This window comes from Odocoileus virginianus, chromosome 6 (assembly GCF_023699985.2).
Source record: "Odocoileus virginianus isolate 20LAN1187 ecotype Illinois chromosome 6, Ovbor_1.2, whole genome shotgun sequence".
NCBI lineage: Eukaryota > Metazoa > Chordata > Mammalia > Artiodactyla > Cervidae > Odocoileus > Odocoileus virginianus.
In genome coordinates, this window is record NC_069679.1 from 9,225,700 (window position 1) to 9,297,041 (window position 71,342).

General features: G+C 46.9%; 1 protein-coding gene and 1 pseudogene across 1 annotated transcript; one reads left to right on the forward strand and one right to left on the reverse strand.

Annotated features, from left to right (window-relative positions):
- The first annotated feature begins 807 nt into the window (after nt 1-807).
- On the forward strand, nt 808-38,035 carry NOX5 (NADPH oxidase 5). The gene is made up of 17 exons (XM_070468710.1): nt 808-1,010; nt 5,216-5,339; nt 6,991-7,141; nt 11,433-11,643; nt 12,623-12,857; nt 14,295-14,448; nt 14,635-14,813; nt 17,416-17,598; nt 19,226-19,358; nt 22,592-22,734; nt 24,940-25,137; nt 27,014-27,061; nt 27,473-27,597; nt 27,882-27,966; nt 28,565-28,664; nt 36,521-36,687; nt 37,668-38,035. The coding sequence occupies exons 1-17, from the start codon at nt 823-825 to the stop codon at nt 37,797-37,799; spliced, it is 2,556 nt and encodes an 851-aa protein (XP_070324811.1). The 5' UTR covers nt 808-822; the 3' UTR covers nt 37,800-38,035.
- A 19,455-nt stretch (nt 38,036-57,490) lies between these two features.
- On the reverse strand, nt 57,491-58,540 carry LOC110129242 (E3 ubiquitin-protein ligase RNF113A-like; annotated as a pseudogene).
- Between the last annotated feature and the right edge of the window lie 12,802 nt (nt 58,541-71,342).

Here is a 71,342-nt window from a genome sequence, read left to right on the forward strand (position 1 = left end):
GAACATTTCAGGTTCAGGGGCTACCATGAATGTCACTCAAGGAGCCCTTTAAATATCCCACCAGGGGCCAAACAATTGGAGAAACTTCTTTAAAACAAAGCAATAAATGTTTCCCTCATTTTGGAAATGAACCAGGAACATCTAAAACAACCAATAGGAAGTCCTGATGCGCAAGAGTCTAGGAGTATCAGCCTGAGTTGACATCTTACCAGACAGGAGAAAAAGTGAAAAGCACTTGGAATTTTAATTGCAGGGTGGCTTTATCTAAATGACTGCACAAGTTCTTTTTGTGTTTTAACAAACAGAGCTTGCAGACCACCAATTTCCCCCAGACCCCTTGGACAGAAATCCCTTACAGATGACTGTTCCAGCTTATTTTTACACAGGACACTGGGTCCGGGTTGCACTCCCCACATGGTTAAATGCAATCTCCAGATTGAATTCTTGCTGAGCCACCTGGACATGTTACTTCACTTCTCTGAGCTTCACTTTCCACATTTGCAGAGTGATGATGATAACACCCCCAAGCAGGGCTGGGTTACATATTCAATCGGGCACCATGTGTGAAGTCCTCAGCATTTTTGTTGGTAACTGATGGGACTGTGGACCATGAAGTCTCATGAAGCACTTTTTTTCATGGTGCATTTCTAGACCTGCCCAGTCTCCTTGAGGGAGGAAAAGTGGAAGGTACTGGACTAGATGGAACATAGCCAACATCATTCCTAGGAAAAGGCTTGCCCCACCCTGCACCAGGCCTCCTTAAAATTTCTCTGTAACAAGCTGGCCACCAGCCAGCGCATGGCTCAGTGAGCAGCTGTGGGTATGAGCAGCTGCGGGTGTGAGCAGCTTTTTAGGAAAGACAGGAAGAGTAGCTGGGGAGAGATAAACTGTGGGCTTCAGGACGCAGGCTGCTGTACGGACAGCAGCCTTTCCGGGACCTGTGGTCTAAAAGCGAAGAAGATGAGTGCACCGGGAGACACAGCCTGGACAGACTCTGAAGGCTTCAGAGGGTGAGTGGCTCATTTGTCTCACTTTCCATGCCAGGGACAAGGGAAAGGCAGGAGTGCTTATTCTTTTGGGGGTCCGCAAAGGGTAGACTACCTGTAGCAGAAGTAAGGAGACCCGAGCCCGCTCTTGTCTGGTTACGGGCAAGCTGTTCAATCTTGAGCAAGTCATCTCCCCTCTCTGGGCCTGTTTTCTCATCTATAAAATAAGGAATTGGCCAAGTCTAATAACCAGACTAATAATCATACCTAACATTTGTGCAGTGTTTACGAGTTTCACTTTTGAAATAGAATCTCATTGGGTCCCCGTGGCAACCCTTTGTTGAAGGATTGACTGTCACATTTACAGATGAAGAGGGCTTCCCAGGTGGCACTAGTGATAAAAAAAAAAAACCCACCTGCTAATGCACAAGATGTAAGAGACATAGGTTTGATTCCTGGAGTGGGAAGATCCCCTGGAGAAGGACATGGCAACTCTCTCCAGTATTCTTGCCATGAACAGAGGAGCCTGGCGGGCTACAATCCATGGGTTTGCCAAGGGTTGGGCACAACTGAGGCGACTTAGCACACACGAACACACAGATGAGGAAACTATCACACACTGGGGCCAGTGGGCCTAAGAACCTGGTCTCCTGGGGACAGTTCTGGCCTCTCGTCAATACCAGGCTCCCCTGGAGCTCTGAAACCTGCAGATTCCCGGTTTCTTGTTGCGAACTACCTCCTTTTCCCTACCCGCCCTCACTCTTTACTTCCCACCAGTTGCGTCTTCTCCAGCCTCTTTGCAGAGCTTCCTTTCTCATCCTGTAGGCCAGGCACACTAATATTTCTGAGACGAGGGAGGTTAACATTTGATACCCTGCCCCCATGTTCCCTGGGTTAGCACTTGTGTGCAGCCTGTTTCCTAGAACTTGCTCTGCTTTGTGGAATGTCTTCCTGTGGGGTCCCAAGAAAAGTAGTAGGTGAGGCTGTTTAACCTTCGGGGCCGTGTTTCTCCAGGTGTGAGCCTGGACCACGTTGTGTGGGTCACAGACATTCAGGGTTCTGCCTACGTATGCAGATTCCTGGGCCCCGCCCCAAAGTTGGTGAATATGCAGATTGCTGGGCCCTGCCCCGAATTTGGTGAGTCAGAAGGGGCATTTCACCAGCTTCCCCTGTTTCTGACAAGCACTTACCAGGGCCTGGGAACCATGCTCAGGTGACTGCCCTGTTGGGCTGCAGAGAGCTGTTGATAGACTTCTTAGGAGTGAACACACTTATATTACTAAATTAAGTCCTTCCTGATGATGACGATAATTGATTTTTACTTTCTGGCCATGCCATGTGGCATGTGAGATCTTAGTTCCTCGATCAGGGATCGGACTCTCATCCCCTGTAGTGGAAGCTTGTAGTCTTAACCACTGGATTGCCAGAGAAGCCCTAATTTTTTAAGTAAACTTTAGGATTTAACTAGGTTATATTTTAGAGTTTTGCATCTCTGTAAGTGAAACTTGTCTAGAATTTTCTCTTTTCGCATGCTGTCTTCTGTGGGCTTGGCTAATGATAGCTTTGTAAAATAAACTAGGGATCTTACGGTCATTTTCTACAATCTGAGATGGTTTGACATTGGACTTATTTTCTGAAGATTAGAGAAAGCTCAACTGTGAAAACAAGCTGGGCCTTACATTATTTTAAATGTTGACATTTAGCCCCCTTACTAACTATTTAAATGACTATTGGTCTGTTCAGATTGTTACTTCTTGAAATTAATTCATTTCTCTATGTTCACCAATCGCTTGCACACAATACTCATATTTCTGGAGCCATTTTCTGGATTCTATTGCCTTTCTCAATATTAATATTTTATTTTTTCACTTTCTCTAATCACGCTTTTTTACTTAGTATTTTCATAGGACCGACTTGTTTTTTTCACAATGAGCATGCATGCTTAGTCACTCAGTCATGTCCGACTGTGACTCCACGGACTGTAGCCCTCCAGGCCCCTCTGCTCATGGGATTCTCCAGGCAAGAATACTGGAGTGGGTAGCTGTTCCCTTCTTTAGGGGCTCTTGCTAACGCAGGGATCAAACCTGGTTCACTTGCATTCCAGGCGGATTCTTTACCATCTGAGCCACCAGGGAAGCCCTTTTTTCACTATCCTGAGGCATAATTGATGTTCAATTATTAATAAAAATGAACAATTTGATGCGTATTGACATATGCATGCATCTGTAAAGCCATTGCTGTAACCAAAATCAGTTTACCATTTTGACCTTTTTTCCCCCCAGTTTTCTAGTGTCTTAATTTCAGATTTTAAACTTGATTCTATCCTTCTATTCATGTATGTGTGTGTTTTATTCTTTTTCTAGTTTCTTAAGTGAAAGCCCATTTATTTCATTTTTCAAAAAGTTATACTCCATTATAGTCATAAAATATTGGCTACATTCCCTGTGTTGTACAATATATCCTTGTAGCTTATTTTATACATAGTAGTTTGTACCTCTTAACCCCTTACCTCTATCTTTCCTCTCTACCTGTCCTCTCCCTATCAGTAAACACTAGTTTGTTCTCTATATCTGTGAATCTGTTTCTTTTCCATTATGTTAATAGTATGTTTTAGTTTTTACATTCCACATATAAGTGATATAATAAAATATTTGTCTTTCTCTGACTCATTTCACTTTAACTCATTTATTTTTAATCTTATTTATATATTCAATTAATTCTCATTTTTTTGTGGTAGCTGTATTCTGTAAAGTCACCACAAACCCTGAATGAGGAAATTCTGCACATTTATTCCTGGGGAAAATAAATACAGGATTTGGTTCCTACCAGCGGATGGGCACACAGTTTTCATATAATGATCAATACATGATTTGTTTTATGTGTTTCTGTTTAAAGACTCCTTTAAAGCAGAAATTGTTGATTCATTAACATAGACCTTATGGTCAACAGCACTAGAACTTGTGTCTGAACAAAGCTTATCTAACAATGTGATTTCTGCATAAGGCAGATCACAGACTTTTGTGCTTAGGAACACTAGACAGTATTTTGTATTTCCTAGGGGCCATTTTAAAGAGCAAAATCACCAGTGAAGAGTGCAAAAATGTGAAACACACAACACTAAATAGATTGTGGGAAAGGCATTTAAACAATAAACATAGTCTGAGAGCTGAGACAAGTAGGCAGATTGTTGCTTGTGTTGACCTCAACAGGAAACACGCACATCAAGTGACTCAAATGCATTCCCGCTTTACCCATGTCCACAGTGATCTCAGAAATGCTGCAAGTATAAGGGGGTTACAAATAAATTTTAGTGAATAGGCTTATTTCCATATATGGAATCTGCAGATAACGAGGATTGATTGTAGCTAAATTATTTAAAGTGATATTAAACTCATGGGATATAGACAAAAGCCATTCTCACGAAGGAAATTTAGAGAATAAGATGACATAAATTCTCACTCATTGACTCACCATTGACTCAAGTTTGGATTGCTGGGTTCTAATGCCACACAAAGTGTTAATCTCTGTTCTTATCACAGTTTAGCTAGCCCATCTGTGAGGGTTTAAGATGGCTGATGCCCTTGTGACATTGCTGATACATCCTGGACCTGGAGAGTCAAGCCCTCAGTCGCAGCCCTTGCATGGCTTATACTTGAAATGTTCAGGCAGAGGGTGGAGGTTCTTGGGTGTGATGGGAAAAGCAGTGGCCTTGGAGTTGACCTGCTGAATAAATTCTGCTAAATAACTGAAGTGCTCTGAGCCTGTTTCCTCCCTGTAAAATGTCTCAGGGAGGAAGCTCAGAGCAGTCGAGTACTTTACATTTGGTAACAAGGACCAAAGCAAAGAGTGAGTGGGAAGGATTCAGAGCACAGTAAAGAGCTGGGTAAATGTGAGGTGGGATGTCGCTGTCACCGTATTAATAACACCCATGGAGTGAGCCATTCTCTGAACTTAAGCCCATCGTCTGAGCTCCAGTTCAGTGGGGCCCTGTCATCCCAGAACCTAAAGAGACTTAAGCCTGGGTCAGCCAATGCCCTAGATGGAAGGAAGAGACTTAAAGACAAGAAGAAGCAGCTGTGGGGAAGCACTGCTCCCACCCTGAAGCTGGTTCAACCACTTGGGAAGACCAAGACCCCAGCTGGAGGAAGACAGAGGTCCTGGGGCCACTGTGAGGCCTCCTGAGCCCTTGGACACCCCAAACCCACCCACCTGTCTCTTCTGTCTCCCAGCACCATGACTGCCGAGGAGGACACCAAGTGGCTTCAGTGGGTGGCACAGCAGTTTGAGACCATTGCGGGAAAAGATGGGGAGATCAACCTGCAAGACTTCAAAAAAGCCCTGCAGGTGAAAGAGGCAAGTGTCTGCTCCAGAAGTGGGGACCCCATGCTTATATTTTGTAGAGGAGGAGCAATCTGGTTTCCAGGACACAGTACCTCACAAGGAGGGAAAAGTCTCTGCTACTGGGGCCCTTCCATCCATGGTGGTAGCCATGGCTTTCTAGGATCTTTCAAATAACACATGAAGTTGGAAATCAGTAGCTTGTCAAATCTTAAGAAATATTATTGACCTTACATTTACTGCCAGCCTCATGGGCAGAGGTGATGCCAAGACTTAAGTTTACTGCCAAAAAAACGAATTTTTCCATGGTTTGTACCCATTAAAGGCCTGTTTGCAGTGCCACACCATCCCCAGGCCTCTGTCTCGGTGTCATAGGTCCTCTGCCCATCCCCATAACAGCCTGCGTGCCTGACAAAAAGTAGAGACATGAGCAGAGAGGAGGGTGGGGTGAGCCTGCAAATGCCAACCTCTCCGCAGGTGTCCTCTGGGATGGCCTCTCGTGGTGGCCTGTATCCTTGATGAGAGTGAGACAAGGAGCATTTGAATGCCCCTGTTTGGATGGGAGGGCCCCTCACTTGCTGGTACCAGGGGCACTGCTTTGAACTCTAAACACTGTCTCCTTTCATAGTCAATATGGAGAAGGGAAAAAAGGCCTTCTGCCTAATTGGGGCTATAAGATATCTTAAGATGAAGACCATTCGGGATGGTAGAGTAATATTAGGAGAGTGATAAAGGCATTACTAAAGGGACCCAGGTGAAAAAGAGTGAGGCCGAAGCAGGGCTGACTGCCCACAGTGGACCTCGTGCTCATGAACCCACGCTTGTGAACTTAGATCAGACACTAAAGCCCTCAGGCCCCTTGCCCTGCCTCAGGGAGTAGATCTCGGCCTGGCATATCTGTGACACTGACCCAGCCTGTCTTCTTAATTTCTGTGTTTCCAGTGCCTAACATAAGACCTGCCTGGCAAGCGGGGGCTTGTGCAGATATGATTCTTGAATGAATGAATGGTTGAATGATGAATGGAGTGAGTGCACCAGCACTTGAGAACAAGTGCTGTTAAGAACAACTCTACATTAGGAGAACTTAATTGCAGGCTATAGGCAGCCCAAACAACAAGGCGAAGACATAGGTATTCAAGTGGCACCTTCTTTATAAAGCCTTCCTGGCTTCACTGTCCCTCGAGGTCACCCGAAGGGGAAAAAGACTGGACCTGGGAGGAGCCTGCAGGGGGACACTCAATCTGACCTTTTTCCCAAGTTGAGTAAGGGGCCACCAGAGGTCTGGACTGCAAGGCTGATGAGAGTGGTGGGTTATGGAGACAGAGAGCCTATGGAAATTACCAGGCCAGAGACGCAGAAGGGAGCCCAGGACCCAGACACAGGTCTATCCTCGCTACAGGGATCTGAACAGTTCTCCTACCAGAGCCCAAAGTTGTTCTCAGCTGACAGGATGGGCCATGGACACTGTCCCCTGGTGTGGCTTCATTGGGAAGATCACAGGCTATTTTCAGTCACTTGAGTCCTCCCTGAATCCCACCACCCCACGGCATATGTACACACACACACACACACACACACACACACACACACTCACACAGTGAATGAATTCAAAGCCCAAGCTCCATGGCCACATTTGTACCCATCTCCTGTCCTCCTCTGGCCACAGTCTTTCTTTGCTGAGAGATTCTTTGTCCTGTTTGACTCGGATGGAAGTGGCACCATCACACTTCAGGAGCTGCAGGAGGCACTGACCCTGCTTATCCACGGCAGCCCCATGGACAAACTCAAATTCCTCTTCCAGGTGTATGACGTCGACGGTAAGCATCCTTGGTGGGATGGGAGGAGGACTCGGAGGGAGGGACAAAGGGAACGGGCCGTCTCAGTGACTGCCCAGCACTGGGCTAATGTCTCCAGGTGAGGCTGACAGCTTCCTCCCTCTCTCTGTGGGTTCCCTGCCCAGTCTCTGGTCCTCATCTCCCTTTTGTTGGGGGAGAGGGTGGGACACCGGCAGGCAGACAAATGCCCTTCATTCAACTCACAAGAAGCCAGAACTTTCCTTTGTTATTTTCCATGATTGAAAAAAGAAATTGGTTTGTTGCTTTTTAATAATAGTAATAGCCCACGATGAACATTTAAGACAATATAGAATGGTTTAAAAAAGAAAACAGGGGCACCGGGATGGGGAGTACATGTAAATCCATGGCTAATTCATTTCAATGTATGACAAAAACCACTGCAATGTTGTAAAGTAATTAGCCTCCAACTAATAAAAATAAATGGAAAAAAAAAACATTCAAAACATGATAAAAAAAAAAAAAACAAAAATCACCCATTGCATTTTTCTATACTGCCTGTAACTGATAGCATATACACATTCATCACACATTTTAAAAAACAAAATGGGATTATAATACTATATACACTACCTTTTTTCACTCAGCAATATAAACAATTGATCATATAAGACTGCATTGCTTTACAACATCATTTTTATTATAGTAAAATAGTCATAATAAATTTATCACTTTAATCATTTTTAAGTGTATAGTTCAGAAGCATTAAGTAAATTCACATTGTTGTGCAACCTTCACCACCATTCGTCTGCAGAACTTGTTCATTTTTCCAGTCCGACACTGTACCAACTAAACAATAACTCCCTACTCCCCACTTCTCCAAGAATTTGACTACTCTAGCTACCTTATATAATTGAAATTGTATAATAGCTGTCCTTTCATAATTGGCTTATTGAACTTAGCATAAGCATGGTAGGCTGCAGTCCATGGGGTCGCTAGGAGTCGGACACGACTGAGAGGCTTCCCTTTCACTTTTCACTTTCATGCATTGGAGAAGGAAATGGCATTCCACTCCAGTGTTCTTGCCTGGAGAATCCCAGGGACAGAGGAGCCTGGTGGGCTGCCGTCTGTGGGGTCACACAGAGTCAGACACGACTGAAGTGACTTAGCAGCAGCAGCAGCAATGTTCTCAAGGTTCATCCATGTTGTACCGTGACAGGCTTTCATTATTTTTTAAGACTGAATGTGATCTGTTGTATGTATATACTACGTTTTGTTTATCCATTCATTTGTTAATGGACACTTGGGTTGCTTCTACCTTTTGGCTATTGCAAATAATGCTGCTATAAATATGGGAGTACAAATATCTCTTCAAGACCCTGCTTTTGGTTCTTTTGGTCATATATCCAAAAGTGGAATCACTGGATCACAGGACAATTTTTTTTTTTTTTTGAGGACTGCCATACTCTTTTCCACAGTAGTTGCACCATTTTACATTCACACCAGCAATACATAAAGGTTCCAATTTCTCTAATACTTCTACTTCTTTTCTTTTCTTTTTTTTTTTGATAACAGCTATCTAACGGGTGAGAAGGGGAAACTCAGTGGAGTTATAGCATCATTTGTAGTGACTGCATTATGTGCCACTGTGTGACTTTGACCCTATGTTCCATGAAGCACAGCCTAGTACTTAAGATCTCTGACCCTGAGACCAAGTTACCCAGGTTCAAATCTCAGCTCCACCAGTTGTTAATCATGTGACCCTGGGCAAATTGCTTAACTTTTCCATGCTTTAATGTCCCACGTAACACATGAAAATACTGATCATCATAATAGTACATACCTGTGAGGTTGGTAGGATTAAATTAGTTATGTAAACTCAAAACAATGCCTAGTTCAGGACACTCCTTTACAGGGGTCAGTTGTTGTTTATTTACTCAAACACCATTTCCAAAATGGAGAATTCCATTGTTCTCCCTCCTTATTTTGGCATCAAAAATGACACTGCAGTAATCATCCTGGTTTTTACATCGTTGGCAACTTTGTGGCGTAAAGAGTCTCTGAAAGCCCAGAATCATCAAAGGAAGGGACTCTGAGTGGGAAAAAGGCACCCAGTGAGCCTGGGGTGGTTGGTGAACCCAGACTGGGCAGGCCCCAGAGGTCATGGTTTGGAGTCTCCATACAATGAATACGTGGGGGGATCACGGGACTGGATTTGCATCTGGGAAAGCTCAACGCAGCTGCTGTTGTGCTCCTGGCACAGCCCTCTGGCCTATGGGGTTTCTCTAGCTCCTGTGTCATTTTGGCTATGAAAAAGGGCCTGTTATCACTTTGGAAGGACTTTGGAAGTCCAAATCAAGGAATTATTTCTTTTAAAAGAGACTGACACACATCCATAGTCTATTTGGATCAGATAGGGAAGGCTTCAACACATCCTGTGCAATAGTTGGTCTTGGGGTTGGGGGTCTCCCTCTTTCCAGGTTTTAAGAACCTGGTCCCTGGATTTATTTGTGAAGGAACTGCTCCTTCCTTTGCATTTTTAGTGGGAGTTTGCAGTGCCTTTGGGGCATAATCATGGATCACCTTCTGAATGTGTCCAAGATTAATAATATATCTCAGGGCCTGGTTCACACCCTCATCCTTTAGAATTCATCATTAGTAAGAAAAGGCCTCCACAGGTCATTTCAAATATGCTAAATCTCAGATTACTGCTGGGGCTACATGGACCCTGAGGAATGCGATAGGAAGAAACAAGTTGGTCCAGGGTTCACGAGTTTCTTGGCAGAGCTTTACTAAGGTTTGCTTTAAAGTATGGTTCATGATGGCTCTTGCCTTCATGGCTCTTGCCTTAGGCTCTTGCCTAAGCTGAAGGACAGGAGGTGTGACTAGAGAGTGGTGTGTTAGACTCTGCATCGTACTGTGATTACAGGCTTTGATTTTGGCCCAAGTACTGATCATAGTACCAATAGACTTTAGTTTATATGTAGCTACTTTCTTCCAAATACTACATTGTTGTGTTGTTCAGTCACCCAGTCGTGTCTGACTCTTTGTGACCCCGTGGACTGCAACATGCCAGGCCTCCCTGTCCCTCACCATCTCCTGAAGTTTGCCTAAGTTCATGTCCATCGCATTGGTGATACCATCCAGCCATCTCGTGCTCTGACTCCCTCTTCTCCCTCTGCCCTCAATCTTTCCCAGCATCAGGGACTTTTCCAATGAGTCAGCTGTTCGCATCAGATGACCAAAATACCGGAGCTTCAGTTTCAGCATCAGTCCTTTCTGCTTTATGATTATCTATTATCCTTGAACCAATACTGAAAGGGAGGAATAATTAGCCCCATTTTAGAGAAAAGCAAAGTCACAAGACTCTAAAGGATTTATAGCCCACCATCTAACAGTAAGGGGTAGAAGCATATTGTTACCTCATGTGTGTCTATATCCAAAACAAGTCAAGAAATTTCTAATCAAGGGTCCTACTACTTATGAAGAATGAAAATACATACAGAAAAAAAAAAAAAAAAGCCTTGGATCCCATCTCAGTTGATACAGTTGTTTCTCCAGTTAGTTCCAGGATCCTTGTGGATACCCAAACCCATGGATGCTCAAGTCCTTTATATAAAATGTAGACATACAGTCAACCCTTGATACCTGTGGGTTCATCCATCCACAGATTCAACCAACTGTGATTGAATTTGTAGATGAGGAACCCGTCTGTACTGAGGGTCAACTGTACTTTTGGCTTCCTTTTCACATCACTCTTAGCCACTCGTGTTCTCATAAGGTCACAACCCTGGACTTGAGGGACCAGTTGTGGCCTCTCAGGACAACATGGATGGATGAGCAGAGTCTGCTACAATTTGGGGAACAAAGAGAAACCTCTTCACCACCACCTCATATACAATTTGCCTCTGAATAATTGGGGCTCTGGGCACATAGCTCCTTATAGATTAAGTAAGCAAGTGTATCTTCTGGGCAGATGGTCTTGGAAGTTGAGTGGTACTTAAGAGAGGAGGCTGCAGATTCTAGAGGAAGGCATGCACTGAGGCCAAAGATTCTCCATGCTTGGGAAGGTGTTTGCCTCTGTTGAGCCCGGCAGTAGGGAGCCATGGAAGGTTTGTGAGCTGGAGGTGCCATATGTCCTTTGATTGCCTGGTCTTTACTCCTAAAGACATCAGGTTGGCAGAAACCTGAAAGAACAGCAAGTTAATCCCACAATGCAGTGGTTGTGCAAGGCAGGGGGAGTTTGCAAATACAGAGTGAGGTGGGAGGGCCGTGGGTGCAGGTCCCCACTAGGCTTCATCGTTGCCTGAAACAGGCAGCGGCTCCATCGACGCTGACGAGCTGCGCACCGTGCTGCAGTCGTGCCTGCACGAGAGCACCATCTCGCTGCCCCAGGAGAAGCTGGACCAGCTGGCGCTGGCGCTCTTCGAGTCGGCCGACAAGGACTGCAGCGGCACCATCACCTTCGAGGAGCTCCGAGACGAGCTGCAGCGCTTCCCCGAAGTCGTGGAGAACCTGACCATCAGGTACCGCCCTGGCTGGTGCAGCGACACAGCCCGTTCCGGGATTAGAGCCCAGGTGCGAAGTGTAGCCTGAGCACAAGCAGGATCCCTCGGCCTGGCCCTGCCCCGCCCCGGTCGGCCCCGCCCAGCCCAGCCCCTCGGGTTCCCACCCGAGGCAGCTTAGCTCCTCTGCCCACTTTCTCTTGGGGCCAAATGCCTGTCCTGCCCTCTGCAGGGCAGCTGTTGTCATGCGTGCATTTTCTACAGGGTTCCTTAAGAATCAACTCAATATTAAGCACCAGCTCTGTGCTGGGCATTTTTACAAGTATATCATTGCATAACATGGAAAAGGAAATTGAGGTTACATAAAGAATGAAGTAACAAAAAGACATTAAAACTATTTCACCTGAAGTAACACGCCTAGGTGCACACAAATAATTAGCAAAGACAGTTATTTATTCAACTTGTTCGAGCAGCTACTCTGTACCAAGCCTTGTTCTCAATAATGGCAGAGCTCTGCTGGGGCTGCATTCCAGGCTGAGACACAGGTAATTTATACCAATAAACAAGTACATAAACTAGACAAGTACAAATTTGATAGGCACTGTGGAGAAAATAATATAAAAATGGTGTAACAACAGACCTAAGTTTGTCTGACTCCAAGTTCTGAATAGTGCCACTTTTGTACTTCATTCTTTTTGTGTATTAACTTCAAAAATTTCTCAGATTCTTCCATCCGTTATGATTGTCTCCCCACTCAAGGTAGTTAAAAAACTATGGGTATGGGTATGGTATCTGACAGACGGGAGATTGATCCCAGCTCTACCTAGCTGTGTGACTGTAAGCAAGTCACTTGCCCTCCCTTTGCTGATGTGAAAGGAAGCCGGCCTGTTTGCTCCACAGCTCCCAAGGGTTAGCGGCTGCAGAGGGAGTGCGTCTCCAGGCTCCCACCCCGGTGGTCCCCACTGCGCCGCGCCCCTCTGAGTGGAGTCCTCTCTTATAGTGCTGCTCACTGGCTGACGCCTCCAGCTCCCCAGCGATGCCAGCGCCGACCTCGCCCGCTGACCTCTGCCTACTGGCACAACCACCGCAGCCACACGCTCTGCCTGGCCGTCTTCGTGGGCCTCCACGTGCTGCTGTTTGCCCTGGCAGCTAGTGCCTACCGGGCCTTCGGAGCCAGCGTCATGGTGGCCAAGGGCTGTGGCCAGTGCCTCAACTTTGACTGTAGCTTCATCGCGGTAGGGCTCTGTGGGCACAATGCAGGGAAGCGGGCAGGGGGGCTGATGTAGGCTCCTCTTAGACTAAATGACCCACGCATAAACACCTGCATTGGCAGTGCAGGATGGCACCTTAGAAATCCACTGGGCCAACACTCAGTGGTGGGGACTAAGGCTCAGAGAGGGGCAATGAGTTGTCTGTTGTCACACAGCAGGTAAATAATACAGCTGGCATTTGTGTGTGCTTGCTATGTACCAGTCACAGTGCTAACCACTTTCCATAGGGTTACTGACCCTCACAATTACCCTATGGTGGACCCAGATGAGGTTGAGCTAGCTCCTGTGAGGGCTCCAGCCAGAAAGAGAATACTTCAAGAGGCCTTGAATGCCAGAATGTGATCCTCTGGACCAGAGCCTGAGGTCTCCAAGTGTATTTGATAACACACTTCTACAACTGGAATGAAATAAAACTACAACAAAATAAACAAAAAACAAAAACCCCCTCCCAATTACCCAATATACGCTCACTTACTTATATGTATACCCTGTTATTGTTAGCCAATAGGTTTAGGCACAATATAAGTCAAGATTCATCTTTAATGATCAGAGATGTACATCTCTAGTTCAAATACTCCTTTTGACACTATCAGTTTCTTACTAGAGTGGGTTTTATTTTTAACCTCATAACTGGCCTCAGAGAATTCACACCAGTAGTGGGAGACACATGACTCATTTTCATGGTCACTTGCTCTTGCCTTATTAACACTATTTTCAATCTGCATTTTCTCTGTAGGGAATATTTTTAAGCTACTTGTCCTTTCTGAGGGGTAGTTAAGCTTACTTAAGTTAAAAGCAGTTAATGCAATCCACAAATTCACACAATAGGACAGGCATAAATTAAAGCAAATGAGTAAGGGAGAGGGCCCTCGCCATAAGCCCCTTAAAAAGTGCCGTCTCCCCTCAGGACATCTCAAGAACTACATGGGACATGGTGCCTGTCTGACCTATGACTAAATGAGGGCTCCATGTCTACACAGAGCCTAAATATTAGTAAAAGCTTATGTGCTTCCCACGGGTTGAGATAAAAGGAATACAAACATTCTATAAGATTTTCTCTTCCCTGCCCAGTTCTGGAGGTCCTACTTTGGGACCCCAGCTATGGATCTAGGGCAGCAATGGAATGCTTGAGGACAGGGGAGGTGGTGATGTCCCCTAGCCCCGCCCACCCTCCAGCCCTGCCCACTGCAACTCTGCCCATCCTCTGGCCCCGCCCACAACGGCCCCGCCCACCCTCCAGCCCCACCCACCACGGCCCCACCCACACAGCCCGCCCATCCTCCAGCCCCGCCCATTGGTAAGCACAGCCATCTCAGGGGGAGGCGGGGAGACACCTGCGGCGAAGGGGGGGCCAGGTTAGAGAGCGAGCCAGATGGGCTCTCTACCGCTTTGCTTGGCCAGGTGCTGATGCTCAGGCGCTGCCTCACGTGGCTGCGGGCCACGTGGCTGGCTCAGGTCCTGCCGCTGGACCACAACATCCAGTTCCACCAGCTTATGGGCTACGTGGTAGTCGGGCTCTCCCTCGTGCACACCGTGGCCCACGTGGTGAACTTCGGTGAGTAGCCTGGGGCTGGGGTGGGGTGGGGATCTGGGCTTTCCACAAACCACTAATTTATCCCGCTCCTGTGTCCTGGTGGGCGGAGAAGGGTGTCCTCCCCTTCTCCCCATAAGCTGGATGGGGAGAAGTGGGAACCCCAACAGGAAGGTGCAGTGGCCGATCTTGTCTTGTGCTCGTCTCCAGCGCTCCAGGCTCAGTCTGAGGCCAGCCCCTTCCGGTTTTGGGAACTCCTGCTCACCACGAGACCTGGCATCGGTTGGGTTCATGGCCTGGCTTCCCCGACCGGCGTGGCTCTGCTCCTGCTGCTGCTCCTCATGTTCGCCTGCTCCAGCTCCTGTGTCCGCAGGAGAGGCCACTTTGAGGTGCCCCAGACTTTCCCCTTTGCCTGGCCTATCTTGGGCTCCCACCTTCATTTCTTCCTTTTTTTTAAAAAAATTAATTTTTGTTGGAGTATCAGTTCAGTCGCTCAGTCATATCCTACTCTGCGACCCCATGAATCGCAGCACACCAGGCCTCCCTGTCCATCACAAACTCCCGGAGTTTACTAAACTCATGCCCATCGAGTCAGTGATGCCATCCAGCCATCTCATCCTCTGTCGTCCCCTTCTCCTCCTGCCCCCAATCCCTCCCAGCATCAGGGTCTTTTCCAAGGAGTCAACTCTTTGTATGAGGTGGCCAAAGTATTGGAGTTTCAGCTTCAGCATCAGTCCTTCCAATGAACACCCAGGACTGATCTCCTTTAGGATGGACTGGTTGGATCTCCTTGCAGTCCAAGGGACTCTCAAGAGTCTTCTCCAACACCACAGTTCAAAAGCATCAATTTCTCAGCGCTCCGCTTTCTTCACAGTCCAACTCTCACATCCATACATGACCACTGGGAAAACCACAGCCTTGACTAGACGGACCTTTGTTGTCAAAGTAATGTCTCTGCTTTTTAATATGCTATCTAGGTTGGTCATAACTTTCCTTCCAAGGAGTAAGCGTCTTTTAATTTCATGGCTGCAGTCACCATCTGCAGTGATTTTGGAGCCCCAAAAAATGAAGTCTGACACTGTTTCCACTGTCTCCCCATCTATTTCCCATGAGGTAATGGGACCAGATACCATGATCTTAGTTTTCTGAATTTTAAGCTTTAAGCCAACATTTTCACTCTCCTCTTTCACTTTCATCAAGAGGCTTTTCAGTTCCTCTTCACTTTCTGCCATAAGGGTGGTGTCATCTGCATATCTGAGGTTATTGATATTTCTCCCAGCAATCTTGATTCCAGCTTGTGCTGGATGAACCAGCCCAGCATTTCTCTTGATGTACTCTGCATAGAAGTTAAATAAGCAGGGTGACAATATACAGCCTTGACGGACTCCTTTTCCTATTTGAAACCAGTTTGTTGTTCCCAGTCCAGTTCTAACTGTTGCTTCCTGACCTGCATACAGGTTTCTCAAGAGGCAGGTCAGGTGATCTGTTATTCCGACCTCTTTCAGAATTTTCCACAGTTTATTGTGATCCACACAGTCAAAGGCTTTCGCATAGTCAATAAAGCAGAAATAGATGTTTTTTCTGGAACTCTCTTGCTTTTTCGATGATCCAGCAAATGTTGGCAATTTGATCTCTGGTTCCTCTGCCTTTTCTAAAACCAGCTTGAACATCTGGAAGTTCTCGGTTCATGTATTGCTGAAGCCTGGCTTGAAGAATTTTGAGCATTACTTTACTAGCGTGTGAGATGAGTGCAATTGTGCAGTAGTTTGAGCATTCTTTGGCATTGCCTTTCTTAGGGATTGGAATGAAAACTGACCTTTTCCAGTCCTGTGGACACTACTGAGTTTTCCAAATTTGCGTGCAGTTTTCCAAATTATTGGGATAATAAGTTTTCCAAATTATTGGAGTATAATTGGTTTCTATTGTTCAGCAAAGTGAGTCACCCACCTTCATTTCATGCTGTGCCCCCTCCAGCTTACTCCAGAGCCCAGGAAGTTCCAGGTGGTTTACACACTATGGACATGTGACTTGGGTTCTGCCACTGAACTGTGATTTTTTGTCTGGCAAGTGAAAATGTTCTGCTCTAGAAGATTCTACCTTTTTTGCTGGCTTATCCTCTTGCTCTAATTGGATTTAACTAGGCTCAAGATGGCACAAAGAGGGCAAGAAACAAGCTCTTGAGAGTTCTAATCCCCACCCCACTCCTTATTGATCATTCCACTGCTGTCATTTATAAAGTAGAGCTGTGTTCTCTACCTTTGGAGTTATTTTAAAAATCAAATGAGATAATACAGGTGAAGTCAATAACTATACACACCTAGCACGTGGGCGCTCTACAGGTGTTAGGTCTAGCTTTGCTTCCTTCTCTCTAGCCTCCTGGAGATATAAAAGGTCCTGGAGGGTCTAGTTTGGAGATTGTGTCCCCTGGACTGATTTGGTCATAGCAGAAAAATATATGTATATATACAATCACCTACTCTGAGCCAACAATGATCCTTTGAAGTCATAATCAGCATCCTCACTTGACCCACAAGGAATCTGACTCATAGAAGTAACTTATCAGACCGAGGCCACAGAGCTAGTAGCCGAGCAGGTGTTAAAACTCGGGGCTTTGCTCTTGCTTCTCTACTGCCAGAATATCATTGCTCTCTTTCCTTCCTTCTCCCTGAGAAAGGGTCAGTGGGTCGGGACACTGGTGCTGATGAGCCCATCAGAGGGGGCAGTCCACCCTGCCCAGAACACGCCCAGGCAGATGTTCCAGGTGTTGGTCACTGGTGCCAAGAATCTTCACTTACAGACTCTCTGAGCCAGGCCCTCAGAACAAAGAGGCAACAGAGCTTCTCACCCCCAATCTCCTACCCAAGCCTGTTCCCAGGAGCGGGTGTGTATGGCCAAAGCTCTGGGCGCAGTCCTGGCTTTGAGGATGACCATGAACCTTGGCTCTGTCCCCCCCCTCCATGCCTTGACATTTTACTCCCCCATCTCCCACAGGTGTTCTACTGGACCCATCTGTCCTACCTCCCCATGTGGCTCCTGCTCATCCTGCACGGGCCCAACTTCTGGAAGTGGCTGCTGGTCCCTGGCACATTGTTCTTCCTGGAGAAAACCATCAGCCTGGCAGCGTCCCGCATGGCGGCCCTGAACATCGTGGAAGTCAATCTCCTCCCTTCCAAGGTACAAAGGGGGCCCGAGGATCCAAGAGGTGTCCCAGGTGGTGGGGTGCAGCACCTGGGTACTCTGTTAGACCTCCACCCCCAGGAAATAGGGAGCACAATGCAGGAGACAAGCAAGTGCAAGACTCGGTCCAGCCCTGCAAGAGTGACGCTTCTGGGAGGGGAATGGTGGGTAGGCAGGGTACTACTAAAGGCCAGGTGTGCATAGAACACCTTCAGTAAGTATGTGTTACATGTCTGCAAGGTGGCAGGCCCTGCGCTTGGTGACAGAGATGCAGAGAAAGTGGAGGCACTCTCCTACTCTCCATAGACACACAGGATAATAGGAGAGTCAGCCCTTTCATCAGTGCAGGGCTGTGTTGGCAAGAGAAGAGGAATCTCAGGAGGCGTTAAACTCTGTCTTTGAGAGATCAGAAAAGCTTCAGAATGAGAGGGGAGCTGCCTTATCAGGGTTTTGAGAGATGAATAGAAGTTTGTTGGATAGACAAGACAGGGAAGGGTATTGCTGGGAGAAGGAACAGCATGGGCAAAGGCAGTAGTGAAAGGGAACACTGTACTGAAGGGACTACAGTAATTTGGAGCCGAGGTGCCAGGGAGAAGCTGGAGGGGTGGGCAGGGCCTAATGGTGAGTGGCCTCACTCTGCAGACCACGGGAACCCCTGAGCAGGGTGGGGAGAGGATGGTGGTGTTGAGCTGGTTTATAGTCCAGCTGGACTTCTCTAGTTGCTCCGTGGAAGATGGCTTAGAGAGGACCACTGGGGCGGCTGTTGCACATACGCAGAGGAGAGCTCATGAGAGCCTTGACCCTGACCAGGGTGAGGAGGGGGCATATCACAGAAAGACTCGAGAGGCAGCTGGCTGCATTTGGGGTGGGGGTTGGTGGGTGGGGGAGGAGTCTAGGCTGTCTTGCAGGTATCTGAGTAATTGGGGCCATTTTTGGAGAAAGGGCCGGCAGTTTTGGGGGGGCTTGACTCTGAACAACTTGGAAGTGAGGACACGGAAGCTGGATAAGAGACTGAGGTTTGTGTCTAGGCCCTGGCATCAGACAGAGTGGTTAGATTCAGATCCCATGGTTTCTTAGCTGGTGCTCTTGAGCAAGTCATTTAGCTTCTCTAACTCAGTCTCTCCTCCGTGGAGGGGAGAAAGATTGACATTCGTCTCACGGAGTTGTAAGGACTAAAGGTAGCGCTTAAAGAGCTCCACACAGCTCTGGCACCTGTAAGTGCTCAATAAACCAAAGTTACTCTCCAGGAGGCTGTTGTATCCTGGAAGAAATGCCTGTTCCTGGTTGGAATGCTAGCCAAATGCCACAGCAGTTCCATAAAAGGGGCTGGAGCAGTCAGGGGGCTTCACAGAGGAGGAGGGCCACTAGGAAGCAGTATTTACACCAGAGGAAGTGGGATCACACCATGAGCCCCGCTTCAGACACAGCCTACCTCCCCTTCTCTGATTGCCACCTACCACCCATTGGCAGATGTGCTGGAGGGTGAGCTCCCACTCAGAGACACAAAAGGTCTCATGTCATGCTGGCCTGGGTGATGGTGGAAGAAGATGGCCCAACCTGTGGTCCTGGGGCCCCTGGCAGCTCTGGGTCTGCACGGATGACCCTGATCTGTTTCTCTCCCCAGGTCACGCATCTCCTCATCAAGAGGCCGCCTCTTTTTCACTACAGACCTGGTGACTACTTGTATCTGAACATCCCCAGCATCGCACGCTATGAGTGGCACCCCTTCACCATCAGCAGTGCTCCTGAGCAGAAAGGTAGGCCTGCACCAACTCCACCAGTCCCTCAGTGGGGTGTTACTGAGTCCCTGCCACGTGCTGAGCAAGGCTGTGAACCAGGAACACATGGGGCAAACAAGACCCGGGACACAAACCCGGCCTCCCTGGTCTTCCTCTGGAACACGGGGGCAGATGAGCAGATGCTGACTAAACGGGGTGATCGGGGCTCTATCGGCTTCTGTGAGGGTCACCGGGGAGGGCCTTACCTGGTGGGGGAAGTGGGCAGGGTGGCCTTTCAGCTGAACCTTGAAGGGTTTATAGGAGTTTACTAGGTAGGAGAAGGGCATGGGGGTGGAGGCAGAAGGGGAAGCATGAGACCTGCAAACCTACGTAGAGGGGTCTGATGTAGTTTGGAGGGTCAGGTGGAGTAGGGAGGAAGGAAGCAGAGGTGAGTGGAAGGAAGAGAAGGTCAGAGAAAGGACCGAAGTGGCTGGCAAAATTGGTAAGAGCTAGTGTGGGGTCAGGAAGGTCTTCAAATGCAGGGTGAAAAGTGGAATGGCACAGGCAGTTGGGAGCCTGCAAGGGTCTTAAGCAAAGGAGTAGTGGCTCAGATGAAGGGGCACCAGGGCATTTCCAGAGGGCTGTGACAGACAGGAAGCCAGGCTTCCCCACTCCATGTGGGCATGAGACCTGGGGAGCCCCAAGGCAAGAGAATCCCTTCCCATCCTTCTCCCCCATCCCTGACCACTTCCATCCTCTGGGTGCCCAGCACCCACAGAACTACTCAGCTGACCTTCTCTTCGCCCAGCTGTCCTCCAACCCCCACCCATGCATGTGCCTGCATGCCTGCCTTCTGGTCCTGGGCTGTTGGTGGGGCCACAACCTGGACCTCTGACCTCTAGGCCAGGCCGGGGATTAGCCTTCCCATCTCAAGTGCTGCTTTTTTTTTTTTTTTTTAATATTTATTTTTACTTATCTGTCTGGTTGTACTGGAGCATAGTTGTGGGATGGGAGCTCTTAGTTGTGGCACATGGGGTCTAGCTCCTTGACCTGGGACTGAACCCAGGCCCCTGCACTGGGAGCACGGAGTGCACTGGACCACCAGGGGAGCCCCTCAAGAAGTGCCTCAGACAGAGGAGGCCTTGTATGGCCTGGTGCAGCGAGACCCTTGCTTGGCTTCATGAGAGGTAAAGGTTTCTGGTTGCCGGGATTCTCTGACCCTCCTCCATGGAAAGCTGTAGTTTCATTCACGATGCCTCCCACCCCAGCCCAGGCCCCACCCCGGGCCCAGCTCCCACAGCTCAGGGCATAGACCCAAGGCCAGGGTTCCCCACGAGAAGCTGTATAACACCTGCCCTGGAATCACATGAGTGGAGACCTGGATGTACAATGGGGTCAGGGTGAGGGTTAGAGAGGATGGATTATTTTCTTCCTATTTTTATTTCCCTTTTTCTTTCTTTCTTTTTTTTTTTGCTGTTTTATAAAGAACAGATATGCTCCTGGAAAATTCGGACAGTATAGAAATATGTGCCAAAGAAAATTAAAATCCCTCAAATAATTCTACCCAAGGAAAACTATTGTCAATCATTTGGTGAATAGCTTTCCAGATCTTGATGTATCACCATGAATAATCAGATATAGAGATAATTCTGCATATAAGGGATTATGGTTTTGCATATAAGGGATTACACTGTTTTGCCATCCACTTTTTCTCCATGAATAATATGTCATGAAGGTCTTTGCATGTCAGTTCTTTTAAAAGAAGAACTTTTCCTTTTCATGGCTGCATGCTATTCCAGTGTATTAATAGTAATAGGATTATAATATAAATGTGTAATTTATTTTACCAGTTTTTTAAAGTGTTTATTTATTTATTTGGCTGCACTGGGTTTTAGCTGTGGCATGTGGGATCTAGGTCCCTGACCAGGGGTCAAATCTGGGGCCCCTGCATTGGGAGTCTTAGCCACTGGACTGGGGAAGTCCCTATTTGACCAATTCTTGAAGGGTTTCTTCAGGGTCTCTGCTTGGACTCTCTTAGTCCTGAGCCCCCTGCAGTAAGTGAGTCCACGTGGGGGCTGGTAAATCCTCTGATTTTGTAGAGCTGGTTTCCAGGATCAGGAGTGGAAGTTAGGCTGGCAACTCTGGCTGAACTGAATTTGACTGGCATTTGAGAGGCCTGCTCCATCTGAGCCACTGTGTGAGGCAGTTCAGGGTGTATCTGTGCAGACGGGGCACAGCACAGCCCTCCTGCTGCTTTGCACCTTGGAGGGGAGGGAGTGCCAGGGAGGCTCCTGGGAGCAGGGGTCCCAGGACCTGACTTTTTCAGTCCACTCCGCACAAAGCTGTGAGAGCGTGAAAGTGAAAGTCTCTCAGCCATGTCTGACTCTGAGACCCCATGGACTATGTGGACTATATGGTTGTTGTCCATACTTTGACATGTCATTCACGCTCATCACTGATTCACATCTCCAGTGACCACGCAACTCCTGCTGCATCTCGTTATTTCATGTATTAACAAAAAAGCACATGTGTTTTTAAATCAAAAAATTTTAAAATTTATTTTGGTAACAGTCTCACCATAATTGGTTTCATTCATAATTTCTACAAATATTATTCAAAGTATTTAAAAACCTTATTTTGAGAAGGAGTTTATCCTTGCCTTCACAGGACTGCCAAAAGAGTTCATGATTTAAAATAAAAGAAAAAGGATGAGAACTCCAGACCAGGAAGTCTCTTAGGGGCCTCCTTGCTCTAATGTATGTTCTTTCTGGTACCCCTCAACACCCTTCTACCAGTCATCCACTTAATAGGGAACTTTAGCAAACACCCTCTGCATCCCAGACACAGAGAGCAGTGAAAGCTACTGGTCCCACTATTGACTGAGCACCTTCTGTGTGCAGAACCATTAACAGGCCTCTCATAGAATGTGGGAGAGAGATGGTCCCCAACCTTGCTGAGACCCTGGCTTGATGGAGGATGCCAGGCCCTCACCTCTAGGGAGCCCCCAGTGTGCTCAGGACCGCTCTGACCCCTGCCTTGGCAGAGGAGACTGAACATGTAGGTTGACTTCACTGAGAAAAATTGCAAGGTCTGCACCAGAGAGGCCAGCTCTCCCAGGCTCATGGCTGTGGCTGCTAGTTCGGACCTGAGGAAGGGCGTTCAGAGGAGAGCCTGAGGGGTGGATGCCCAGTCCCAGTCACTCCAGTGAGACAGGTGTCCCTGTGGAGACCGGCACTGACCCCTCACCGCCTGCCCTCACCCCTCTTGCTCAGACACCATCTGGCTACACATCCGGTCCCAGGGCCAGTGGACCAACAGGTTGTTTGAGTCCTTCAAGAAATCAGACCCACAGTTCTGTGGTTCCAAGAGGCTCTCGAGGAGGTTGGAGATGAAGAGGAGTCAGAGGAAGTCCCAGGTAAGTGACTGAAGGGGATAAAGGGTCCACCGTGGTGACAAACCCATGGGGACCAAGTTGCCTTCTTAGCTGGCAACCCCTGAGCAGTTGTGAACACTGGCTGGGACAGCACAGAGGGTAGGCCAATTGAGAATGTGTGGTCCAAGAACCTCCTGGAATCCGGACCACACCTGATCCTTCCTGGTCCAGTGTGCTCCATTAGAAGGCAGGAGACAAGGCAAAGAGGGGGAAATTGAGAGGAGAAAAATCCGTTTCTACCTCTCTGCTCTAGTATTTTCTAACTGTATGGACTTGGGCACATCTTTTAGCCTTACTGAGCCTCAAGTTGTTCACCTATGAAATAGAGGTGGTTCCTTGGCTCTCCTTTCTAACATGATTGTTTTAAGGACCCATGGAATGTATGCATGTAAAGTATTGCGTGAACTGGGCAGCATGGTCCAGGTGGACCATTCATTATCCTTATCAGCACGACCACCACCACCGTTATCATCACCACCACCATGAGTTTAACAATCTTTTGAACCCTGATGAAACCCATACAATTGACAAACTGCCAATGAATACAGGCTCTGGGAGGCTTGGAAGGAATGCAGAGATGTCAGAGCAGCACTTGAAGAAGCAGGAATCGATGTAGAAGGCTGAGGGTGCCTGAACACTAGAAGGCTGTGCCACCAGGCCTGGAATCAGGTTAATAAGTGGAAACCCTGCTGAAGGTCAAAGGAAGAGATTCCCCCAGGTTGACCCAGCCCTTCCTTGCCCTCGTGGAATATAAAGTCCAGAGAAGGAACCAGGTGGAATCCTGCCTGGCCAGACCAGAGGGCCCTTCTAGAAAGTGCCAAGAGCAGAACTTTGGGGAATGGAGAGATAGGTAGAAACAGGCAGGGTGTTCTTTCCTGTTAATCAGGGGAGACCTCCTGAAGGAGGAAGCTGATCTTCAAAATCAGGTGAGTGCTGGCACACTGAGGATTGGTGGGTAGATATACTAAAAGCTGACTTTCCTTGGGGTCTCAGGCACCACTGCCAAAGAGTAAACGGGCACAGGCTTTCTGGTGGACAGTCTGGCTATATGTGTCTGCATTTTAAATATCTATACACAGTAGCTTACAAGTGAAAGTGTTAGTTGCTTAGTCAGGTCTGACTCTTTGTGACCCTGTGTACTGTAGCCCACCAGGCTCCTGTGTCCTTGGAATTCTCCAGGCAAGAATACTAGAGTGGGTAGGCATTCACTTCTCCAGGGGATCTTCCCCACCCAGGTATGGAACCTGTGTCTCCTGCATTGCAGGCAGATTCTTTACCATCTGAGCCACCAGGGAAGCCTTCCTAACCGATGGCTTAGCAATGCCATTTTTAGGAGTTTAATCCTAAAAAGCTATTTGGACATGTATGCAAGCTCATTAACCACTTCGTTCATTCATTCACTTAGCAAATATTTAGGGCTTCCCTGGTAGCTCAACTGGTAAAGAATCCACCTACAATGCAGGAGTCTTCAATTCGATCCCTGGATTGGAAAGTTCTCCTGGAGAAGGGAAAGGCTACCCACTCCAGTATTCTGGCCTGGAGGATTCCATGGACTCCATGGGGCTGCAAAGAGTCAGACACGACTGAGCAACTTTCACTTCACTTATTGAGCACAGGATCTACTGTTTTCCAAGTATTATTCTAAATGCTGGAGATTGGTCAATAAGCAAAATACCCATTGTCACTGCTTCCAGTCCAGAGAGGGTGGTGGACAGTAAATACACAATAGAGACATAATGTGTCACATGGTAATAAAGACCATGAAGAAAATAAGTCGGAGTAAAGGGGAAGAGCTGTTTTATACACCATGGTTGTTAACAATAATGAGAAAATGAGTATAATCAAAATGCCCAACAATAGGGAAGCAGTTTAAAAAATTACCAATCACCCTTCTAATGGAAGAGTAAGTTGCCTAAAAAAGATTATGTAAATGTATATGCATTAGCATGTAAAGCGAGCCAAGAAATAGTAAGTGGAAAAGCCAAGTTACAAAGTAGTATGTTCTGTTTATGTGAAAGTGCGTGTGTGTAAGTCTGGAAGGACAGAAAATGGTTAGAGAAGTTGTGTTTCCTGATTCAGGGTGCTTTTTTACTCTATCCTTTAAAATTCTGTAGTTTCTGAGTTTCTGTTTTAAATTGTATTGATTTATGATTTAAATAATAAAGCAATATTTGTTTTGAAACCAAGCAGGGCGTGCAGCCGCAGCCCATCCATTTCCGAGCCTCAGCACAGGGTGCGTTAGCCTCCAGCACGGAGGTGGTTGTGGAGCTGACATCCTACCGGCAGGAGGGAACTCCGTGGCAGGAGCGCGAAGGCATGGTGAACACGGGGACAAAGGACAGGACTCGGGCACAGAGGGAAGCTGCAGCCGAGGACCGGGCCCTGGTAAGGCTGAAGAAGCTGGGGCTGGGGGTTGGAGAGCCAAAGATTCTTCTCCCAGGAATGGTGGGTGGGTCCTTGGAACTTGGAAGAGAGGGCCCCAGTCAGGAAGGACCCCACACCACATGGTGTTTCTGCAGCCTCTCACCTGGATGGCAGGCACCTTTGTAACTTTTATCATATTTACTTCCCATAGGTAGTATCTCCCACTGAATATTTCTCCTTACATCCCAACAGTACTTTAAACTTAATTGTATTTTAAAAGGACTCTTTAGATTAGTGTGTTTAATGGAAAATCAGTATCATGTGCCATAAAAAAGATAAGTCTAAAAGCAAAAACAATGTTATTAAATTCTTGCCAGATGTTCCTGCCTGTTAAATGAGGCTCTGAGCCTGAAGCTGCTGTCTTCGGCTTGTTCCCTCTCTGTCTCTGTCACGCTCTCCCTTTCTTTCTTTCTCACATCGTTGAAAGGAAAAAAAAAAAAGAAGAGGGAATAGTGTTAGAGGTTAAGGGGATATAATAACCACGATGTAAGGCTTTCTCCTTGCAATAAGAAGGATTTTTTTTAAACTGTTAGAGGAGCAGCCCTCTCACAGCGCACCTCCTAAACTAACCATCACAAGTAGTTCAAGGCCAGCCCCGTGGAGGACCCAAAATTCAGCTGCCCCTGGACAAAGGAGCAACGTGGCGTGATGTGGTGAGCGCAGGACAGGCAGACAGAGACCCAGGCTCTCCCCCAGCTCTGCAGGAACTTGAGTGAATCATTGTCTCACTCCCAGATTCATCTTCTCTTCTATGAAAGGAGGGATTTTCCTGGATGATTGTGAAGGTCACTCCTAACCAGAGAGAAGCTATCACAGGCCTCTGAAGCCCTTTTGTGGGTCTGTTTCCTTCATCTTCAGGCAGGAAGCACATGAACCTCAAGGAATCTGGTCTGGCTGTGCTCAGCGCTGGAGGAGTCAGGCAGAGCAGGCAGAGGAGGCCTGCTCCCTGCCCTCAGGGGGCTCCCCATCAGCGAGCCCAGGGCAGGGTCCCCAGGGCAGGGGTGAGCTGTGAGCCAGGCCAGCACCTGGTCTTTCTGCTCGGGGACGCTGGGCAAAGACTCTAGGAAGGTGGCCACTCCAAGCAAGGTGCACACTGAGGGATGCGCAGGAATTTGCCAGCTGGGGAAAAGGAAAGTGTGGTGTGCTCTGGGCACAGGGAAAGAATGTTCAAGGCCAGGGTGTGTCTGGAAACATGAAAGCAATTGGATGTAGCTGAGCCCACGAGGCAGGCGGGCTGAGTGTTCTCCTGTCACACCTGACACTGACTTGTATTGGACCACAAGAGCGATTGTTAAATTTTCAGGAATTTTGAGAGCCTGTTTTTTTTTTTAATTCTTGTTGTTATTTATTTTTTATTGTTGGCTGTGCTGAGTCTTCATTGCTTTGCTTGGGCTTTCTCTAATTGCGGTGCTGGGACTTCTCATTGCAGTGGCTTCTCTTGTTGTGGAGCACGGGCTCTAGGCTTACGGGCTTAGTGGTTCCAGCATGCCACCTCAGTAACTGGGGCTCAAGGGCTCTAGAGCGTGAGGTGGGTGGGGGAAGCCAGTTATTAAAACCAGTCATTGGTGGGAGCCGTGATGACAGTGTTTACATCAGAAATCTCGACACTAACAATCAGGAATTTGATTTTGGTGGTCCTTTCTTCTGAGGAGGAGTCAGTTTACCAGCACATCACTGATGTTTTCCCTCTAAAGTGCCCCATGCTCCTTGGAATGGTTTGGATAGAAAAGGCAATCCCCTTTTTGTAAGGTTGCTCAGACTGCAAGGGCGAGTAAACCTCTGAGAAATGCCTGGCCCACCCACTCCCAGAGACCCACTTTCTCTGCTCTATGCTCAGCAGGTCTCCGAGATGTGCTCTGAGAACCACCAGTTCTGTAACATCAAGGTGAGTGGTTCCGGGGGTGGCCGTGACCAAAACCACTGCCCCAAGCGGAGGACAAAGCCTCTGCCCATGGGGAGGGCTTGCTGGGGCGCTCAGTTCCCGTGTTCTTCGTCCCCACAGCCTGACTCCCAGGTCTCCAGATAATGGGAATCAGACCCCTGCCCACCCTCACAGGGCACACGGCTGTGCTGGTTGGACCCTGCTCTCACCAGATCTGCACATGGGAGTTCTAGGGTGCTCCCAGACTCGAGCTCAGAGGGCAGTGTGTGAACAGTGCTCTGAGCAGAAGCCACTGACTCCCGGGTTTCAGCCCAGGAGACAGCTGCCTGCATATACAGGGGGTCTGAGGTGTTGGGGTCCACTTCTCACCCGCCCATCCATCCCTCTCCCTCCTCCAACCCCTCCCGTGTGCAGTGCTACATCGATGGCCCTTATGGGACCCCCACTCGCAGGATCTTTGCCTCCGAGCATGCTGTGCTCATTGGTGCAGGCATTGGCATCACGCCCTTCGCCTCCATCCTGCAGAGCATCTTATACAGGTGGGTGGGCAGGCTGTGGTCCTGCCTGTATCCTGGGGCAGAATCTGAGAGATGGCCCCCCTCCCCACTCCCTTGTCACCTGTCTCCGTCTCCCCTGTTACCTCTTTCCTCTTCTGTTTCTCCTCCTGCTTTTTTCTGGGGTCTCATCCCTCCCCCTCCTCGTGGTCTCATCCCTCCCCCTGCCACCCCACCCTCCCTCCCTGTCCCCTGCACTGCTCTCTAGGGTCCTGAGAAATCTCATACTCACCCCAAACTCAAAACCCCCTCCTGTCCCCTCCCCTCAGACACCAGAAGAGAAAGCACATTTGCCCCAGTTGCCAGCACTCCTGGATGGACAGTGGTCAGGACGAGGACATGAAACTCCACAAGGTGAGTGAGCACTGCCTCCTACAGGCAGGACTCCAGAGCTTCTCCCCAGACACCAGAGCCAGTTCCTCCCCGCCCAGCTCGTCTCTCCATCTCAAGAGACATTCTGAGCCCTGAAGGCAGGCCTCTCATTAAAGAACACAGCCTGAAAGTCAGGCAGCTGGGATGCAATCATAGCCATGATGCTTGCTAGCCGTGGCCTGATGGTGGTTTTAAAAATGAAAATGCTCGCCATTTGAAAATTCATTATTCTGTGTAAGCCACTTAAAAGAGTTTCTTAAAAAAAAATGTTCTTCTGGCTTAATAAGCTTAAGAGCTCAGAACACTGCTTGCTGTGAGCAATAGATTATTAGGGAAAACTCTGACCTGGCAGTCTAGAACCCATGCTGGTCCCATGCTGCTCTGTAGCCTCATTCTTACCTCTGTGAGTCTCAGTTTGCACCCCCATCCCACTCCCCTCCCACCACCCCAGTTAAATGGGAATGGTAGTGTGTGCTGTGCTAAAAGCAGGGTGGTCACATGCGGGAGCCTAGGGAGCATAGATAAGAGTGAATGAGGTAACCCCCCCACCCCCCACCCTGATCTGGGCCCTTCTCCCTAGGTGGACTTCATCTGGATTAACCGAGACCAGCAGTCTTTCGAGTGGTTTGTGAGCCTGCTGACCAAACTGGAGATGGACCAGGCCGAGGAGACGCAGGAGGGTAGGAGAGGGATGGAGCTGGAGGATGATGGGGTGGGGGTTGGGGGGCGGTGGAGTTCAGGGTCTCTGTAAGAAAGTGTTTATTCTCTTCCTATCAGAAATGTAGGGGAGAGGGAGCTGTTTTTTTTTCCCGATAAAACATAATAATTTGTGAAACTTAAGAGAGTGGGGGAAAAAAACCCATTTATAATCCCATCTAGCTACCCAGGCATTTTGAAGGATTTCCTTCTGATACTTTTTTCTTATTCACATTTTATAAAAATGTATAGCCTGTTTCCCTGGTAGCTCAACTGATAAATCTGCCTGCAATGCAGGAGACCTGGGTTCATTCCATGGGTTGGGAGGATCCCCTGGAGAAGGGAACAGCTACCCACTCCAGTATTCTGGCTTGGAGAATTCCATGGACTGTATAGTCCATGGGGTCACAAAGACTCAGACACAACTGAGCGACTTTCACTTTCACTTTCCACCCATTTCTCTTTTTTACATGACATTTCTTTTTGTTCAAAATGAGCACTTATTAAAAAGTTAGATTCCCAGCCCTCATTCCAGATCGTTCAAATCAGATTCTCTGGAAGTAGGACTAGAGAAGTTACATTTTAACAAGCTTCTCAGATAATTCATATTCATGCTTCTTTAAGAAATTTTTTGAGGGATAAGTTATGTACAGTAAGATTCATCAATTTAAGTGTCCAAACAATATAATGGCCCTTTGACAAATGTGTCCAGTCGTATGACCTTAAAAGCAGGGTGGTCTCATGAGGGAGCCCAGGGAGCCCAATCAAAACATGGACCATTTCTTTTACCCCCAAAGCTCCCTCATCTCACTTTGCATCAACACCCTCTCTCCACTTACAGCCCTTGGCAACCAGTGATCTGCTTTCAGTCATGATAGTTTTGCCTTTTCTAGAATTTCATAACAGTGGAATCATATAATATTCATGTAGTCTTTTTAAACTTCTTTCACTTAACATAAAACCTTTGAGATTTACCCATGCTGTTGCATCTTTCAGTAAGTAAATTCCTTTTTGTTGTTAGGAAGCGTTCCATTTTATGGACATGCCACAATCTGTTTTTCCGTTCAGTTGTTGGTGGATATTAGAGTTATTTCCACTTGTTAGCCACTTTTGCCTATAAAAGTCTTTGTGTGGACATATGATTTCCATTCCTCTTGGGTTGATACTTAGAATTGGGATTGCTGGGTAGTATGGAATGTGCTCAGTTTTACTTTATAAGAAACTATCAAATTGTTTTTCCCAAGTGACTGTAACATTTGTATTTCCATCAGTAATGGAGTTCCAGTTGCTCTACAAACCTCATCAACTACAGCCTCATTTGATATTGGCAGTCTTTTTAATTTTAACTCATCTAGTGGGTGTGAGTGTAGGGGTATCTCAATATGCTCTTTTTTGTCTGTTTTGGTTTTAATTTTTTAAAATTGGAGGGTAATTGGTTTCCAATGTTGTGTTGGTTTCTGCTGTACAACAACGTGAATGAGCCATAAATAGACATCCATCCCCTCCTTCCTGGGCCTCCCTTACCTGCCCATCCCACCCCTCTAGGTTCAAAATACTCTTTTTCAAAAAATTTTTTTATTTATTTTTTATTTTAGGTTCAATATACTCTTAATTTGCATTTCCTTATTTACTAATAACATTGAAGATATCTTCATAGTCTTGCTGTATATGCCTTATTTATAAAGTGTTCAAATATTTTGTTCGCTCTTTAAATCCAATGTTTTTCTTGTTTTTACTAAGCTCTGGGAGTTCTTCATATATTCTGGAAACAGGTCTATAACCAGGTGTACGTTTTATAAATATGTTCTCCCAGTCTGTGGTTTGTCTTTTCATTTTCTTAAACTATCTTTTGAAGAACAAAATTTTGAAATTTTAATGATGTCCAATTTATCAGATTTTTTTTCTTGTAGAATTCATACTTTTTGTGTTCTAAAATCTTTGCCTTACATGAGGTCACAAGTATTTTATGTTTTCTCCCAGAAGTTTTATAGTTTTAGCTCTTATTTAGATCAGTTTTATAATGAATTCAACAATTCCAGGATATACGGTCAACATGCGAAAGTCAATTCTGTTTTTATTTGTCGTTGTTGTTCAGTTGCTCAGTCATGTCCAACTCTTTGTGACCCCGTGGACTGCTGCACACCAGGCCTCCCTGTCCTTCACCATCTCATGGAGTCTGCTCAAACTCATGTCCATTGAGTCCATGATGCCATCCAACCACCTCATCCTCTGTCATCCCCTTCTCCTCCTGCCTTCAATCTTTCCCAGCATCAGGATCTTTTCCAACAACAAAAAATTAATATCTGAAAATCTTTAAAATACTAAAAGCATGAAATGCTTAAGGATAAACTTAGCAAAATATGAGCAAGATCTGAACACTAAAAACTATAAAACATTTCTGAGAAATAGTTTTTTAAAAAATATTTCTTGTACTTGGAGTTTATTGACCTTCTCGGCCATATGGGCTTAAGAGTTTTCATCAAATTTGGATAAAATTCAGCCATTCTTCCTTTGCATATTTTTTTCTGTCTCCCCTACCCCTTCCTGTCACTTCAGTTACACAGATGTTATACTGATATCTCACAGGCTATTGGGAATCTGGTGGTTTTTTCCCGCTCAACCTATGCCACATTTTAGGTAGTTTCTGTTGCTATGGTTTCAAGTACACCTTTTGTTCTGCAGTATAGTACAGTACAGCGCAGTGCTCAGTCCTGTCTGACGCTTTGTGAGCCCATGGACTGCAGCCCTCCAGGCTCCTCTGTCCATGGGATTTTCCAGGCAAGGATACTGGAGAGGGGTGCCATTTCCTACTCCAGGGGATCTTGCTGACCCAGGGATCAAACTGGATGTCTCTGGCGTCTCCTGCATTGGCAGGCAGATTCTTTACCACTGAACCACCTGAGATCCTTCCAATTCTAGTAAGAGTCCCTGCAGGTTTTTACAAATAGATATTGAGAAGCTGATTCTAAAATTAATACATAAAAACCAAAAGACCTAGAATAGCTGTTAATCCTATCCATTGTGTTTTTCATTTCTGTTATTGTGTTTTGCTTCCACAGAACTTCTGTTTGGGTATCTTGTATGTCTTCTACTCTCCCCATCATGGCCCTTTGTTTTGTCTTTACATTCTCAAGCATGTTTATAATATATGTTGTAACATCTTTGTCTAAGTCCATCATCTCTGACACTTCTGGGTCTGTTTCTAATTACTAATTTTCTCCTGGTTTTTTTTTGCATGCTTGATAATTTGTTATTGGATGTCATGCATCATGAATCACATGTTGTCCTGTCTGTATTTTGTGGTATTTCTCTAAATAGTACTGTACTTTGTTTGGGTGCACAGTTACATTATTTAGGATGATTTGGATACTTTCAAGACTTGTTCTGTAACTTCTGTTAGGGTGAGTCCAGAGCAGCCTTTATTGTGGGTCTGATTCAGCCCCAGAGCTAAGGTGCTACACCTCTGAGGACTCATTCTACTGCCTTGTATATTACAAGCTCTCTGCATCCTTGATGATGGAATACAGATTATTCCCAGCTCCGGTTGAGCTCCAGGCACTGTGGCGCCTCATGTTTCCTGGTAGTTTTCTTTCACGTGTGTATAGACTAACCCTCTGCCGAAGACTGAGGGGGAACTTGGTGCGGCTTTCTAGAGCGGTGAGTCCCTGTCCTCCCTTCCTCTTTCTCTTCTTCCTTCTCTCTCTCTTTTGTCTGCAGGTGCCTTTCTTCTAGTTTTGTGCCTGGCACGTCCTAGCTGTCTTGGCCTCTCTGAACTCCAGTATCTGTCTCCTCAACTCAGTGAGGCTGACACCAGTCGGCTGTAAAGCTCACTTCATTATTTTCTCTCTCAGCGAAGACAGTTCTGCACAACTTGTGGATCAGTGTCTGGAAACCGTTGTTTTATATATCTTGCTCATGTTTCTAGTTGTTCAAGAAGAGAGAGTGTTATGATTCCTTTTACTCAAGTATGGTTTTTAAAAACTCTTTAATTAATTATTTATTTGACTGCACTGGGTCTTAGCTGTGCGTGGGGTCTTTTCTGTAGTTGTGGTAGGCAGGCTTCTCTTGTCGAGGAGCCCGGGCTCTAGAGTGCACGGGCTCGGTAAACATAAGTGCAGGCTTAGTCGTCCCACGGAATGCAGGATCTTAGCTCCCTGACCAGGGACCAAACCCACATCTTCTGTACTGGAAAGCGGGTTTTTAACCACTGGACCACCAGGGAAGTCCCTCCAATACTGATTTTTAATAGATGTAATCTGTAAGTAGAGATGAACATATTTATTTATTTGTGGTGTGTGCTCAATATTTTTCCTGATGAAGTGGCAATCAAAAATTCCAGAAAGTGGTCTGATATAAAGATTATATAGCTTGGCATGTACAAATTCTTTTGTGGATGGTCCTTTCTTTTATATGTTTGTTAAACTGAAATGTTTAAAGTCCTCCTCCAGCCCATGCAGTCTCCCCTCCCCACCCAGCGAGTGTTGTACCCTACATTTTTTACTAAGCACTATATGATAACATGTTTCTCTGGGATACATAGTAGTCCTCTTGAGACATTTTTGTTGAATACTGCGGTTTTGTACTGTACTTAAAGTTGATCTGTTAGTCACTATTTTGTTTTGTTATGCTTTACTTGTCGAAAATCTTATAGAAGAAGGAACACTTTAGATATGCTTCTAACTTCAAAAGAATTGGTGGGGTTTTCTTATACTGTTGAATTCACTGGAACTAGATATTATTTGGCTGTTTAATTATCACAGGGTTGCCATGAGTAAATTCAAATTTCTATGATAAACATAGTTTATAAGCCCAAGTAATCAAACACAGTTTTCTACAAAAACATTCCAACACATGTAGTTTACTATAATAAACATCCAGAGCCTTAAAGCACAAGTCAACAGTCTTTGGAAGATGACAATCAAACCCTAAATGTTGCAATAAAGCTTCTTGCCCTTTCTTGTAAATAATAATTAAAGCAAATATTTATATAGCATTGACTTTGTTCTAAATGCTTAAGTATTTTAATTCATATAAGAAATGTGCTTTTATGATGATAGCCTCAGGGGAAGTTTAGATTTAATTTAAATTTTCTGGTTACTGGTATATAAATATTTACTGTTTGCTTCTTCCTAATCTATGTAAGCAAAGGGTAACAGCGAACCCAGTGCTTTGCATTCTCAAAGTCACTTGAGTCAACAACTTTGCTACCTCAAATTTCTTCCAAGGTTTCTCATTAATTGCAGCTGAAGCACATGGCCTCTGATTTAAACTTTAATTATATACCAAGGTTTGAGTTAAAGAATTTGTGGTTTATAATTTTTGATGTCTTTAGGTTTCAGTCATTTTGTTTGACTTGAATATTCTACTGTAACCCAAAATAACTCTAGAATCTTGAGCACCTTGTTTTGCCTCTACTTCCTGGTCTGAAAAATATGGATACTAAGTACCTACCTCTTAGGATTGTCATGAGGATTGGATGAGAGATCATCTGTATAGCACCTAGAACAGGGGCTGGAAATTAATACCTGCTCAGTAAAGTTAGCAGTAGCAGAAATAGTACTAAGATTAGTAGTAGCAGTAGTAGTAACTGCTCACTGAATTTAATATTAGAAGTAATAATAGTAGTAGTAATTGCCCCATAAATTTAATAGTAGTAGTGTATCAATACTAGTAGTATGTAATGACTTATCTAATGAATAGTACAGTTAATGGTTTGCCATAAATTATTCAACCACGCCCCTACCACGGGACATTTTGTTTATTCCTAATTCTTTATCATCGTAAGTAAAGCTGCAATTAATATGCATGTGCACAGAGATTTTTTTTCCCCTTTCTTTGGATGATTCCCTTAAGGGAGTGTCCCAGAAGTGGGAGGACTGCCTTGAACACAAGTGTCTTGGAGAGAGTGAAGACGTCCACAGCACCTCCTTCTCCCTCCCACCCCGGTGTCTCCTCATCTCCTTTCACCCCCATGTGGGGGCTAGTGACTGTGCAGGAGGGGGAAGAAGGACCAGGCTTCTTTGGGGTGGGCATCCCTTATGGTATGTCTCTTTCCCTCCTGCGCTGCCAGCCCTGCTCAAGTTCAGTGATGTGTGAGATAAAATGTGGTGTCCCTCTTAGGGTCACTTGCATTAAGAATTTTTTTTTATTGGAGTATAGTTGCTTTACAATATTGTGTCAGTTTCTACTGTACAGCAAAGTAAGCCAGCTATATGTGTACATAGATCCCGTCTTTTTTGGATTTCTTTCCCATTCAGAGAAAGAGCTGTACAGTAGGTTCTCATTAGTTATCTATTTTATGCATAGTGGTGGGTATATGTCACAGAGCTTCCCAGGAGGCACTAGTGGTAAAGAACCTGCCTGCCAGTGCAGGAGACATAAGAGACACAGGTTTGATCTCTGGGTCAGGAAGATCCCCTGGAGAAGGGAATGGTAACCCACTCCAGTATTCTTGCCTGAAGAATCCCATGGACAGAGGAGCCTCATGGGCTACAGTCCATGGGGTCACATTGAGTCGGATACAACTGAAGCAACTTCAATCATGAGTGCACATATATATGTCAATCCCAATCTCCCAGTTCATCCCACCCTCCTTCCTCCTTTGGAGGCCTTATGTTTATAGGGCCATTAGCATTTTAACAATGGCTGAGATTTTAAGCCAAAGGAAAAGTGGGCTAATAAAACAGTAGAGAACAAGCTGGGATGGCCTGAATCCTTGAGGGAGAGGCAGGGATGAGGGGCAGCACTCAGCAGTCTTCTCCCCTTCCTGGCACACAGGGAAAGTGATTACGTTTGTCTGCCACCTCTGGGATCACAGAGGAAACTGCTTGAGCTCGGAGATGCCCACTGAAGGCACCAGTTCCTAAAGCTGGTGGGATCAACAGCTCACAGACCTGTCCCATTGCAGACAGAGCCATGGACACTCACGCCTAATGGGTCTCCTTGATGCCAGTCTCTGAGCTGTCCATTCAGTCCTCTGACGCCCCTCCCTGAATTGCCCTTTTCATCTCATCTTGCCCTGCTCCAGGACCCTCTCCCTGCCCTCCTTCCCTAGCAGGGCATTCCAGATCCTTCCCATTCTGGCCTCAGTGTGTATTCAGTCCTGTCCCCTGTCACACCCATTCAAGGATGCTCTGTCCCAGCCTGGCAGTCACATCGTGACCCACCAACACCAGTCTCCTGCCCTTGGCTCTGCTGCTCCCTTCTGAGCGTACCTTCCTTTCACCTCCTCTTTGAGTCTCACCCATCTGCCAAGACCTCACCCAGTCCCCCCCAGCCCGGGAAGCAGCTCGTCTGCTCCCGCCTTCCCTGTATATCAATAGCATTTGCCCTCTGATCCACTCCCAGGTGGTTCAGACAGTAAAGAATCCGCCTGCAATGCAGGAGATGCAGGTTCAATACCTGGGTTAGGAAGATCCCCTGGAGAAGGGAATGGCAACCCACTCCAGTATTCTTGCCTGGAGAATCCCACAGACAGAGGAGACTGACAGGCTACAGTCCACAGGGTCGCAAAGAGTTGGACATGACTAAAGTGACTTAGTATGCATGCACACACTCAAATATGAGGTCTAGCTCCTGGGGTGGTTGTAAGGCTTACATTGGACAGTGGCTATAAGGTAACTCGTGTATGCCATGCATAGGGCCTGCCCAGCTCAAGCAGCCCAAGGTGGTCATCTTTCCCCTCTATGGTGTTGGTCAGATGGAGGTACTGGATGAACACGTTAGCGGATGGTATTTGTATGAGTCCCCTCCAAGCCCTGGGGCAGAGTGGCTGGCGTCCTGCCCTGTCCTCATCACAGGTGCTGGCCCCTCAGCCCTGCCCTCTCCTCCCACCACGTAGGCCGTTTTCTGGAGCTGCATATGTACATGACCTCTGCGCTGAGCAAGAACGACATAAAGGCCATTGGTCTGCAGATGGCCCTTGACCTCCTGGCCAAGAAGGAGAAGAAGGATTCCATCACGGGCCTCCAGACACGCACCCAGCCTGGGCGGCCTGACTGGAACAAGGTAAAGGCCACCTGGAGTCCTGAAGCCTGCAGGGACTAGTGGGGCTGAGAGCCGGAGGCACTGGCTAGGGAGATTTGGGCCAAGCAACCAGAAGCATAGCTTGGGGCCAGCATCCAGAGTCCAGCTAGGATCTCAGGGCTGGAATGGGAGGCAGGGTACCTATGTTCTGGCTCAGCACTACCTCACTTTGTTCCACCACTAGCCTCTGTTTCCCCATCTGCTCACAGAGCAAGTTAGTCCATGGGACCTCTAAGGCCCCTCCCAGCCTGCACACACCCTGCAGACCAGAGTCCAAAGGCCCCAGTGGACAGAGTTCTGGGGAGATATCAGGCCTTATCCCAGTCTTTCTATTTTATTCCTCAGATTGATTTTATTATTATTTTTCCTCCCTGAGCACTTACCAGTTGGGGTGTAGTGTTTGCCTGAAATGACCAGAAGGTATTGCTTTTCAAACTGCTGTAGGTGATCTGTGTTTAGATGGTAAGAGCTGGTGGGGAAGGGATGCCAGCAGGCCGTGAACACCAAGAAAACTTTAGGCAAGGAAATTCTTAAGCAGAACTTGGGGTGGAAAACGGTCCTCCCCGGGGAAGAAAGCCTGACTTCAGGACAGAGGCATGTGAGGCTCATGTGAAGTTGGGGTGTTGGGGCTCAGTGTGCCCGCTGCCTGCTGGGCTCTGCCATCGCCCCCCAGCACTGCAGCTGGTTAGTACATGTCTCCCCCATGGATGCAGCCCGTTAAGTGGAGGGCCTGGGTCTTATCTGCTTCTGGTCCAGCCCTCCCTGGGGTCTGGGTCAGGTTATACATTTAGCAAATGGCCCCTAAACTAATGGCCGAAGCCAAGCAGCTATGCCCTGGAGCTCCTCGTGGGGAGGACAGCCACCCTGGCCCATGATGCCCTCGGTCCCACTGGGTGAGTCACTGGGCAGGTTCAAAGTCCCCCTCTTCTCCCTCTGCCCTTCCCCCATTCTGCGGACTCTAGGTGTTCCAGAAGGTGGCCGCTGAGAAGAAGGGCAAGGTGCAGGTCTTCTTCTGTGGCTCCCCAGCTCTGGCCAAGATCCTCAAGGGCCACTGTGAGCAGTTCAGCTTCAAGTTTTTCCAGGAGAACTTCTAGCCCTGCCTCTCCCAGCTCCGCCCAAACCCACACTGCCCACCAGCCTGATGAGACTGCTGCTGGTGCCCTGCAGGGACCAGCCTCAAGAGGACCCAGCAAATCCAGCTCCACATGCAGAACAGGAGGCCCTAGGAGGCAGATGGACTTCCTTGAGAGCCCAGGGAGAGGGCGGGGTCTTGTGGGGTGCTGCTGTGAGTTTGGGAATTGCTGTGGGGCTGGGCAGACTTGGTCGGGGGGATAGAGGGGTGGAGGTGACATGGTTGGGGAGCACAGGGGGCCTCCCCAGGGCAACCCGTCTTCCAGAAGCCCTCTGAGGACACCTTCCCTCCTTCTACAGTGGCCCCAGACCCACCTGATCATCATGGTCATTCTGGAACTTCCACACACACAGCATTTTATTATGAAAACTTTCAGACATACAGAAAATTTAAAGACTCATCCAGGGAACAGTGTTACCCACTTTTTAGATTCCTCAGTTAACATTTTGCTGTGTTTGGCTTACTACATATTTTCTATCTCCCCCTCCCTCTATTCATCCATCAGGCTATCCTGTTTTTCTGATGCATTTCAAAGCACCCCTTGCTACTCAGAGGAACTTTCTTTAAAGGTAGATTCCTGGGATCCATGCCCAGAAATTCTGATTCTGCAGATCTGGGGTTGAGACGTGGAATGTGTGTTTTATCCAGAATCCATGTCCATGGGGAGAGATGAGCAGCTAATTTCCTCTTCTCTTTGTCTTCCCATCGCTCTTTATATCTGTGTCCCTTTTCTTCTGTCTTTCTCCTGTGTCGCTCCCCTGTGTTGTCCCTTCCTTGCTCGGCATGATGCTTTTCCCTTCTCTCCACACACTGAGTCATTAGAGAAGTGGGGTGGAGACAGAGTCTCTGTGTGTGTCTCCATGGGAGTCAGAGAAGTCCTGTGCCTGGGAATCTGGCAGGTTGTGGCTTGTAGCTCAGTTCAGCTGTGCCCCAGTGGTGAGCCCTGGAAACCTCCTCGAGCTTGTTTCATCTGAAGGATGGGCCTGATGCCCTGCCTCCCCAATCACAGTTGCTGGGGGTGAAATGAGACATCACCAGTAGTGCTCAGGACATTCATCCTCTGTCCCTGGGTGGCTCTTTATATTGCTCCAGCATCTGAGTCTCTACATCTTCTGTCTATTTCATGAAAGTGAAAGTGAAAGTCGCTCAGTTGTGTCCAACTCTTTGGGACCCCATGGACTATGCAGTCCATGGAATTCTCCAGGCCAGAATACTGAAGTGGGTAGCCTTTCCTTTCTCCAGGGAATCTTCCCAACCCAGGGATCAAACCCAGGTCTCCCACATTGCAGGCGGATTCTTTACCAGGTGAACCACAAGGGAAGCCCAAGAATACTGGAGTGGGGAGCCTGTTCCTTCTCGAGGGGATCTTCCCGACCCAGAAATCGAACCAGGGTCTCCTGCATCGCAGGCAAATTCTTTACCAACTGAGCTATGAGGGAAGCCTGTTCCCTACTTCATAGCTCCCTCTCTGTCTGTGTTGGAGCCTCTTTTTGTATCTGTCACTGTCCAGACAGGTATAGATGGCAAGGACAGCAAATACAGAAGCTCTCCTGCTGGGTGGCAGGCAGGGGCAGCAGGGCTGGCCTCACCCCCAGACCTGAGCTGGTTGTTTTCTCTCTGCCCCACACTGAAAGCCCCTGGGGACCTCACAGTTGCCTCATGTCCTCTACCTTGCAGCTGGTCTTGCTGGGTTGCACCTCTTGTGACAGTCTAAACTCTCCTCCCCAAAGCAGCTTTCAGGGGGTTGGAATCAGGCACTTTCCAATGGGATTGTAGAATATACCTTTCTTTTCTGTGGGTTAGAAGTCCTGGGCACGGAACAGGTAAAGATGACAACCATGATGGTGACACCTCTTAAAAGGGCTGGGCATCAGAGCGGGACCTGGGACACAGCAGGTGAGGGGAGTGCAGAGGACACTTGGAGTCATCTTGTGGGTGACAATGAAACGACATCGGTGAGAGAAGTTCTTTTCAAATAGCAGCAGCAAAAGGGGACTTCCCTGATGGCCCAGTGGCTGATTCTGTGCTCCCAATGCCGGGGGTCCAGGTTTGATCCCTGGCCAGGGAACTAACTCCCACATGCCACAACGAAAAGTTCCCATTCCGCAGCTAAGATATCCCACATGCCACTACTAAAGACCCCACACGCCACCACTAAAACCCAGCACAACCAAATAAATGTATTTTTAAAAAGCAGCAGCAGCAAGAAAAGGGGATGGTAGATAAGGATGTTGAAGTGCACCTTGGGGCAGAGGGCAGGACAGAGCATGAGGACTGGGACAGAGAAAAGGTGGGACACAGGACATCATATTCCGGATGCAGGAGGAGCGGGAGGAAGAATGCAAGAGGAAGAGTGGGACCCAGCTGTCAGCCCAGGTAACGGAGGCGCCCACGCGAGCCCTATGGAGGGCAGGAAGGAGGGGCACTGGGTCCACAGGGCCTCTCCTGGTGCTGGGGCCTCTGCGCACGGTTGTGTTTCATTTCCAACAAGCCTGGGATAGACATCTAACTCCCATGGAGAAACTCGGACCAAGAACAGTCAACTTACCAGCCTGGGGTCACGCTCCTGGAGCCCATTTCCTCCTGTTGAGTCTGTGTTTTCACCTTGTCATCAGTCTTGGGATAGCTTGGGGAAAAAAAAAGTGTCACTTAGCGGAGTGTAGATGTAAGCTAAGAGGGTATCCTGATGGGGGACTGGTAAAGAGAATATAGCAAAGTCATGTGGCAAGAGTTTGCAGACCATTCTAGTGTGTGCTAACAGGACTTCACACACACACACACACATGCACACACACACACTCATGCACACACACACACTCACACACACACACACGCATGCACACACAGGACTTCTCTCTCTCTCACACACACACACACACACTCATGCACACACACACACTCACGCACACACAGTCACCATTATCTAACAGTTTGCCCAGGACAGCTGCTCATACTCCCCTGAAACACTGGTCCCCCAGCCCGCAGTTCCTTGCTCTCTCATTACAGATTTCCACTGATCTGCCACTGCATACAAACAGCAATTTTATCTTCCGAAGGGCATGGGAGCATGTGGAGGAACTTGCACCTAGATTCTAAAATCCTTGAAGGATCCACAGGTGTGACTTGTGACCATGTGTGTCCAAGGCTTTCTCGCCTGACATACCCTAGTTACCCACTGGAGGGCGCTGCGGAACCGGCGATCTCAAGAGGGTTTGTTCTGCTGGGAGGGAGGCTGGCTTCCGAAGGGTAGTGAATCTGGAAGAGCCGGGAAATAAAGCCCCACCCTGAAGCTCTTTGCTGGAGGCAACAGCTCCGTGCCGGGACTCAGGCAGAGCCGTGAAGTCAAGAGACTTCATTTTCAAGGTTAGAGTTTCTCGGGACTTCGTGGTGGTCCAGTGGTTAAGACTGTGTTTCAGAGTCTCATGCACCTTCACAGGGTGCATGGGTTCCATCCCTGGTCGGGAACTTCCAAATGTCCTGAGGCACGGCAAAGAAGAAAAGTCAGTTTCTCTAGCTGCCAGCCTCTTAGTGACACACAAACACACAAATGCACGCACAGCCCTCCACCTCCCCACCCTCTGCTCCACACCCACACCACACCACGCACGCACAGCCCTCCACCTCCCCACCCTCTGCTGCACGCATACATACACACACACACGCACACGCGCGCACACACACACCATCCCTCCCATCCCTGTAGCCAGTGTACAAGTTCTGGGCTTCCCTCTTTTCTAGAGGCAAGGTCAGAGCAGGTCTGGGGCGGCGGGCTGGAGGGTAGGGGGAGTTCACTGGCCCAGGCTCTGCCACTTCACCTCATCATAGGTGACAGGATCAAGTATGTGGGCGTACAGATCAGCCGGGCGGTCCATCTGGATGTTTCCTAGATGCCCAGATGGGGGCCAACCTGCCGTTAACCAGAAACAAGTGCATCCCCAGGACTGGCTTTTTCTTCTTCCACCCAGGTGTTGGCAGTGCTCTAGGCGAACAGAGAGGGAATGCAGGTGAACTCGAGATCAGGGCGGGTTATTAGGGTGTGTACCGCCCACTCCATCCAGCTGGGAGCTCCCAGAGGTCAGGCCTGTGGCCCTAGGGCCTCCTGTAGACGGAGGGGCCTTGCGCGGGTATCAGCTCCCCCCTGGTGAGGGGCTTCTTAAAGAGAATCGTCCTCGGGAAGCGTCCTCCGCTTGTAACTGTCACGGCAATCTGGGAACAGAAGCGAGAACACAAGCCCGCTGGACGAATCGCTTTGCCAGGCTCCGGGACGCTGCTCTGCCGCGACGCCAGCTCTGGAGCGGACAGCAGCATCAGTGACACAAACCGTCTGACAGCCTCCCGCACGTGCGGTCTATTAATGCGCTGAAAGCCGGCGGTGCTGAGGAGCGCCGCCGCCTTGCAGACAAGGTGGAGGTGGTTCTTGTTCACTCAGCCGTGTCCGACTCTGCGACCCCACGGACTGCAGCACACCAGGCTTCCCTGTCCTTCACCATCTCCCCGAGCTTGCTCCAATCCATGTCCACTGAGTCCGTGATGCCAGCCAGCCATCTCGTCCTCTGTCCTCCCCTTCTCCTGCCTTCGATCTTTCCCAGCATCAGGGTCTTTTCTAATGAGTCAGCTCTTCGCATCAGGTGGCCACAGTATTGAAGCTTAGAGAGATTAGCCACTCCGGTCAAGATCGGCTGCGGGCAAACTCCTGGGGCCTGTGCAGTGTGGGAAGGCTTTTGCCCTCTGAAATCCAGCGGCTTCTGGTCTGTGACCTAGATCTGCCCTGTGACCTCCCGGAGTTCTTCCTGCCTCAGTGAACAGATGAACGATGTGCACATTTAAAGGCTTATAGGTGCATAGTCTTTCCGCAAAGTTACACAGAAATGTGTTTTATCTGTTTGCTCTGAATGAGTGGGAAGGACGGTGTGGGTTTTTGTTTTGTTTTTTTACCTTTTTATTTTCTACCCCTGTATCAATTTTGATATTTTTATGACAAACATGTATTAGTTTTATAGCTGTATTTTTTAAAAAAGAAATCCAAAATAGAAGGCTGATTAAAAATTCAAATGTCATGTTTTCATGTGTTTCCATTCCATCTAACAAAAAACAAACAGTGTCTGCGTATCGTGCAGGAAATAAATAGAAATGTGTTGGAAGAGGGTAAGAAGGATACACACCTAACAGTGCCCAGCGGTCAACTGGAAGAAGGTAAAGGAGCACTTTGAGAGGTCCTCTCTGCTCTATTTCATGTATTTATTACCCATTGAATGTTTCACAGCATGGAATTTTTATACCATGCGCTTCATATATTACTCGGTTTTTATCTGTGTACGTATGTGATGGTCTGCGTCCTTTTTAAAAGAATAAAGCAGAATGGAGAGAGTGTCTGAGGTGTCTCCTAAAGACCCCTCATATTGATGAGTTCTCCCATGGGAGTGTTTGGGGCCCTGCTGGCCCTGGGAATGGGCCCCTTCCACTGGGGGGCGCTCCCGCCTCTTCTACAGAGCAAGGCTGCTCCTGTGCTCAGATTCAGAATGCAAAGCTGCCAGCCAGACGTGCTCTAAGTATTCAAATTAAAGGCCCTTCCAGGCCCAGGGCTGGTCCAGAAAGACTGCCTCGGGGGCACTGACTCTGCTAAACAAATACTCACATTAACCAGCTTTCCTGACAGATTGATGCATCTTTTTATGATCTGTCTTTACAATATGATGACTCTCTCCTTTTAAAAATAAGATTAATTCAGACAAGACATTTATTTTACAGGGAAATCCATCCTAGGGGGGATGAAGACTCCAGCAGAAAGGCAGAGATGGCTGAAGAAAGAGCACTCTCAAGGAAGCTTCCTGCCTCCCAACATTAGCTCTGTGACAGTGGCCCCAAATTAGCTGCCCTAATCCTACACCACCTGGAATCACCCCAGTTGCATGAGTGTTGCCTCCTGGAGAAAAAATAAATCAGGGAGTGGGTTTCAGTGTGTGGTGGTGGTGGGGGGGTGGCGGGGTGGGGTGGGAGGAAGTGAGGGAGGGAATGGGTGTATTATATTTTTTGGTAAAAGAAGAAAGTTCTGAGATTCTCCCAAACTTGTTTGGACATATGTGTATACAGATTAAGCTTGTCTTTAAAGAATAGAGAAGTACATCCAAGGGAAATGAATTACTCGTCTCTGTCTCTATGTCTGGAATAGCACTGCCATCTAGCAGGTGCTTGGCAGTGGTTCGTGAAGGCTTCTGCACTGTGATCCCTGTTTCAGCTGGTGGCATCAGCAAGTACCCTTGACTCCTCTGTCTCCCCATCTTCCTCTCTCAGCCAGCCACCAAGGGCTGCCAACATGCTCCTCACATCCATTCCCTCCTGTGTTGGTACTGCATTGGTTCAGTCCTTCCATAGACTGTTGCCTGGACTATTACATCCATCTCCTGGTTGGTCGTCCTTTCTCCAGCCTCTCTGGGTCTGACCCATCCTCCACACTGTTGCAGATCTGATTAGACCCCTTCCTGTTGGATAACTGTCCTGTCACAGTCATCAGATTGCCAAGACTGGCCACAGGCCTTCCTGCGCGAGCCTTTGATTCAGTTCTGCAGGCACTATCATTACTGGCCCTTCTTCCTGTGTCTGGCCAACATCCATTTCACCTTCATACTCTAAAAATGCCGTAGAACTCAGCGTTGCCCTGAACCCTATGCCATTTCACACCTTCAAGCCTTTGCTTCTGTGGTGCCTGACATTTGGATCACGCTTCCCCACCTTCAGATTGAGATCTCAGAACATTTTATCAGCTCATCTGTGAAGACTTCCTTGCTGCTCCCTCCTGGCGTAAAACAACCTCCTCTGTGTGATTGCATTGGACCTATTTCCACCGCAGCATCTGTCCCAGGCATCAGCTTTACCTGTACCCGTCTGTGAACCCCTTGAGGGTAGGAACAGTGTCTGTGCATCTTTGTCTCCTCCATGCCTGGCACATAGTAGGTGATCATGTGTTGGTGCTGATGACCTGACACAACTCACTTGAAGCCCCGTCTCTCTCTCTACTCCCTTTCTCTGCTCTGCTCTGCCCCTTCCGGGATAAAGAAACTCTGACATCTCTGCTGGCAGACTGGACCAGCCTTACATGTGGATACAGTAGGCGGCTGCCTTCAAGGTGCAACTCAAGGGTCCCTAGAAAGATCCCTGCCTCCCCCGTCTTCCACCCCTCCCACAGTTGCTTCTCTTCTATGAGTGGCGGTCAGGATTCCTATAGGTCCGCCTTCAGCTCCCCCTGTAGAATAAGGAGGTGGGACTCAGGGTCCCCTGTAACTCTGCGATCCTTCCTCCTCCTCTTCCTCCTTCTTCTTTCTTCTTCTAACTCAAAAGAGATGAATGACTTAGAAACAGCCAATGAATCAGAAATAGGGGAAAGCAAAAAAAAAAAAAAAAAACCAAAGAGTAATTTTGCCAAGTTATTATTCAAAGGAGCTCTCTGGGACCAGGAGCAGAGCAGTGCCATCAATCACCGCGCAGAGCTCTGGGCCTGGGGTGGGGGGAGGCGGCTGCGCTGTCTGTGAATGGCTCTGGGCTCCGTGCGTGAGTGAGCAGCCAGCCCAGGGAAGCTGGGGCCCTCTGCCAGGCACCACAGAGGGAGGGTGGGAGGCCAGAGGGACACTGAAAGGGGACAGGCAGCCCCAAGTCCTGGGACAAGGCTTACTGACCCGCTTTCCTCAACAGGCCAGAGCCCTGGGGCCTGCCCTCTGGACTGGACTGGGCCAGCTCTGGGGAAAGCACTATTTGGAGCAGAGGGAAGAGGGATGCAGGAGGCAGGCCTCAAGTCTGGAGCCTCTTCTGCTCAGCTGCTCTCCCCAAGCCTTTGCTACCCTGAGGGAGGCAGCCTTGTCCCACCAGAAGGGGGCCTAGTTCACACTCATCCCTGCATCCCAGGGCTTAGCTCAATGCAGTTTCCTTGAATGAGTGAACCGATTTGAGGATGACAAACTTGTTACAGGACATTGTTTGCTTCTCTTTGGGTTTTTAAAAAATTACTTTACCGTAATTTTTCTGCATAGGTTATCACTGCTTATTACATTGCAATTATAACCCACTTGGGGCAGAAGGGAAATCTGATTTCTCTCTGTGCACACGTTCCACAAATAGGAAGCCCCTGAAAAATATGTATGGAAGGAAAGAGGACGGGAGGGAGAGGCAGAACTTCTTGATGGCATCTAAGCTACCATGTATCCCCGTGGTCCCACTGTGCCGTCATCTGGGTCACTGTTGGCCCCAGGCTCTGCATTGGAGGACATTTTGTTGCTGCTTACTAGGTGAGTTTGTTGCATTCTTAGGTCATAGGTGCTGGAGTTGAACAGTGGACAAAAGATTTCAAGGGCTGCTCTGTTTCCTCATCTGTAAAATGGTACCTGTCAGATAGGGAAATGGGAAAATGATTAAATAAATTCATGTGTATAAGGTGCTTAAGACAGTGCTTGGCAGGTAGTAAGTTTTAATAAATGCTGGTTATTTCTGTCTTAGTGTGTTTGGACTGCTATAGCCCAATACCATAACCTGGAGGTCTTATAAACTACAGAATTTGTTTCTCACAGTTCAGGAGGCTGGAGATCAGAGACCCTTCAGAGATCAGGGTCCCAGCATGGTCCAGTTCTGGTGAGGACCCTCTTCCAAGTTGCCCCTCTGCCATCAGGACTGGTCTGCTGCCCTTTGTCTTCAGCCCCATTATCACTAGACACATTTGTGAGCCTGATAAACAACCTTCCTTCCCAGGGAGGACTACCAGGCACCCAGGAGTCCGCAAACACTGCTCGCCACCCACCATGTCCCCGGGGAAGCCTTGACCAGCTATGTGGACATCACTGCATCATTTCCAAAAGCAGCAAATCTTCCCCGGCTGCAGGAGGCCCGGGAAGACAGGAAAATGGAATCACAGCCCCTCCAGCTCTTCAGCTCTGCATTGTGAATTCTGGGGATAATGTGTCTTCTTTTCTCCCCTGATTGCTCCTGAAATCTCCTGCCTGTTTATCAAATCTGAGTGCTTCGCTGCACTTGGCTCTTCAGCTCTGTCTGTGCGCCTCTTCTCTAGAAAGGGGAGACAGAGATGTGCTCCTGGGGGATTTCCGTCCAGTGTTGAGGACAGGAAACCAGTTTCAATGAGACTGTCCCCGTGTCACCAGGGGAGCAAGCAGATGGGTGGGCTTGCAGGGCATGAGGCAGGAGGGCCTCAGAAAGCACCTGACACCCCTGTCTAGGCTGGTCTGAGGCTCATCTCCCAGAAAGGAAAGTCCCCTCCTCACACTGCACTCTCCCAACAAAACCCGATCGAGGCAGCCGAGGCATATTCATTCATTCACTCCAAAGGCACAGCACCAGGTGACAAGGACAGACAACCTTAGGGCCACTGCAGTTAAGTAAATGCCAGGACAGGGCCTCGTGAGCTGCTGTGGCGGCCGAAGCGGAGGGGAATCCAAGTTAGGGCTGGAGAGAGATGTCCCCTGGCCCTGATCTTGGAGGAGGCATCGGAAATGGGTGGAGGGTGTATCTGTACACAGAAATCCAGGCATGTGCAAAAGCACAGAGGTGTGACTGTTTAATCTTAGGGTGACTGGATGGCAGGTCAGGAGCATAGGCAGGCAGCGAGTGCAGTGGTGCAGATAGGACTGGAAGCCGAGCTATGAGGAGCTCCTCAAAGCTGTAAAGCAAGGGCCTGGCAGGGTCATGTTAGAAAGACCAGTGTCCGCAGTGAAAGGGAGAACAAATGCAGGTGGAGTGGCTGGTGGAAGAGGACTTGGACTAAGGCAGAGGCAGGGGATGGCCTGGGGAATGGGAGAGAGGTGGATACAGGGCTGAGGGGTGAGCTTGAAATCTTCCCACGCCATACCATTCAAGCTGAGGCCCAAAACCTGTTCACACCAGCCCTCATAAAAGGAACAATGATGGTCAGGATGGAATGGCAACCCCCAACCCCAGTTCAGGATGGGTCAAGTCAGGAGTGAGGCTGCCCTTTCCTTATTTTTAAAAAAAAAAAGTTTATTTTTTTTTATTTGTGCAGCAAGGCATGCAAGATCTCAGTTCCCTGACCAGGGATCAGACCTGCAGTGGAAGCAGAGAGTCCTAACCACGGGACTGCCAGGGAAATCCTTGCCCTTTCCTTCTGGAGGATCTGTGTGGCCTCTTGACACATCAAGTTATCAGGACCTCACCCTGAGCAGTAGTCTGTGTGTTGCTTCAGATTCTCAAGATGGAGCACCTGAGTGGCCCAGCTCCCGTCCATCCTGCCAGGTATGGATTGGCTGGGGAGCGGGTAGGGCCTGGCGCTTATAGGATCACAGGGTGAGGAGCTGTGACGTGTTCCCCAGAGGGGTGCGGGCAGGGCAGGCAGTGAGCGAGCCTTGGACCGTGACGGCCTTTACTTGTGCCTCTACTCGATACCGTGCATTCAGACCCCACCCGAGCCTCTTCACTCTCTCGTGGCCCCAGATTGTTTCAGCTGTGTGTGTCATTTCCAGCTAGCCTGAAAGCTCCTGGACACTGCATCCTTTCTCCACCACCCTCACATTTCCTACAGAGCCCTTGGAAAAGAGCTTAGTAAGCAGCAATAAAGACTTTTTGCCCCATCTTGGGTTGATTAAAGAAAAAAATGTCATTTTTTTTTAACATTAAAAAAATTTTTTTTTGGCTGCACCCCACAGCATGTGGGACCTTAGTTCTCTGACCAAGGATGGAACCCACACCCGCTGCCTTGGAAGGCAGTCTTAACCACTGGGCCACCAGGGAAGTCCCTCCGGTGTTATTTTTCATTGCTTTACTATTTGCTTAAGAATTGCAATAGGATAGTTGTCTCTTTGTCAGGGCCTCACCCTGCGAACAGTAAGGAGCAAGATGACCTGACCCCAAAATCCTTCCCTCTTCTCCTGCAAGCTGACCCCTGACTTTGTGCTGGGCAACCCCAGGTGATAACGAATGACCAGATTAATTAGTCCTGAGAACGCTGATGCAGCCACATGCCTCTTCTCCCCAGTGATGGTGAGAATCTGCTGGGGATTCTGGGAAAGTTTTCTTTTTCTGATAAAAGGAGCAGGAGAGGCTGGTGCCACCTCTCTCTCGTGCTTCCTGTCTTGGTTGAGATTCCCGGACATCCCAAGTGCTCCTAGGACCAGGAGGCGGAAACCAGTAGACAGGGTGAATGGAGGACCAGGTCGAAAGGCCTGGGCACCCCAGGCTACGTGGAGCCCCTGCCCACACCAGGGCTTGCCTTCTTGTTCTAGGACAGGAAGTTTCTTTGCTCTGCTCCCAGAACAGTGCCAGGCACGAAGTCACCTCTCAGTAGTTCTCTGTGGATTGAGGGATTGTCTTTATTGTTTAGACCACTGTTAGGAGTTGTGTTGAAAGTGAAATTGGAAGTCTCTCGGTTGTATCCGACTCTTTGAGACCCCATGGACTATACAGCCTATGGAATTCTCTGGACCAGAATACTGGAGGGGGTTGCTGTTTCCTTCTCCAGGGGATCTTCCCAACCTATACTGGAGTGGGTAGCCTATTCCTTCTCCCGCAGATCTTCCTGACCCAAGAATCAAACCAGGGTCTCCCGCCTTGCAGACAGATTCTTTACCAACTGAGCTATCAGGGGAGTTGTGTTACTTGCAACTAAACGTATTCCTAATTGATTCAGTATCTGTAAAAATCTGTGTATGCTAAGATTCTAAGTGGAGTAGGCTGGGTTGGACCCACAAGCTCAGGTGGCATCCTAAAAATTTGAAAAAAGATGCCCCTAGCCTTCAGCCTTCCTCTGCCTGGAGTGGGGATCATTTGCCCTTCTATCCCCTTCAGTTTGCCCTTATACCCCTTCTTGTTCCTCAAGGGAAGGACAAAGTTGCTCATTATTTTTTACAAGTCAGTATTTTTTGGCACCACCCATCAGCTTCTGGCCTGGCCCTGACTCCCAGAGCTAAGGAGACAAATAAGATCCAGCCCCTCCTAGGTAGGAGATGTCAAAGCCCCACCAAACATTAGGGGGTGAGGAGCAGAGAGAGGGAGACTTTCAAGTCATGTCTTGCCGCCTGGCTCCAGCCTTGCATTATCCCTGATGTGAGTCATTAACCTGCTAATTACCAGCCAGTTACCTCTGCTGAAGCTAGCTCTCCAGTCTTTTAAACCTGGCTCCTCAGTATACAAATGGGCTGACAACCTCAATTCTCCACCCCCAGCCCCCAAACTATCCTTGGTGGGGACCTAAAAGGTCCCTCTGCAAACAGGTTCTACACATACTCTGGCACCCCCTGCAATGGGTGCTGAAGAGAACCTCCCCCAGGAGGCTCCACAATCATGAACGCTTGTAAGTCAGCAGGGAAGTGAGTTGTATTATTTCTACCAAATGGGATGGAGAAAGTAAAGTTCATGAGATGACCAGCTTTTCTGAGGTCCCCACTGCAGACCTAAAACCCGACTTTGTAATAGCCCCATTATTTTTACATCCACCTGAAACAGGAGGGAAGAGGGCAGGGCACAACCTTTAAAAGAATGACATAGCCATAGGACATGCCAAAAACTGGTTAGGACTAGCTAGGTCCAGGATGGTGGAATATGACTTTCAGTAGACCTTGAGCCTGATTATACACTCATTGTAATACATTAGCATCTAAGTAACGTACCCTCCAGTGCTATGACAGTTCTGACAATGACCATAAAAGGTCAGAAAGTGGGCAGTGGTCCAATTCCTAGAAATCCCTGCTTCTTCCCTGAAATAGTTGGAATAATCCTCTCACTCATTAGCCTAAGAAATTACTCAGTCCATAAAAACTAACAACCCCATATTTCAGGGCCCCTTGACTTCTGAGATGGACCACAATCTGTGGAGTATGTGTGTGTTAGTCACTCAGCTTGTTCCAACTCTAGCGCGCCAGATTCTTCTGTCCATGGGGTTCTCTACGCAAGAATGCCGGAGTGGGTTGCCATGCCCTCCTCCAGGGGACCTTCCCGACCTTGGGATCCAACCCATATCTCTGCATTGGCCGGCAGGTTCTTTGCCACTAGTGCCACCTTGGAAACCCCATGAAAACACAGGATACTGGCCCCAGATAGCTGAGGTATGTATCAAAGCAATGATTTCAGACTCCAGCATCTTCCCATATTTAGACAAGCATTAAATTCCTTGAGATATCTGGTTTTCTTTAATTAACAATAATCTCTTGAAAGTCTGACTACCTGCTCTTTGTTGCCAAACTCCTATATATCCTGGCTCCCCCCTCACCTCCTTGGAGAAGTTCTCTCAGGGTTAACTGAGATCTGCCTTGCTGCTTGACATTCTAAAAACTTCCTCTAATAAAACGTAACTCTCAACTTTTAGGTTGTGCCTATTTTTTAAGTTGACAGAGGGGTGGCTGGAGGGCTGGCCTAGGCTGAGACTCTCTCTCTCCTCCCGTAGATCTCAGGGCCTCTCTTTTTCCATGAAGTCTCTCTATATTGTCTCTGTAAGCAGGCAGACAGGCCTTTCCCCATATCCTCTTCTGTAGCTGCTCTCTGAAATACCTAGATAACAGCATCTGATGCAGGTTTCCTGAGTTGTTTTACAGATATGAATCTCCCCCCAAATGGAAGATGTTAACTAACTGATGACTGTGAGCACATGGCCCCAGGCCTCCTGGAACCTAAGGCTGGATAATGCTAACCCCCGAGGCACAGCCCTGTTACCTCACCATCAGCCAATCAGAGAATTGTGCCTGAACTGGTCACACACCTTGTGACTCCCCCTTCCTCACCTGACCTTTTAAAAATGCTTTGCTGGAACCCCCCCCCCCCCAACAAGGAGCCTCTTCAGGGGGCTTGGGGTTTTTTGGGTGTGAGCCACCCACAGCATGAACCACCCATTTCCTAGCATGGCCCTGAAATAAACATTTCTCTGCTCCAAACTCCAATGTTTTCATTTGTTTGGCCTCACGGTTCATGGAGCATGTGAACCTGTGCTAACATCTCTACATCATAGAGATTAAATTTCTTACATATTGGCTCAAGGCCTCCCCACAACACAAAGGCAGAAACTTCCAGAAGTTCTTGAGGCTTAGGCCCAGTGTCATTTCCACCTTATTATTCAAAACAAGTCACAGACCAGCCCAGATCCAATGTGGAGGGACACTGCGCAGGGTGCGGCCATGGGGAGGCCTGGTTCACTGACAAAATGCCCAATGGCATTTCACTGAGGTTTGTCTGGTTTTCTAAAGCACCAAGATTTCTATAAAGACTCAGCTCTCTCCCCTTCAGACTGTGTTTTTTTTTTAATCAAGTAAAAGAAACACATGCACCCACACAGAGCTCTGGGAGCATTGCCACCCTAACCTGTAAAAATCATAAAAATCTCTAAGAGGGTGAAGTTGTATGTTATGAAGGAGAGATTAAACACCATCATTTTTAGCTGCCTGTTTATGAGATGTCTTAAATGTGTTATTTCATCTGATCCAATCTTCATACCCATATAGAGATGAAGGAACTAAGACTCAGAGGTGTTAGGTCATCTGCCCACAGTGGTGGAGCTAGGTCTCCCTAACCCCAAGACCCTTCCCTTCATACCAAACAGAAGCATTAGAGAATGGTGTAATGTTTCTAGTCTGCAGAAACAAGACCCTGAAAGGTGAAACTGGCCAGTGTCCCCCAGTCAGGATCCAGATCTCTGCCTTGGAAGAGAATAAATGCAAAAGCAAGTATAGGGCCTGGCACATAGTAGGGATCCAGTAAACACAGGGCCTAGCACATGATAGGTTTTCAGTAAACACAAGCGCCACCTCTCCACTCCAAACCTATTTCTTCCACAGCTCGCCATCATGGGTTCCAGGCAGCAGTCACGAGGCTGAGCTGTTGACATAATTGCAGACGTAACTGATTCACTCTCTGATTAGATGGGAAGTTGGATGGCCAGCTCAGAAGGGCTCTGCCCACTCCACCTTACTCCTTTCCTCGCTCACATTTCATCCAACCATCTTGTGCTTTTTGAGAAGCCTGTTCCTGAAGAGCAGAGAAAAGTAACAGATTGCTGCATTGACTCTGGGTGGCCAAGTGATTTATTTGTGATGTGACTAAACAAGATGCGCACCTGCCTGTGGAAATGCGATCACACTGAGTCATCAGCGATTTGGATGGCTGTTTAGGCAAGAAAAGGACAGGAGACAGAGGCGTGAAGGAGAACAGGAGAGGAGGGGCGGGGAGGAGAGGAGAAGAGGCTGGGGCCCGTTCCTGAAAGTTATGGTTTCAACAGCATCAGTGGAGCACCTGCAGTTGGGCCAGGTGTCTGCAGTTAGCTTGACTGACGCCTGAAATTTTGCAATTAGGCTTTCATTCCTCTGGTTTAATCAAACACAGTATGTCCCCCACTAAAGCGTTAATGAAACAGAATCAGGGCGTAAAACTACATCAGCTGTTTCTCAAGGAGAACGCTCTTTTACAAAAGCAGGATTTTGTGCTTTTTTTCCCTAGGCAGGGATGGGCATTAACCCAGTGTTTGAAGGAGTCACCAGTGAGTGAACAGAAGGGCACAGAGAGGAAATTTGGGGGTTCTAGTTGTTTTACAATGTTATGTTATCTTCAGGTGTATGCAAGGTGATTCAGATACATACACACATATTATTTTCCCTATAGGTTATTACAAAACATTGAGTCTAGTTCTCAGTGCTATATAATAGGTCCTTGTTGGTTAACTATTTTATATATAATAGTGTGTATATGTTAATCCCAAACTCCTAATTTATTCCCTCCTCCTGCTTTCCACTCGGGTAAGCATAAATTTGTTTTCTATTTGTGAATCTATTTCTGTTTTGTAAATAAGTTCATTTGTATCCTTTTTTTAGATCCCACATATAAGTGATGTCATGATATCTCATGGCTTTTCTTAATCGTTGCAGCTGCCTGTACTGCGCCTTTGCTACTTGGGGCCGTGGGCACCATCCCACACAGTCTTCCCAGCAGATGTCCCTCTCTGCAGCTGAGGAAACGGGCCACCGTTTGTCCATCTTGGCGCCCTAAAGGAACGCTCCAGGCCCAGCGGTTTCTCCTGGGCCTCTCAGCACTGCCCACGGTGTCCGGCTCTCAGGAGGCACTCGGTCCATCACCTGTCCACAGAGGGAATGTGGTGGAGATGCAATGCGAGGCGGGCCCTCTACCACTAGCCCCGTTCGCCATTTGCTGTAGCTTTCTCCCAGGTGAGCCACCCCCTCCGCTCCACTTCTGGCCAGAGTAGCATGAGAAATTCGTGAACCACGCCTCGGGGGGGCTAACGTCCTCCGTCACTGCTCCCTCCTCCAGGTCCCTGGGTCAGCCCCGCTAACTGGACAGCCAGACCCTTCCACTTGGCCCTGCTACTTGTCTCTCTTCAGATATTTCCCGTCCCCAGTTCAGCTGTCATGCCTTGGAGGGCAGGCACAGCGTCTCTGCAGAGGCGCTTTCGGTGATGCACGTGTACGTTAGAGTTGTGAGAGGACCTTTCTTGACAGCGACATTTTTAAAATTTTATTTTAAATTGAAGGATAATTGCTTTACAGAATTGTGTTGTTTTCTGTCAAACCTCAACATGAATCAGCCACAGATATACACATATCCCCTCCCTTTTGAACCTTCCTCCCATCTCCTGCCCCATCTCACCCCTCCAGATTGATTCAGAGCCCCAGTTTGAGTTTCCTGAGCCACACAGCAAATTCCTGTTGGCTGTCTGTTTTACACATGGTGATGTAAGTTTCCATGGTACTCTTTCCATACATCTCACCCTCTCCTCCCCTCTCCCCATGTCCATAAGTATATTCTCTATGTCTGTTTCTCCATTGCTGCCCTGTAAACAAATTATTCAGTGCCAGTTTTACAGATTTCGTATATATGCATTAGAATATTATATTTATCTTCCTCTTTCTGACTTACTTTAATCTATATAATAGTTTCTAGGTTCATCCACCTCATTAGAACTGACTCAAAGGTGTTCCCTTTTATGGATGAGTAATATTCCATTGTGTATATGTACCACAACTTCTTTATCCATTCATCTGTCGATGGACATCTAGGTTGCTTCCTTTTTCTAGCTATTGTAAATAGTGCTGAAGTGAACAATGGGATACATGGGTCTTTTTCAGTTTTGGTTTCCTCAGGGTGTATGCCTAGGAGTGGGATTGCTGGGTCATATGGTGGTCTTATCCCTAGTATTTTAAGGACTCTCCATACCATCTTCCAAAGTGGCTGTATCAATTTACATTCCCACCAACAGTGCAAGAGCATGTCCTTTTCTCCACACCCTCTCCAGCATTTATTGTTTGTAGACTTTTTGATGATGGCCTTTCTGACTGATGTGAGGTAATATTTCATCGTAGTTTTGATTTGCATTTCTCTGATAATGAGCGATGTTGAGCATCTTTTCATGTGTTTGTTAGCCATCTGTATGTCTTCTTTGGAGAAATGTCTGTTTAGGTCTTTTCCCCACTTTTTGATTGGGTCGTTTGTTTTTCTGGTATTGAGTTGCATGAGCTGCTTGTATATTTTGGAAATTAATCGTTTGTAAGTTGGTTCATTTGCTATTATCTTCTCCCATTCTGAGGGTTGTCTTTTCACCTTGCTTATAGTTTCTTTGCTCAACAGCAACATTTTATCTTTGTGTTTTCTATTAACCCCACTGTGGTAGGCTTTCTGGTCAGCATCCCTCCTCTTATTCCTAGCATTTGGTTCAGCAGCAAAGGAGGGGGATGATGAAGTTGTAAGTGAAGGGGGAGTCCATCAGAGTGCTAAATTTTTAAAGATTGAGAATATTGTGTGTGGGCAGGGATGGGGGAATGGATATGCATATGCTGTGGGCGAAGCCTCTTTAGAAGGCAAATCATCAGTAAACAACAGTGGCTTAAAGCAGAAATTTTATTTTTCTTTCATACAAAAATCTAGGATGTCCTGAGAAGAAGGGTAGCTTGGCTGCTTGAGGTTATCCAGAAGCCCAGATTCTTTCTATACATCATCCCACCATCCCCAAAGGTACTGTCTTCATCACCTGGTGGAAGCTGGTTCCCACCACCACCACATCTGCTCTCCAAACAGCATTCTCAACAGGGAAAGAGGAAATAGACCAACGGCTACTTTTAAAAGCATGACTCAGAAATTTCACAGTACGTCCCATTGGCCAGAAGTTAGTTACCCGTCTCCCTTGTCTGCAGCAAGGGACCCTGGGAAACACCTTCTCAAGCTGTGCCTAGATAAAACTCAGGAGATTCATTGCTAAAACGAATAACAGAGCAAATATTTGTTGGGCAGCTTTAGACACATAGAGGAATTATCAAAATTAAAAGTGAATATGTCACTTGGTCCAGCAATTCTAGTTCAGAAAATCTATTATAAGAATGTGTTCACACAAGTACATGAAGTTTATAGAAAAGGGTAGTACTGATGGCTTTCAAACAAGTTTGCAAACTCTTTGATACTCCTCCCTTCAAAATGGCTGGACTCGGTGACTGACTTGTAGTGAACAGAATGGGGCAGAGAAGACAGTGTGTGACTTATGAGGCTAGGCCTTAAAATGCTTTTCTGCTTTTCTGTTCTCTCTTGAATAACTCACTCTGGGGGAAACCTGCCGCCATGCTGTGAGGATCCTCAATCAGCCTCGTGGAGAGGGCCACTTAGGGAGCTAGGAATTAGGGCTCTCCACCGTCAGACAGCCAGCAACCCTCTCCAGTATTCTTGCTTGAAGAATCCCATGGACAGGGGAGCCTGGCAGGCTACAGTCCATAGTGTCATAAAGAGTCGGACGCAACATGCTAAGTACCTTAGCGTGGCACGGCACCATCAGACATCACCCACTTGCCAGCCCTGGAGGGAGCGAACCTTTCAGCACCGTCAAACCCCAGTGATTATAGCCCCAGCCAACATTCTGACTGCAACCCAATGAAAAACGTGAAGCCAGAAGCCATCCAGCCAAGCAGCTCCCAAATTCCTGTCTGGCAAAAACTGTGAGCCATGTTAAATATTTATTATAGTTTTAAGTCACAAAATTTTGGGGTGATGTGTTAGGTGGCAATAATTTTGCTTCCTTGTTTGTAGTAGCAAAAAACAGAAATACCAGAAATAATGAAGGGAGGTTAGGGAGGGTGCTGTCACCTCTGGGGGTGGGTTTGGGCACCCCATGTGCACCCCTTCTGGTAGACTGTCGTGTATATGCATTGTGTACCCAAAGCGCCTTTCTGGACACATAGTACACACACAGCTGTGTATATGTATTGTATACACAAAGTGCCTTTGTGGACACATATAAACAGTTTTTATATAGGTGCTGTCCCCTTGGGCTGATTCAATCAACTTACAGGTCACACGGCTCCTATTGTTAAATCAGTCCCCATAAACAGGTAATCCTCACTGATTTGATCAACGTGCTTGGGTCATGTGACACCTACATATTAAACCAGCCCCTAAAACATGTGACTCCCATTGATTAAATCAGCTCCGTTAAATATCCTGACCCCCACTACATCAATCATCCTTCTTAAATCTCCTGGCATCCATTCTACCAATCAAACCCCTTAGGTTTCCTGAACTCCATTAAATCCATCTGCCTTCTTAACTCTCCAGACACCCATTAAGTCATTCTGCCTTCTTAATTCTCCTGTACCCCATTAAGTCAATGGGTCTTCTTTTTTTTAAGATTTCCAAAATAACAAAACACTTGAGATTTGAGACTAATGGGAAATTTTAAGTAATGGGAATTGGACTCTCATCGGGGTCTTCTGGGAAATCAGAAGCACCACCCCCTTCTGCAGCTCAATGTTTCTCCAGTTTAGTAATCAATTCCTTCTCTGGACGCCATTGGTCTGCTGGTCACAGACATAGCACCGAGGGGTGGTGTGAAAAAGCTGCAGCGGGCAGCGCTCGCAGAAATAATGCCTGCACTTGGTGATAACTGGGTTTTGGAAGGTCTGGTGACAGAGGAAAACACTTGAATGGTATTTCCTCCTGGTCGCTTCCCACTTGGTAGTTTTCGTCCTCTTCGACGCCACAGGGACGCTCATCAAGTCCGTGCTCGATCTGCCACCCGTGCTTGTGATCTGAACAGTCACGGAGGAATTTGCAGCGGTCTGCAAAGCCGCAAAAACCAATCTCCTTGTAGTCCTTACAAATGTCGAGCTGGTAATCCCAGCGCATGGAGATGCTGGGGAGCTCGGATGGGGCCCTTCCACACCATTCTGGAGGAAGCAGTGCCCATAGACGTATCCCTGGGCTTCATGTATTTCTGACAATGATTGAGTATTAGATCTTATTAGATCTGATGATTACTAGATCAAACCACTCAACAGATCGTCTTCCTTGCCCCGCAGCTCCTCCTGGATCTCCCGGCTGCGCTTAGAGATGGTGTGTGTGTCACGCTCCTTCTCTGTGTCCAGCCCGTGGACAGCAGTGGCCCCCATATCCTCTGGCCCTAGGGGTTTCGCCGAGCGAGTGGACTTACAGACCACAGCCAGACACCTGGGCTCGTTCTCCTCCTCCTCGCCACTCCGGTCACCGTACGCCGCATCTGTTGATCACTCTCACGGGTCTTCCGTATCATGGGATTGTGGGGAGCTTGCTTCTTTTCCGGGCGAACCACAGTGTTCCCTTCATCACTGCAGCTGTTCTTTCCAGACTCTTGGTTGCAGATGGGGCGCTTTCTGCAGCCTGCAGCTACTTTTTGCCCAGACTTTTTGAAAAGAAAGGACTTTTTCACAACTGGTCTGTCCTCTTTCCTGGGGAAAGTTGCTCTGCCATTTTTAGGATCTTGAGCTCTGAAACGGCTGTGGTCTGCTGGGTGGCACGGGCCTGCTCATTACTGCACTATCCGAGTGCTCGGCTGTGAATTCGTGCAAAATCTGTGGTGGCAGGTGTTCTTAGTCTCCTGATGAACCTTAAAAAAAAAAAAAGCCTCCTTAAACCATGTGATTGCCTTTGATTCGATCAGTCCTCTTAAATCAGCCTGGGAAGGGGGGTGTCCTTCCTCAGGGCCGCTTGGGTAGAGTATAGTTGATGAATAATATCATGTTAGTTTCAGGTGTATGCAAAGTGATTCAGTAATACATATACATGTATCTATTCTTTTTCAAATTCTTTTCCCATGTAGGTTTTTACAGAATACTGAGCAGAGTTCCCTGTGCTGTAGGGAAGGTCCTTGTGTGTTGTTTTGGTGTTTGTTTGGGTTATCTATTTTACATACTGTGATATCTGTATGACAGTTCTGGTCTCCCAATTTATCTTTCCCCTTTGGTTAACCTTTGGTAACCACAGGTTTCCTTCTAAGTCTCTGAGTCTGTTTTATGAATTAGGTTCACTTGTAACATTTTTATAGTCTACAGTGAACGGGATCGGATTCCTGATCTCTGAAGAAGAAAATTTAGCTTCAGGATCAGGGACCAGGCTTGGCCCCTCAGGGCTCTTGTGTGGCAGATGTTTTATTACAGTGAAAAGGGGCAGAGAAGGCTTCTGACATAGACATCAGAAGGCAGGCGGAGAGTGCACCCCCCTCACTAGTCTTATCAGGGCCTTATACATTTTTACCAGACCCACTCCCACAATATGCATCTTAAGTTAACAAGATTAGAATCAACAATAGAAAGATCTTACCAGACCCTATTTGGAACAACAAACTGGTTCTAAATAGGTAAAGGAATACATCAAGGCTGTATATTGTCACTCTGCTTATTTAACTTATATGCAGAGTACATCATGGAAACGCTGGGCTGGATGAAGCACAAGCTAGAATCAAGATTGGCAGGAGAAATATCAACAACCTCAGGTATGCAGATGACACCACCCTTATGGAAGAAAGCAAAGAAGAACTAAAAAGCCTCTTGATGAAAGTGAAAGAAGAGAGTGAAAAAGTTGGCTTAAAATTCAACATTCAGAAAACTAAGATCATGGCATCTGGTCCTATAACTTCATGGCAAATAGATGGGGAAACAGTGGAAACTGTGGCAGACTTTATTTTTTGGGGCTCCCAAATCACTGCAGATGGTGACTGCAGCCATGAAATTAAAAGACGCTTACTCCTTGGAAGGAAAGTTATGACCATCCTAGACAGCATTTTAAAAAGCAGAGACATTACTTTGCCAACAAAAGTCCGTCCAGTCAAAGTTGTTTTTTCCAGTAGTCATGTATGGATGTTAAAGTTGGACTATAATGAAAGCTGAGTGCCAAAGAACTGATGCTTTTGAACTGTGGTGTTGGAGAAGACTCTTGAGAGTCCCTTGGACTGCAAGGAGATCCAACCAGTCCATCCTAAAGGAAATCAGTCCTGAATATTCATTGGAAGGACTGATGCTGAAGCTGAAACTCCAATACTTTGGCCACCTGATGAGAAGAGCTGACTCACTGGGAAAGACCCTGATGCTGGGAAAGATTGAAGGCAGGAGGAGAAAGGGATGACAGAGGATGAGATGGTTGGATGGCATCACCAACTCAATGGACATGAGTTTGGGTAAACTCGGGGAGTTGGTGATGGACAAGGAGGCCTGGTGTGCTGCAGCCCATGGGGTTGCAAAGAGACAGAACTGAGCTACTGAACTGAACTGAACCAGACCCCTTGCACAATTTACATTTTAAGATGACAGGATTAGAACGAACAGTAGAAAGATCTTACCAGACCCACTCCCATAATATACATTTCAAGATAATAGGATTAGTCAGAAGGTTCTCGAGAAACATGTCCTCAAGCAGGATACATTGTTTTCATATAATCCTTAGTACAGAGTCTAGGGTTTCCCTGGTGGCTTAGAGGGTAAAGGGTCCGCCTGCAATGTGGGAACCGGGATTCAATCCCTGAGTCAGAAAGATCCCCTGGAGAAGGAAATGGCAACCCACTCCAGTAGCCTTGCCTGGAAAATCCCATGGACTGAGAGCCTGGGAGGCTGCAGTCCATGGGGTTGAAGAGTCGGACACGACTGAGCGACTTCACTTCACTTTAGTACAGAGTTTAAGCTGAGATGTTTTGTTGTGTAAACATCAGCTCTGGGCTTAAAGAAAAAAATGACTGAGACTAAGGAATGTAAGATTTTCCTCCTCCTTGTAAACTCTAGACCCTTATCTCCTTCTTGAAAGCCCCAAACCTGTTTCTCCTTCTAAGGGACCCTGGATTTCTTATCAACCTACCTAAGAATTGACTCTCTGAAATTTTTGATTCCCCATATTCTCCATATAATATGATATATGTCTTTCTCTGTCTAACCTACTTCACTTAGTATGCTAATTTCCAGGTCCATCTTTGTAATGGCTGAGTAATAGTCCATTTTATACATGTACCATGTCTTCTTTATCCATTCATCTGTTAAAGGATGTTTAGGTTGTTTCCATGTCTTGGATATTGTGAACAGTGCTACAGTGAACTTTGGAGTGCCTATGTCCTTTGAATCATGGTTTTCTCTGGATATATGCCCAGGAGTGAGATTGTTGCATCCTATGGTAGCTCTACTTTTAGTTTATTAAGGAGGCTCCATACTGTTTTCCACAGTGGCTGTACCAATTTACATTCCACCAACAGTGTAGGAAAGTTCCCTTTTCTCCATACCCTTGCCAGCATTTACTGCTTGTAGACTATTTGATGATGGCCATTCTGACGGGAGTAAGGTGATATCCCTTTGTAGTTTTGATTTCCATTTCTCTAATAATTAGTGATGTTGAGCATCTTTTCATGTGCTTCTTGGCCATCTGTATATTTCTTTGGACATATGTCTATATCTTCTCCCCATTTTTGATTAGGTTGTTTGTTTTTTTGATATTGAGCTGCATGAGCTGTTTGTAAATTTTGGAGATTAATCCCTTGTTGGTCAAATCATTTGCAAATATTTTCTCCCATTCTGTGGGTTTTCTTTTTGTTTTGTTCTAGATTTCCTTTGATGTGCAAAATCAGTTTAATTAGGTCCCAATTGTTTATTTTTGTTGTTACTTCCATTACTCTAGGAGAGTAAAAATGTTGCTGCTATTTATGTCAGAGTGCTCTGTCTGTGTTTTCCTTTAAGAGTTTTATAGTGTCATGTCTTGCATTTAGGTCTTTAATCCATTTTGAGTTTGTTTTTTGTGAGTGGAGGGGCTTCCCTGGTGGCTCAGAAGGTAAAGCATCTGCCTGCAATGTGGGAGACCTGGGTTTGATCCCTGGGTCAGGAAGATCCTCTGGAGAAGGAAATGGCAACCCACTCTTGCCCAGAAAATTCCATGGACAGAGGAGCCTTGTAGGCTACAGTCCATGGGGTTGCAAAGAGTCAGACACGACTGAGTGACTTCACTTCACTTTTTGTGAGTGGTGTAAGTAGCAGTCCAATTTCCTTGCTCTATATGTGTTTATCCAGTTTTTCTCAATACCATTTATTGAAGAAACTGTCTTATCCACATTGGATGCTCTTGGCTCCCTTGTCAGATACTAGTTGATCATGGAAGCTGGGGTTAATTTTGAGCTCTGTTCTTGGTATATGTGTCTATTTTTGTGCCAGTACTGTACTGTTTTTATTACTGTAGCTTTGTAGTACAGTTTGAAATCAGAAGTGTGTGAGTGAGTGAAAGCTGCTCAGTCGTGTCTGACTCTTTGCGACCCCAAGGACTATACAGTCCATGGAATTCTCCAGGCCAGAATACTGGAGTGGGTAGCTGTTCCCTTCTCCAGGGAATCTTCCCAACCCAGGGATTGAGCCCAGATCGCCCACATTGCAGGCAGATTCTTTACCAACTGAGCCACAAGGGAAGCCTGGAAGTGTGTGATACCTCCAGCTTTGTTCTTTTTTCTCAGGATTACTTTGGCTATTTGGGGTCATTTGTGGTTCACTATAAATGTTAGGATTTTTTTTTCTATTTCTGTGGAGAATACTATTGATATTTTGATGGAGACTGCATTGAATCTATAGCCATTTTAGCAATATTAATTCTTCTGATCCATGAGTACAGATATTTTTCTATTTGTTGTGTCTTTTATTTCTTTTCAGTAGTCTTACACTTTTTGTTGTGCAGATCTTTCACTTCCTTGGTTAAATTTTTTCCTAAGTATTTTATTGTTTTGATGCTATTGTGAAAGGGATATTTTTATTTCTTTTCATATATTTTATCCTTAGTGAATAGACATAATACTGACTTCTACTTATTGATGTTGTATGGTGCAACTTTACTGACATCATTGATTAGTTTTAACAGTTGTTTTGGTAGAGTCTTTGGGATTATCTGTATACAAGATCATATCACCTGCCTTTCTGTATAAGTAATACTTACTAAAAGGATAAGTTTTACTTATTCTTCCCCAATTTAGATGCCTGTTATTTCTTTGTCTTAGTTAATTACTCTAGCAGGGCTTCCAATACTATATTGAGTAAGAATGGTGAAAATGGACATCCTTGTCTTATTCTTGATCTTAGAAGGAAAACTTTCAACCTTTCTCCATTGAGTATAATGCTAGCTATGCATTTGTTATACATGACCTTTATTATGTTTAGTTATATTCCCTCTGTACCCAATCTGCTAAGGGTTTTTTATCATGAAAGGATGTTGTATTTTGTCAAATGGTTTTTCTGCATCTGTTGAGATGATCATGTGATAAAATATTTTGTTTCATTACTATGTGTTACATTTATTGATTTGCTTATGTTGAGCCATCCTTGCATACAGGCATAAATCTCACTTGGTTGTGGTGTGTAATCCTTCTTAAGTGTTCTTGAATTCAGTCTGCTGACACTATGTTGAAAGTTTCTATTCCTATATTCATCAAGGATATTGATCTAAAGTTTTCATTTCTTGTGGTATCCTTATCTGGCTTTGGTTTCAAGGTAATCTCGGCCTCATAGACTGAGTGTGTAAGTATTCCCTTCTCAAAATTTTGTAAGAGTTTGAGAAGGACTGATGATGAGAGATCAGAGAGCTCTCTCTCTTGCACATGTTGAGGAAAGGCCATATGAGGACATAGTGACAAGGCAGACATCCGCAGGACGGGAAGAGGGCGCTCACTAGAAACCAAAATGGCTTAACCTTGACCTTGGACTTCCAGCTTCCATAGCTGTGGGGCAATAAATGCCTCTGTTTAAGTTGTCCAGTCTATAGTACTTTGTCATGGCAGCCTCAGGAGACTGACTAATACAGGTAATACTCCCATTTCTTCTCAGTCACCCTCTCTGAATTGAGAGGTCTCAGAAAGCAGAGAGACTTGGTTTTGCATATAGTTATGTCCCCAGAACCTAGCAAAGGGCCTGACAAACCACTGCGCCCAAATAAATACATTAGCATTTGAAGTTTGCCATTCATACCTAGCAAGACAAACAGTATGAAGTAAAAATGCATACTTCATCCTGGCCTGTGCAATTAATTATTCCTTCACATTATTCAGCTTGTCGATATTTATTGAATTCCTCCTATGTGCCAGACAGATAACACTCAATATATGTTAATTCCCTTCCTGGTAAAATGGACTTGGTGTCTATCTAACTTTGCTGGAACTCTAAAAGGAGCCAATTATCCTGCCCTCTCCCCGGGCGTCTGATAGAACTCAGCATGTCCATCATAGCTATAGGAGTATCACTAGCAGGCAAGGCTAGCTGGATTAGACCTGCAGTGTTTAAAGTTGAGCAAGAAAGCTTTCTGCAAATGTCAACACTACTGTTCCACTCCCAGCAAACCAGCGTCCCAATCAGCAGGGCTGCTGATTCCAGTTTACTGGGTAATGCTGTAGAAAAGTCCTGAGACACAATCAAGTTCTCTAGATGAGGAATACCAGAAGGCAGAAGGTGGGGAACAACCATCACGGCTGACTATTATGTGCTACGTGCAGGACTTGCAGCTTCAGTTACGCCACCTCTGATCCTCATGAAAACACTGATGGAGGAAGAGATGAGGCTCACAGGGGTCACATAGCTCCAGCGGAGTGTTAGGGAAATTAAAGGAATAGTGTTGTTTAGTCTTCAGAGACAAAGCAGAACAGGCCTCTGACCTTGCTTCTAACCTGCCTGGACGCTGCCCTGACTGGGAGTGACTGCCTGCTGTGAGTGCATGCCTTGCAGCACCAGAGTTAAGATGGGGGAGGAATCTTGAGGTTGTTGAGACCCTGGAGGGGCCTTGGCCAACCAAGCCCCAGGCTTAACTGCATTCCAAGTTTTACACAACAAGACAAACAGCATTAACAAGAACCCAGGCTTGCGCTTTGGTGACAGATTGATGATGGTATCAGTTTGCCTCTGTCCTGGGATTAGAAACGGGAACCCTGAACTGCAGTCTTGGAAGTCTCACCCACAGAACAGGCATGCTGCCTGGGACTCTTTCCCAATTGGAACTTCAGATGTTCTGTGACACTGGACTTCCCAGTGCTGTTTGAGTCTGGATGTTGGTCAAAACCCAATTTGGTGATGTATTCTCTGCTCTTTCTACTTCTCTTTTCTTTTAATATTAGTATGTTGAAAGGAAGCTAGATAATTCTCTAATAAATACCTGTATTATTTATTTGTATGTAAAAGTGGCTTATTTTGTTAACAAATCCTTTGAACCTGAGACATAACTTTCCGGCAAAACACTGAGGCCAGTTGCGGGGGGTCTTCCCTTCAACTTCTTAGAGTGGGTGGGCTTTCAGAGGCCAGTCACAGGAAAAGGAGAGCAGTGCACCTCTTGCCCAGCCGCCCTAGGACCCCAGTCTTCTCCCTCTTCAGTTCTCCTCCGAAGCCACCTGTAGGGATGTAGCAATTTTGGAAATTTTGAGCTGAAGGAGCAAAATGTTTTCTTTTCTTTTAATGGGGGAGTTCTTAGGGTGTTTGCCTATTGGAGTGCTGGGGTAGCACCTGGTAGCTTGATGGGATTTTAAAATGAAGTTGCTAATGGAAACTACACACGGGGAATTACACAGTTTCCAGAGCGATTGCTACTAGTGAGTGCTGGTGCTGGGAGATTGGGAGTGTGGCTCCAGCTTGTCACAGCTGTGCACAGAAGGTCCTGAGGCCAGGCGTGGCTGAAATGGTACAGAAGGGTCTTCTTGCAGATTTGGCTTTGCATGGGAAGCGGAGCCGAGGAGGAGCCAAGGTGAATGTGTAAAACCAGATGCAGAGGGACTTCCCACGTGGTCCAGTGGTTAAGACTCCGTTCTCCCAGCGCAGGAGGTGTGGATTCAATCCCTGGTCGGGGGAGCTCCCAGGCAAATAAGAGGTCGCTTGCCACAACCAAAGATTCCTTATGCCACAACTAAGACCCGGCACAGCCCAATAAATTAATTTTTAAAAATATTTATTTAGCTGTGCCAAGGCTTAGTTGCTGTGTGTTGGAGAGAGCTTTCATTGTAGTATATGGGATCTAGTTCCCCAACCAGGGATCGAACCTGTGCCCCCTGCATTGGGAGCATGGATTCTCAATCGCTGGACCACCAGGGAAGTCCCTAATTTTTTTTAGAAGTCTGGATGGAAAAGACACATTTCCTGAGCTAGCTATCTGTCTGTCCCTGGGTGGAGATCTGAAGACATTTCATCTTGAACACAGGCAGGCAGCTGTACGCTAGAGCCTAATTCCTGATTCCTGGGCAGAGGCAGGATAGCCTGGAGGCAGCAAGTTCCTTATTTTGACCGCCCTTCATCCCTGAGACAGTGTGGGGGATTGGAAAAGAAGACACTACCGTAGGGAGAGCCACACATGCGGGGAGGTCTGGCGCGTGGCCAGGGTGAGAGCCCATGGGCTGGAGGGAGAGGCCAGGAAGGACCACATCGTGACCTGCCTTATAAGTGACCTTAGTCTCGGGTTACATCTGTTTCATCTCCTTTCAACCTCAAAAGTGCGCTATTGGGACTTCCCTGGTGATTCAGTGGTTAAGACTCCATGTCCCAGTGCAAGGAGCCTGGATTCTATCCCTGGTCAGGGAGCTAGATCCCTCATGCCGCAACTAAGACCCAGCCAGCCAAATAAATAATGTTTTTTTTTTTTTAATGCCTTGTTGGGCAGTAGATTCTATGGTTGCCCTACTAATAAGCCATTGTGAAATGTATGCTCTTTATCCTAACACTGATGAGAGCGATTGTAGAGTTTTAAGTGAAGAGAGTTACATGATCAGATTTGAGAGTGTAGTGTGTGTGTGTTGGGGGGTTGTAAGGATTCCGTAGTGAGAATTTTTTTGAGGAGCTAATATGTTCATACAGGTCAAAATGTTAAAAGGCTGAGAATTCTCCCTTCCATCCTTGCCCTCCTCTCATCCACCCATCCACTGACCCCCAAGACTTAATTTTCCTCCCTAGAAGCAAATCATATTACCAGTTTCTTCTGCATCCTTCCAGAGGTATTGAATGCACATGCAACAGATCTTCTTTGTCTTTTGTTTCTATCATTTTCCCTCTAGTCCTCTGTTTTCTTTTAATTTTCTGACTTCCCTTTTTTTCTCTTGCTTTGTCTTAATGACTTTTGCTGTGGCTTCTTATTTGTCTTTGGACGTTGGGCATCTTCTCGGTAGGTTCCTCCTGTCGATGGTTGTTCAACAGCTAGTTGTGATTTTGATGCTCTCACAGGAAGAGATGAGCACACATCCTTCTACTCCACCATCTTGAACCAGAAATCTCTTACTGTTTTTCCAACAGTATTTTTTTTCTCCTTCAGATTTTAGACTTCTTTTTAAGAATGAAGATTAAACGGTTCTCTTTTCTTTTCTTCCACTTCTTCCCTGAGCTCTGTCAGCTCAGGATTCAGTTCCTCCTATTGTTTCCATCTCTTTCCTGAGGTCTCTTCACTCTGTTTTCTTAATTTTCTGGTTAGAATTTTCTTGTGCTCTGTGGCAACATTTTTTTTGATGCGCCTTTGCCTTGCTGTGGTTTTATCTTTTTTCTCCCACCTTTTTTCTTGTCAAATCTGTGTTTAGATGATTCATCATTAGAGCAGGTGATTTCTTTTTCCCTTTCTCCTGGACCTTCTGTCTGAGCGTGGCCAAGGCTGCCTTCTAGGTGGTCTGAATTTTCCTTATGACCCAGGGTTAATATAAGCACCCGTAGCCTGAATTGTCTCCAGCCAGTGGTGATGCTTTTCCCAGTGTAAAGCCTCTCCTCCCCTGTTGCCACAGAGACAGACCACTTCCTACAAATATGGCTTGTCTGCATGATGCCTCATTTAGTCCTGGTCCAGCAGAACGCAGGCCACCAGCATGTGCACCTGCTTCCTGCTTTGCCAACAAGGGCTTTCTGCAGTGCACCTCCCAGTGTGCCCTCTGCCCTCTGATGAGTGTTTTGCAGGTTCTCCCCAAGATTCTGCAGCAAACTGTCCTCACTCCACTTCCTCTGCTTTTTTATTTTCCACTGTGCCATGCATCTTGCAAGATCCTAGTTCCCTGACCAGGAATTGAACCTGGTGAAAGCATGGAGACCTAACCACTGGACCACCAGGGAATTGCCTGAGTACCTCTGATTTGGGGGCAGCTCTTCTACCTATTTTGTGTTTTAAGCATCTCCTACTTGCACTCAAAATGGAGTTTTTCCTTTCTTAGTTCCTTTTCACTTTTAGATTATTTCCAGTTAGAAAAGGGGATTGCTAATTGGATGCCATCTTCAAATCAGAAGTTCTCAGCATAGAAAAACTATGCTGTCTGTGGCCTTGAAACAGTCTGAGGCAGAAAGATTGCAGGCTGGTAGACCAGCAATCATAGAAAAAGCAAGAGAATTCCAGAAAAATATCTACTTCTACTTCAATGACTATACTAAGGTCTTTGACTGTGTAGATCACAACAAACTGTGGAAAATTCTTTTATGTGATGGGAATACCAGACCACCTTACCTGCCTCCTGCAAAATCTGTATGCAGGTCAAGAAGCAACAGTTAAAAATGGATGTGGAACAATCGACTGGTTCCAAATTAGGAAAAGAGTTCATCAAGACTGTATATTGTCACCCTGTTTATTTAACTTATATACAGTGTACATCATGAGAAACGCTGGGCTGGATGAAGCACAACCTGAAATCAAGATAGCTAGGAGAAATATCAATAACCTCAGATATGCAGGTGATACCACCCTTATGGCAGAAAGCAACAAGGAACTAAAGAGCCTCTTGATGAAGGTGAAAGAGGAGAGTGAAAAAGCTGGCTTTAAACTCAGCATTCAAAAAATGAACATCATGGCATCCCGTCTCATCATCATGGCAAGTAGATGGGGAAACAATGAAAACAGTGACAGACTTTAGATTCTCAGGCTCCAGAATCACTGTGGATGGTAACTGCAGCCACGAAATAAGACACTTGCTCCTTGGAAGAGAAGCCATGACAAACCTAGATAATATATTAAAAAGCAGAGACATTACTTTGCTGACCAAGGTCCATATAGTCAAAGCTATGGTTATTCAAATAGTCATGTATGGATGTGAGAGTTGGACCATAAAGAAAGCTGAGTGCTGAAGAATTTATGCTTTTGAACCGTGGTGTTGGAGAAGACTCTTGAGAGTCCCTTGGACAGCAAGGAGATCAAACCAGTCAATCCTAAAGGAAATCAACCCTGAACATTCATTGGAAAGACTGATGCTGAATCTGAAGCTCCAATACTTTGGCCACCTGATGCAAAGAGCCAACTCATTGTAAAAGACCCTGATGCAGGACAAGACTGAAGGCAGAAGGAGAAGGGGGCGACAAAGAATAAGATGGTTGGATGGCATCACCAAATCAATGGACAGGAATCTGAGCAAGCTCTGGGAGATGCTGAAGGACAGGGAAGCCTGGCGTGCTGCCGTCCACGGGGTCAGGAAGAGTTGGACACGACTGAGTGAACAGCAACAGCAAGACCAGTGAGGAGGTTGCTCCTGCTCTGGGGAGTTAGTGTCAGAGAGGAAGAGAAGGGGATCGGAGACAAACTTGGGAGGTGTGTTGATATCTTTTACTGGCTGATTGTAGATGTTGGAGGAGGGGTGGTGGTGAGGGTCAGGAGCAGGTGGACTATTTCAGGGCAGGCCGCAGGAAGCTGTGATGTAACCATTGGAAGCACTGATGTTGAAGCTGCAACTCCAGTACTTTGGCCACCTGATGCAAAGAACTGACTCATTTGAAAAGACCCTGATGCTGGGAAAGATTGAAGGCAGGAGGAGAAGGGGACGACAGAGGATGAGATGGTTGGATGGCATCACCGACTCAATGGACATGAGTTTGAGTAAACTCTGGGAGTTGGTGATGGACAGGGAGGCCTGGCATGCTGCAGTCCATGGGGTCGCAATGAGTCGGACATGACTGAGCGACTGAACTGAATGTGGAGTTGGGGTTCTTCTGCAGCTTGCTGCTGCGTCCCAAGCCAACTCTGTTTAGGCTGGCCTTCTGGGAAGGGCATAGGGGGTCCTAATGGGACAGTGAGCTCCCTACTGCTTCCCTAGAAGGTCCTCTGTAAGTATCTGGATGAAAGTCTGGTGGAGACCTCCAGGAAGACCTGAGGCAACCAGAAGCAGAGTTCTTGCCACTTCAAGATTCCTGTCTCATTAACCAAGTCTCACTGATGGTGAGACCTGAAAATAGGCTTTGCAAGATTAAAAAAAAACAAACAAAAAACCTGCCTGGGCATAAAATGCTCTGTAAAATTATTGATATCCCAGTGTTTCCTGCCAAGCTCTGCCTAAGAACTGTAGATTCCTAATTTTCCCTGGGGTGGAAGGGAGGGCCCATTAGAGGTCTTAGAGCCCACCCATGTCTCCTGCCTCCAGAAATGTTTTCTTGGGTAATGAAACTGAAAAAAAAAAAAAATGAACAGAGAGCATTGTTTTTCTCTAGGATTCTCCAGAGCAAAAAGATCAATTTTTTTTTCTTTGGTCAGAATGTGATAAGTCCTGGGGATTTTCTTTGTTTTTTTCCCTTAATGCGGTCAGGGTTGAGAACCAAGGGCTACACACGTCTCAGAGGTGGTCAGAGTTCAAAGTAAGAAATTTGCTGGCTCCAGGCCTGTACACGCCTATCCAGTAACCCAACTGTCTGCCTGTGTCTCCAGTTCTGCTTCCTGGGGACAGTTTGGTGGCTGCTGTCAATCAGGCAGGTAAAGTGTCTTTTGTCTATCGGGTTAACATTCTACCTTGGCCCCTCCTATGATTTGTTTCTTGACCCAGCTCATGTGGTTATAGCAGGGCTGACAGCAACACCTTCTGCGCACCATTTGATAACGTAGAGCCTCATTCCCAATCTAAAAAGGCTGTTCCCTATTAGCAATTTCTTTGGAAAGTCTCCAGCCGTTTCTAAGCTAGTTATTAGGCCTCATAAGGATTTACTTTAGCAAGAATAATCCTGAAACATTGACTTTCTTCCCCTAAAAATTCCAGATTCTGCTGTGCTCTACAGTGGGATGTTATACCATCGTTTAAAATGGGGCTTATATAAGATAAGGTGTTTAGAGAGGGTTTTAAAATGCGGGACAATGCTTACCATATTGCAAAAAAAAAGAAAAAAAGCAGGCTACGAAACTGTATGATTGCAAGTCTGTTAAAAATATGTGTGATAGAGTGAAAAGAGACTTTTTACCCTGCTCTTGCCATCGCCCCACACCCATCCCTATTTCTCTTCCAAGCAATTAAAGCCATATGCTTTTTTGTCAAGTTAATGAAGGATATCTTGTCATCTAACCTTGACAGAGAGAAGGTAAATGTTCTCTT

Bases quoted from the DNA above. Each gene is read 5' to 3' on its own strand.
- NOX5 (XM_070468710.1), top strand. From the start codon at position 823: ATGAGCAGCTGCGGGTGTGAGCAGCTTTTTAGGAAAGACAGGAAGAGT. The intron at 5,340-6,990 runs GCAAGTGTCTGC...CTCTGGCCACAG, and splicing joins AAGCCCTGCAGGTGAAAGAG to TCTTTCTTTGCTGAGAGATT. The intron at 19,359-22,591 runs GTAGGCCTGCAC...CCTCTTGCTCAG, and splicing joins CAGTGCTCCTGAGCAGAAAG to ACACCATCTGGCTACACATC.